The sequence below is a fragment of the Hylobates moloch genome, unplaced genomic scaffold (assembly GCF_009828535.3).
Source record: "Hylobates moloch isolate HMO894 unplaced genomic scaffold, HMol_V3 SCAFFOLD_3, whole genome shotgun sequence".
Taxonomy (NCBI): Eukaryota; Metazoa; Chordata; class Mammalia; order Primates; family Hylobatidae; genus Hylobates; species Hylobates moloch.
Genome location: NW_026652278.1, coordinates 160127103 through 160193459, shown reverse-complemented (window position 1 = coordinate 160193459; position 66357 = coordinate 160127103). Strand labels below are relative to the sequence as shown.

General features: G+C 38.6%; 1 protein-coding gene across 1 annotated transcript; it reads left to right on the top strand.

Moving 5' to 3' along the window:
• Window positions 1–27080: 27080 nt before the first annotated feature.
• On the top strand, window positions 27081–35767 carry LOC116481442 (NALCN channel auxiliary factor 2). The gene is made up of 3 exons (XM_058437041.1): window positions 27081–27131; window positions 31065–31214; window positions 34613–35767. Exons 1-3 carry the CDS (start codon window positions 27081–27083, stop codon window positions 35765–35767), a joined length of 1356 nt encoding a protein of 451 aa, XP_058293024.1.
• Window positions 35768–66357: the final 30590 nt, after the last annotated feature.

Sequence of the window (66357 nt, the reverse complement as noted above, 5' to 3'; positions counted from 1 at the left end):
TGAGTATTTTGAATTTTGATCTCTAAGCTAAATATATTGCCTATGTTTTAATATTAAAATGACATGACCTTAGCCATTATTTTTTGAATGTAGTTTTATAGCTAGTTGTGACCTTCTTAAGACAATGAATAAAGTTGAAATTAGCTAATATCACTAGACAAAGGTAGTATCTTCATGAGGGCAGCCTGAATTAAAAAATGATTTTCTTTAGTTTGTCTTTTTGTTAAGAGATCATACTTAGGAAGTGAAACATATGAAATACAAAAACATTTTAGAAATTTTAGAAAGATAGCTAGTTGACCTATATTTCCTTGGTATGCATAGTCGACATACTTGGACTGTCATTACAATGAGACAGAATGTATTCAAGGTCAGCTGAAGGTTTGGATAGTAGAAGGGAAGCCTTTACGAATGGATTTGTGACTTCTCCTTGAGCCTCAGGGATACTGGGGAGATGTACTCCCTGTTCAATTCACCCTAAATGTTAATTCGAAGAATTCTTAGGAGCACCCTTCTACCAGATCCAATATAAATGTGAATCTAACTGAGGACTTTCTACTGAAACAAACACATATACCCCCTTGTTGAGGTTATTTATTGAGAAATAAATACTCAGTACTGATGAGTCGCAGCTATTCCTGTGGATGGTATATAAGCCACGCATATCTGAGTAGGCTATGCAACTAGCTACTGATGTCTATATGGCAGTGTGGCTATTACTTTTTAGGAAGCCTGAGAAGACTTCAGGCTGAAGTCTTCACTGAATTGGCTCACGAATACTCAGATTCTTCTTTATCAGTCAGGCATATCCTGAGTGCAGAATGTCTGCAAAAATCAAAAGGAATTAGGGACTAGGAGCAGCTACAGTTGGAGGCTCTCGCTGAGAAGAATGTAAATGGCAAGTAAATCCTGCACCAGCAAGGTATCCAGGTTCTCTCATTGGGACTAACTAGGTGTTTGCCATGACCCATGAAGAGTGAAGAACAGCAGGGTGGTGTGATGGCCCACCTAGGAGCCACATGGGGGAAAGGGAGCTCCCAACCCCAGCCAAGGAAGGCTGAGTGATTGTGCTACTCTGCCCTGGAAACCACACTTTTTCCACGTGTCTGTGCAACCTGAGGATCAGGAGATCCTCCTCGAGAGCCCATGTCAGTAGGGACTTGGGTCCCAAGCACAGAGATGTGCAGATTCTCATCAGCCACTTGGCTGGAAACTGCCTAAGGCTACTGAGTTCCCAGGATGAGGGGTGGTTATCATCATTGTGGCTGCCTGCTGCCTAAGACAACTGTCCTCCCAAGGGAGGGATGGCAACCATCACTGCAGCTCTAGTCTTCCCTTTTTCCCCTGCTGCTGCCAGGGAGCCTGGATGGTTTGGACCCAAGAAGAATTCCCCACAGAACAGCATAGCAGCTGTGGCAGACCATGGCCAGACTGCCTCTTTAGGCCTGACCCTGACCCATCCCTCCTCACCAGGCAGGGCCTCCCTGAAGGAGTTTAAGCAACTTCAGCCAGGAGTTTAGGAACAGAACTATGATCTCCCTGGGACTGAGTCACTGGCGGGGAAAGGCAGCTGTGGTCTTTGTGAATAAGCAGATTTATTCTATCCCCCTGCTGACTCTGAGGAATCGGGGCAGTCCAGATAAGTGGGATTCCTCCCAGTGCAGGATGCTCCCTCTACTAATGGGCAGCCAGAGCGCTTCCTTAAGTGTGTCCTAGATCTCATGCTTCCTGACTTGGTGATAACCACCACCCCCAACAGGGGTCACCAGACACCTTACAGAGGAGCGTTCCCACTGGTATCAGGTAAGTGCCCCTCTGGGATGGAGATCCCAGAGGAAGGGGCAGGCTGCCATCTTTACTGTTCTGTAGCCTCCACTGGTGACACGTCTAGGTGCAGGAGGAACCCAGGCAAAAAGGGTCTGTAGTAGACCCCCAGCAAACTGCAGCAGCCCTACAGAAGAGCCTGACTGTTAAAAACAAACTAACAGAAAGCAACAACAGCAACAGTATCAACAAAAAGTCTCCCCCAAAAACCCCATCCAAAGGCCAGCAGCCTCAAAGATTAAAGCTAGATAAACTCACAAAGATGAGAAAAAAATCAACGCAAAAACACTAAAAACTCAAAAAGCCAGAGTGCCTCTTCTCCAAATGATCACAATACCTCTCCAGCAAGGGCATGGAACTGGGCAGATGCTGAGATGGATGAATTGTCAGAAGTAGTCTCCATAAGGTGGGTAATAACAAACTTTGCTGAGCTAAAGGAGCATGTTCTAACCCAATGCGAAGAAGCTAAGAACCATGCTAAAACATTATAGGAGCCATTTACCAGGATAACCAGTTTAGAGAGGAACATAAATAAACTGAGGGAGCTGAAAAACACAACAGAAGACCTTCATGATGAAAACACAATTATCAATAGCTGAATAGACCAAGTGGAGAAAAGAATTTAAGAACTTGAAGGCTATATTCCTGAAATAAGACTGGCAGACAAGACTAGAGGAAGAGAATGAACAAAACCTCTGAGAAATACTAAACCTATGACTGATTAGGGTACCTGAAAGAGACAGAAAGAATGGAACCAAGTTGGAAAACATACATCAAGATATCATCCAGGAGAACTTCGCCAACTTAACAAGACAGGCCAACATTCAAATTCAGGAAATTCAGAGAATCCATTAAGATATTCCTTGAGAAGATCAACCCCAAGACACATACTCATCAGATTCTCCAAGGTCGAAATGAAGGAAATAATGTTAAGGGCAGCCAGAGAGAAAGGCCAGGACACCTACAAAGGGAAGCCCATCAGACTAACAGTGGACCTCTCAGCAGACACCCTATAAACCAGAAGAGATTGGGAACCAATAGTCAACATTCTCAAAGGAAATAATTTTTAACCCAAATCTTATATCCAGACAAACTAAGCTTCATCAGCAAAAGAGAAATAAAATCCTCTTCAGACAAGCAGATGCTGAGGGAATTCATTTCCACCAGGCCTGCCTTGCAAGAATTCCTGAAAGAAGCATGAAATATAGAAGGAAAAACAATTACTAGCCACTACAAAAACACAGTAAAGTACAAAGACCAATGAAACCATGAAACAACTACATAAACAAGTCTGCAAAATAACCAGCTAGCATCATGAGGACAGGATCAAACTCACACATAACAATATTAACCTTATATGTAAATGTGCTAAATGCCCCAATTAAAAGAAACAGAATGGCAAGCTGGATAAAGAGTCAAGACCTACTGATGTGCTGTATTCAAAAGACCCATCTCACATGCAAAGACACACATAGGCTCAAAATAAAGGGATGAAGGAAAATTTACCAAGCAATGAGAAGCAGGAAAAAGCAAGGGTTGCAATCCTAGTTTCTGACAAAACAGACTTTAAAACAACAGAGATCAAAAAAGTCCAAAAAGAGCATTACATAATGGTAAAGGAATAAATTCAACAAGAAAAGTTAACTATTGTAAATATATGCAACCCCATACAGGAGGACTCAGATTCATCAAAGAAGTTCTTAGAGACCTACAAAGAGACTTAAACTCCTACACAATAATAATGGGAGACTTTAACATCCCACTGTCAATACTAGATCATTGAGACAGAAAATTAATAAGGATATTCAGGACTTCAACTCAGAGCTGGATCAAGTGGACCTGATAGATACCTACAGAATTCCCCACATAAAAACAACAGAATATATATCCTTCTCAGCAACACAAGGCACTTAGTCTAAAATCTATCACATAATTGGAAGTAAAACACTCCTCAGCAAATGCAAAAGAACTGAAATCATAACAAACAGTCTCTCAGACCATAGCACAATCAAATTAGAATTCAAGATTAAGAAACTCACTCAAAACCACACAACTACATGGAAATTGAACAACCTGCTCCTGAATGACTCCTGGGTAAATAACAAAATTAAGATAGAAATCAAGAAGTTCTTTGAAACCAATGAGAAAAAAGAGACAATGTACCACATAGCTAAAGCAGTGTTAAGAGGGAAATTTATAGCATTAAATGCCCACATTAAAAAGCTAGAAAGATCTCCAATTGACACCTTAACTTCACAACTAAAAGAACTAGAGAACCAAGAGCAAAGAAACCTTAAGGTTAGCAGAAGACAAGAAATAACCAAGATCAGAGCAGAACCGAAGGAGATAGAGACACAAAAAGCACTTCAAAAAATAAATGAATCCAGGAGCTGTTTTTTGAAAAAAATTAATTAGACTGCTAGCTAGACTAATAAAGAAGAAAAGAGGGAAGAATCAAATAGACACAATAAAAAATCATAAGGGGGATCTCACCCCTGTCCCCACAGAAATACAAACTACCATCAGAGAATACTATAAACACCTCTATGCAAATAAACTACAGCATCTAGAAGTAATGAATAAATTCCTGGACACATACACCCTCCCAAGACTGAACCAGGAAGAAACTGGACCCCTGAATAGACCAATAACAAGTTCTGAAATTGAGGCAGTAAGAAATAGCCTACCAACCAAAAAAAAGGTCCGGATGAATTTACATCTGAATTCTATCAGAGGTACAAAGGGAGTTGGTACCATTCTGAAACTATTTCTTTTTCTTTTTTTACATATGCTTTTATTTTTCTGTGATTACAAACACAACTGAATATCAAATGCACAAAGTAAGAATTATACGGGGAAAAAAAATCAGATATGTTCATATATATATCACCTTTTCAAGGCTATTTCCATCCATAATAACCTTGGTTTGCCAGGGCCAATAGAAAGAAGTCACAAAATCGCCTTTAGTCAAATTTGTGTGTTTGTTTTTTTCTATAATTCCAATACCTCCACCATCAATGACTTGAGATAGCTGCCAAGGTGTTATATAATCAGTGCCAGTGTCTTCATTCATTCTACAATGAAGGCTGTCACTTCACACTTGGAAGGTTGCACAGCGGCCAGGCAGAGGTGCTCCTCACTTCCCAGACGATGGGTGGCCGGGCAGAGGCGCTCCTCACTTCCTAGACGGGGCAGCTGGGCAGAGGCGCCCCTCAGTTACCAGACGGAGCGGCCAGGCAGAGGCGCTCCTCACTTCCCAGACGGGGTGGCGGCCGGGCAGAGGCTGTAATCTTAGCACTTTGAGAGGCCAAGGCAGGCGGCTGGGAGGTGGAGGTTGTAGCGAGCCGAGATCATGCCACTGCACTCCAGCCTGGGCAACATTGAGCACTGAGTGAGCGAGACTCCGTCTGCAATCCCAGCACTTCGGGAGGCCGAGGCGGGCAGATCACTTGAGGTCAGGAGTTGGAGACCAGCCTGGCCAACACAGCTAAACCCCGTCTGCACCAAAAATAGAAAAACCAGCCAGGCATGGTGGTGTGCGCTTGCAATCCCAGGCATTTGGCAGGCCGAGGCAGGAGAATCACGGGAGCCCAGGCAGGGAGGTTGCAGCGAGCCGAGACCATGCCGCTGCACTCCAGCCTGGGCAACAGAGGGAGACCGTCTCAACAAAAAAAAAAAGAGAGGGAGGGAGGAAGGGAGGCTCTGAAACTATTTCAAACAATTAAAAAGGAGAGAATATTCCCAAACTCATTTTATGAGACCAGCATTATCCTGATACCAAAACCTCGCAGACATGCAAAAAAAGAAAAAAAAGAAAGAAAAGAAAACTAGACCAATATCTCTGATAGACATCAATTCAAATACCCTCAATAAAATGCTAGCAAAACAAATCCAGCAGCACATCAAAAAGCTTATCCACCATGAACAAGTCAGCTTCACCCCAGGATGTAAAGCTGGTTTAACATATGCAAATCAATAAACATAATTCATCACATAAACAGACCTAAAACCAAAAACCACATGATTATCTCAATAGATGCAGAAAAGCGTTTTGATAAATTTCAACCTTCCTTTATGTTAAAAACTCTCAATAAACTAGGTATTGGTGAAACATACCTAAAAATAAAAATAGAACTACCATATGATATAGCAATCACACTTCCGGTTATATATCCAAAGGAATTGAATTCAGTGAGAAGCGATACCTGCACTCCCATGTTCACTGCAGCATTATTCAGAATACCTGAGATCTGGAAGCAACCTGAGTCCACCAATGGATGAATGGATAAAGACAATGTGACATATTGGGATACAGTTGAATACGAGTCCATTAAATACTATTCAGCATTTACAAAAAAGAAAATTCTGTCAATCGGCACAACACGGATGAATCTGAAGAACACTATGCCAAGGGAAATAAGCCAGGCACAGAAACACAAGCACTGCATGATCTCATTTATATGTAAAACCTGAAAAAGCCAAACGCACAGAAGCCATGAGTAGAATGGTAGTTACCAGAGGCTGGAGTTGTGGGGGAGGTGGACGGGAAAAGAGGAAACGTTGGTCAAAGGGTACAAAGTTTCAGTTGGACAGAGGAAATAATTTTTAGTGATTTGTTGCACAGCATGGTGACTGTAGTTAATAGTGATATGTTACTTATTTCAAAATTGCTATAACAGTAGATTTTAAATATTCTCGTCACAAATAAATAATAAGTATTTGATGTGATGGATACGTTAATTAGCTTGATTTAAATTATTCACAATGTGTACATGCACTGAACTTTCACATTGTACCCTATTAATATATAGTTATTATTTTTCAATGAAAAATATTAAACTAAATTTGAAATTATCATGCAATGTGGTGTAATTGAGGCAGTCTCTCACTATGCACACATGCAAAACAAACACACACATAATTATTGATTGATGGCTTCTTTAGATAAGGTAGTGTACTTGGTACTTTTGTCATTTTCATATTTTCTACAGTGAGCATATATTATTTTAATTATTCAGAAAATTTTAATGAGTGTTGCTTTAAATATCATATGATAGGTCATTGAAAAGAGAGGCTTCATTGATGAGATAGTATTTTGATTAATCTAGAAGATGTAAGTTTTGGATAGAAATTTTAGAAAGAAGAACATTGTGCGTAGATAGAAAAGCTGGCGAAAATATGTGCAAACAATAGAGCACACAGAGATAAATGTAAATATTTCACTAGGATCAATTATTACAACTGATCTACTCCACAAACTAAAGAACAAAACACAGCCATCATATCATGTGGTTTGCTAAATTTTTTTCTATTTTAAAAACAATTAAATTAGCCTGTTATGATAAACTTCAGGTAGCTGTTTATAAATCATACACCTAGAAAGCTACCAGAAGTCAAAATCATTGATTTTCCTTCTTATTCATTGAAAAAAAAAAAAGGAAAACAATAATAGATTCCTACTGTTTATTTTAGTATTGACACATGTAAAATGTTAGATTTGTTCAAGACCCAATACACCATCATTACATTTTGCACTTTTTCTTCATGTCACTTACAACAAAGTTAATGAGATAATATTTTTAAATGATTGTTTAATGCTTTTTATTCCACCAAACCATAAGCTCCCTGTAATACAGGGACCTCATTCATCTCCGCATTGATGTATTATCTGTATTCTCTTGTATCTGCCTGGTATATGTGCAATAATTGTTTATTTAATGAATGTTTATTTAATAATGAAGAAGTGAAGTCCTGAATTCTGTGTCTACCTAGAAATCTGTATACCAGATAACTTGCTTCTACCCTGCTACCTAGGTGAGGCTCAGCTGTTGTTTGATACCTTATTGCCTGCTTAACATATTTGCAAGTGTACTCTTGCCAACTTCAATCACTGAGGTAATAAGATTCTTTTGCTATTGAACAATGTAACCAATACTCTGGCTCATTTACTTTCATAATGTTAAGTATCCTTTAATTTGTAACATTTGGGAATTGTCTTGGGAAAAAAATAAAACTGAAGATTTTATCTCTTTGCATTGAGTTTTGTTTAGAGTACTTAAGTTTGCTAGATAGGAGTTTCTCAGAAACATTGAACCAATTTTTCTACATGAATTCACATAAAATTGGCAGACTCATACTGAATCTACTATTTGTGAAAGTATAGAAATTAGTAGACTACTTGACAATATAAATAAAATCAGGCAATCATGCAAAACAGAATAAGCTGAAAAATAAACTATACTGCCATTTGTGATCATTTCTCATTATAGTCATCGAGTTTCTTACAAAGATGCCTGTTTTCAGAATTACAGTATGGTTGCTATAGTGATACACACTTTATAAATCATGTACAAAGCATGTCTTCATTTCCACTGTGCTCTGAAATAATAAAGATTATTAAAGTCACAAGAGTCTGTAAAGAACTGTGGTGAGAGCAAGTGAAACAACGAAGATATTAAACATTAAAAACAAAATTTGAAGATCTCATTAAGTATTTGTGGTAGCCTTGGGGTCATTCAACGATATTTTGGATAGTTTTCAGAGCCTTCCTGAGAGATAAAATGTTGATGATTGATGATGAGTTACTCATTGATATTCAACAGCACTGACAGTTTACCTGTGTGATTTGGGATTATTTTCTTTCATAAGAGATGAATGGGTTAGAATCTCTGTGTTAGAATTTCAAACACAGAGTATCCCTTGAGGGGTTCAGTACTTTTCACATTTTCTTTCAATCTTTACCATTTTAGAGCCATATATAGTACATTTTTATTTCTTTACATATAAAAAGAAATGATTTCTACTCTGCTCTACAGTCAAAATTGTACTGGCCGTCACAGGTTGGAGAGGAATTATACAACATGTTATCACTTCAAAAGCAATTTTCTCTTATATGCATATTTGCCTCATGACTGTTTTTGTTTTTCACTGTGTTCGTTGGGAGAGCAAGGTTTCAGATTATAGTTGTTGGATCCATTCTACTAGGAGAAGCTGAAAAGCATTACAGAAAAGACCCTGGAAAATTAATAGCAAGATTGTCCTCTGTCTAGAGCTTTCATCAGAGGGAGCCCCTGTTTAATTAACATTGCTTCAACTGGGACAGAGTTTCTCTTTCAATTGGCATTTTAAATTGGATGGTTCTGCTATCGCTCTATTTTCTATCATCTGTTTGTCTACTCTGTGGAATAAGCACTGACAATACATTTGCAGAAACCAGCAGAGTTGACCAAACTGTAAATTAGGATATCATATGAAGTTCAGCGATAAGGGGATTATAAAACACCTAAAGATGACTGTTGTTTAATTGAAGGCTGTCCAGCAAGTGACACCTATTACCACCTCCAAGGGAGGGGTCTCACTGCGTGGAGGATAAAGAGTATCAGTGCCTACCAACAGAAGCAGTAGTTCCAGGATGTCACCCTATTCCATGATTTTCAGGTATCACAGTCACCAAGAAAGACATCTCAGGCACTGGCTAAACAATGTTTTGCTCACAAATAAAAGAGACAGAGCAAGAGAAGCTTCAATAGCATTGATTCCTCATGGCCGGCGGATCTCACTTCTCAGCTGATGCAGGCAAATGATTTGCACTTACTCCTCTCTTTTGCTGCAGGCAACATATTCCATTTCTTTTGTTAAAGTAAATTACAGTGGAGATATGGCCTGAACAATCCTTGAGCAGACAAAAACAGTTAGGTCTCATAAGTGATCTCAACCTTACCTGATTTCCAAACATATGCAAAACTTAACTGGAGTTATGTCATGTAAATGCCTTTATTAAGGAAAAATCAAATTTAATCTCCACCAACCAGAAGTGGCCAACATACTTATAATTATATAACTATGGACTTTCCGATGGACTAGTCCAAATAAGGCAACTGTGTCACTAAACCAACCAAACATTTTCTGTGCCTTACTCCTGTGTTTCTCCTTTAAAAGCTTCCCTGCTGTGTGCCACTGGTGGAGCTGCTAAACCACTTCTGATGCGAAGCTGCCTGATGCATGAATGAATGTTTCCTCAAATAAACTCTTTAAAATTTCATTGTGCCTCAATTTATCTTTTAAAAGTTTAATTTCAGAAATGTAAAAGGGATCCCTGATGACCCCCAGGAGGGATGAGTAACCAGGTATAAGTATCTGCTGAGCCCATAGTGCTCACTGCTTTCTCATCACATTTGGTGGTAACTGGGTACATCCTTCTTGGATGTCAAGATCCAAAAATTGTGTCCTTAGCTCTCTAACTTTATTTGAGCAATTTTTATTTTAGAGGTTAGACTGGCCTGACAAAACTGGACAAGGTCCAGTGTAGTGCATGTGCTTCCAGGTTAGAAGGGTGAGGTCCAGAATCCAGACTGCGATCCAGAAGTCAAACTGTGTTCAGTAGGAACTGGACTAGGTTCAGTTGGAGACCTGTGATAAGAAAAATTTAAGACAAAGTATTATTGGTTCATCAGAATCTAAGGAGTCTAGGACACTTTAATCTGGAACGCCAGCTAATTTTATGTTCAGAAGCCTTGGACCGAGACCTAGGTCTTTCTAAAGAAATTGGTGTACCTCAGGAAGACAAGGAATTACCGTAGCAACAAAGAAGAGGTTTTACTCCTTATGAAATTATTTTTGTATGGGTGCATTAGAAAAAAAGGACCCCCAAAACCTCAGAAACAATGAGCTACATTTTTTGATTGGTATGTAGAAGCTTCCAAAACCCAGAATGACTTGAAAAATTAGTTTCTCTAAAAGAATCTTTACAGTGTGTAATGAAAAATTAACCTGAATCTTTAACATCAACTTTCTTTAAAAATTAGATCTTCAAATAAGACAGAAGTATCTGCAAACTCAAATTTTAACTCTTAATCTTGCATATAAATCCAAGCTATTATAAAAGCAACTGCTTAAGGTAAAGAGGAAAAAAAAAACTAATTGGAAAAAGACTAGATATCTCCTCAGTCATTCATCTAAAATTTAGCCCACAGTCTCAATAAATTGACTCCTGATGATAAGCGAATATGCCCAAACACCTTCCTGGAGAATACTTAACATCCTTTCTCTCTGCCTTTAAGATGTCTAAATCATTAAAAGGCCTCAGGGAAATGACTCATCAGAAACTGGGTAGGAAAAGGGAAACTTTTAAGAACTTAACTAGCAAATGAAAAATCTAAAAAGTTTCTTCCACAAATATCAATAGAAGGCATTAGCCATCTAAACAGGCCAATATAACTACCAGAGACACAATTTGAATCTAGCTAGTGAGTAAGTACATTATTGTACCTGGCACATAGCTAAAATTTCAGCATAGAAGCCATGAGTGTCTGTTTGTGTTTGTTTGTATGCTTATGTATGTCTTAATATATGTATATTATTGACTTATTTGTAATAGTATTCCACCCTCAGATGGTATTATTACAAATAATCTTGAAAGAGCTATATTTAATTGGACTAAGGAAAAAATGAGCATTTATATAAATTATTTTCTCAGAAAAAAAGGTACTTATCCAAATGCTTTTCAAATTCATGACTTGAGTAATCTTTAATAAATAAGAATGTTGGTTAATTTAGTAAAATATTTTACTAGTCAAATAGGCTTATTTTCTTTGTCAAAAAGATACCCAGCTTTACTAATCAAATAAGCTTGTTACCTTTGTCACAAAATGTATCAACAAGAAAAGTAACTTGAGATGACAGTTTTGTTTAATGTTATGTCTGTGTAAAAACAGTTTTAAAAATCTGTTTGATAACTTAAAATCTTAAATCTATACTGTGTTAAATTAAATAATAGATATTTACTAAATACTTACATTATCTCCAAATAAGATTAACTATAAAAGCATTAATTTTTGGCTAGGCACATTGGCTTGGACCGGTAATCTCAGCTATTTGAAAGGCCAAAGAAGAAGGAAGACTACTTGAGGCCAGGAGATGGAGACCAGCCTGAGCAACACAGCAATACTGTCTTAAAACAAAACTAAACATTAATTTCTGAAGATAATATTAACTTTATATATTTTTGGCTTATTTTAAAGAGGAACTAGAGATATTTGAGTCTGCTGGAAAGCATGTCCTAAACTGTGAGGAGCCACATGCTATTGAAACAAGGAAATCATATACTTCCTTATTTTCATTAGATATTATAGTTACTAAGGATTAAAAATTTTAATTAATATATATAATTAAGACAATCAGTAATAAGGATGCAAGAAATAAAACCGTATATAAATATGCATAAAAAAGTAGGATGTTCATTTAATAATGATAGAGGCAGGAGGCAGACAAATCCTAGGCAGACAGAAGTGAGTCCCTGGTGAAACTCCATCTTCAAGCCAAAAAACAGCCTGAAACCCACAACCTGGAGTGAGGACTTCTGTTTCCATTTGCCCACTCTTTCCCAACTGGTTCTTCCTGAGTAATGCTTTTTAACCAATCAAATGTTCTATGGCCCACTCATCCCCATTCTGTGCCTATAAAAGCCTTGGACTCAGCCACATTGAGAGAAACCATCCAACTTTGGGTGGAGGACTACCCTCGTGTCCCCTTACCACTGAGAGCTGCTCTGTCAGCCAATAAAATTATTCTCTGCCCTCCTCACTCTTCAGTTGTCAGTGTGTCCTCATTCTTCCTAGATATGGGACAAGAACTTGGGAACTACCAAATGTGTGTAGAAGCTATAACACAGGTGGGTAGGGGTATGCCTGGCCCAGCTGCAGGCTGAGCCAGTGTGCAAACTAGGCATGACCTGGGCAGGCTGAGTGGGTGGGCTGCCTCCTGCAGCAGGTAGTGTGCCCAAGCAAGGCCTCAGTTGGGGGTGTCATTGGCCAGAGGCTTCTGGCTAGCAAAGTGACAGAAAAATCCTGCGTCATTTCTGGGGACTCGTCTGGGATCCCTGAAGGGTGAGTAAATGTGGACCTAGACTCTTCACTTTTTTTCCACGCCTTCTTGTCCTCAGACTCTTTCTGAAGGCTGATGAAGCACTGAACCTCTGATTAGCCAGTTAAGAGTGAACAACACAGCTACAGAGGACCGGATGCTGGAGAGGACCCTGCCACTGCCGCTGTTGCTCTCAAGGGTTGGGAATATTGGCTTTGTTCCAATTTAGTCTTTTCTATGGCAGTTTCCTTCTTTCTTTGGGGGCTGTGATGGCACCTATCTCTTTTTTTATAATGTTAAGGGTATCATTGCAGGCTACAGATATATTACTAGGTAGGATAGGCAGTTGGTCCAGTCATCTAAAATGTGATTCAGAACAATGCAGTTTCTGTTTATTCTTAGAAGTGGAGAGGATGTAGCAATTAAGAGGTTTTTTCCCCCTGTTGAAGAAAACCATTTGCATACAGCAACAGGCTTTTTCCCCCAAGGAGCCTATCCCTCCCCTGAACTTAAGCTGTTTTGTATTTTTTTTTTCCTCCATGATGTCGGGAGTTCACGTAGCCCTGCAAATACAGGAAGCTTTTCTATGTGAGAAGGTTTTTTTGTTGATTTTGGGAGGCACCTGACTAGACGAGGTCCCAAATTCATAGGACTTTCTTTCTCTCCCTTGTTTGAGGAGGACCTGGTTCCACAACTTCACCTTAGCACACTGTTTATGATAAGAAAGCAGTGAAGGCACAGCGCCGCTGAATACTGGCTGCAGTTTGGCAAGAACCACTTGAGACTTAACTTAGTGGGTCCATGCACCTTCCTGAGGAAACTTTTTGTACCAAACTCAATTCCAAGCTTCAGGTTGAAGCCCTAGGAAGGAAAACTAGGTCTGAGGGCAGACAACAGCAGAAGTCTAAGGGCACAGGGCAGGTGAGCATGACTAAGTCTTTCCAGTTACACTCCCTCCATTTCATGGATGGAGGTCCTGCCCATATTCATAGCATAGGTGAGGTCTAGAGAACTCAAAGGTTACTGATGGCAGGGAGGATAGGCTAGAACACAGGTGGGTGCAAGTATTTCTACCCTCTAGGCATCCCTGTTACATGGGTGAAGGCTGCATTGGCACCCATGGTTGGGACCTGCCAAGCATTGCCCGAACTCAGGGATATAAGGACAGAAGAAAAAAAGGGGAAGCTTTTTATTTCCTCTCCATCACCTACCCTGGGTGTTGGCTGGGAACAGAAAGAAAGTAAGGGATGCCATTTTTCCTCTTTCCAGATGGGTAACCAACCATCTTCAGTCTGTATTTCTCTTGAATGCATCATGAATCATTGGGATTTTTTTTTAAGCCTTCTTTTTCTTATTTCCTCCTCTGTCCTCCCTTCACAGATGAGAAATCTCATCTCTCTACCACAGGACACTCCCCTAGGATGCATCCCCTAAATTAGGAAAAGCTTAATTTCCCCAAACCTTAAACTGGCTAAAAAATGAACCAGGAAGGAATTACCAATTTAACTGAACATTCTCTTCAGGAGGGACAACTTTTACAATTGCAGATAATCTCTTTTTTGCTCCCCCTTTACAGGACTCCAGGGTCAAAAGAGCTCCACAGCTTGGGGGAAGAGATCGCAGAAGCCTGACATGCCAGCAAAGGGGTAACAGTTTTTTACTAGTCAGACTTCTGGCTTCTCTCTCTCTCTCTTTGTTCAAACCAAGAGAGAGATTTGAATGAATGGCAAAAATCACTGTTTATATCCTCTGTAAAGTTTTTGATTAATGGAAAAAAGGATTTGTGAGGCTAGTCTTAAGCTGTAGCCAATCTGGTGTGCTTTGTGTCTTTCTGTATGGTTTTGTCATAAGGAGGAATACCTTAGTATAGAACATGGGCCTAGGACCCTATAAGCCCACTGTTCAAGTCAGCCCAGCAAATTTGTCAGTAACAAACTTTGCTACAGGGCTCTGGAAACAAACAAACAAAAAACTGAATGAGGTTTCCCTCTTGTCTTGTATGTCCTTGGGAGCTTGACCTTATAACTACCTGGCTCTACTTTCTTTTGATCTCTGTCATTTTACAATGGCAGCCTGGGTTCAATCTTGGTTTAAGTAATGAGTACTTTCTGGTTAATATCTATGGGACTTTTAGCATTTGCTCATTCTTTTCCCCTCCAAGAACAATATCTAGCTTTCTTTCTTAAATCTTCCGTTCTCTGAGCTACTTTTCAAGATTCTAGATTTTGTAGAAACTGCCTATCACCTCTTTGAAAATACCTCATACACTTGCAGTTAAGTCATCTCCTTATTTGAGGCTTGTTGGTTTCACTAGTGAGGTTACTTTTGATAGAGTTCAAAAGACAGAAATATTGTCTACTTGGTGTGGCTAAAGTCAGGTAATAAAAGATTTAAAAGGTTTTTTTTAAAGAGCTCTATGGTTAAAAGTAATCTTAATTAAGAGTGAATATCCAAGCTATAGGTATATTTAAAAGGCCTTTATGTCTTTTTTTCTCTTCTATGGTCTTGTTTTGTTGGAAAAACTTTTTTTCCTTCTCAGTCGACTGAATTATTTTTCTCCATTTTGTCTTTCCAATCTTATTGCATACAAGAGAGGTCCTAAGATAGCTTCTGATAGCGTGGGACCACATGGGAAAAACAGAATCCATCATGGACCCCATTTTAGGAAAAAAAAAAAAAAAAACAACTCTGTTTTCTTCATGGATCCCCAAGAATTAAAAATAGATAAATCCCTCTCATAATCTGTTTTTGTCCTCCAGCTATACCTGCTTATTAGGCCCAAGAAACTGCATGGTTTTTTTAGCCCTATTTCTTGAAGGGCTCCACACAGAGGCCAGTAATCCAATTAGGAGATTGGCAAGTAAAAAAATCTTACAACTACTGTATCTTCTGTCTGTCTGTGTAGTTATATATGTGTCAAATATGTGATGTTTACATAAACAAGAGCTCTAATTGATTGGCTTAAAGAAAATAAGCACTTTAGGGGTCAAATATTTTTAAAGGAAAAATGAAAGCTGCAATGTCTTTTAGTTCACGTGACTTTAATCTTTGAGAAATAAAAAGCAGTTTTAAAGATTATCGGTAAAAATACAAATGTCTTCAACATGTAAATACATGGTCTAAATTATGCAGGTCAAATACTAAGTTTACTAAATGCTTTAAGCTCATAAACTGCTTCTTTCTTTAGCTTTTGAAAATTGTTCGACTGGCCTACTTTACTGTTTGATAAGGCCTGGGACATACGGAGTTTACCACATCCCTGACCATGCTGGAAAGAGTCAGACTTTATCTGTGCCTAGTACAGAATTAAAACAACTTACCAGGTTTTATGTTAAAATTAAAAATTGCAAAGAGTTATCATTATAATGTATAATGGAGATTACTGAGAAGAGATTTACATGCAAAGTGTTTAAGGAAAGGAAGATGTGTTATTAGTAAAAGATTATAAGAAGGCATGGAAATGTAAAATGTTTGCCTAGTTTAGAGGGTTAAAGGACTGTTTTAAATTAAATAAGATAAAACTAAAGGTTTAGACAAGTTGTGGAAGATTGGTAAAAATTAATCTTGTAAAATAAACTCGTGTTTGAACACACTGGCTAAGTTCAAAAAGGTATTATTTGTTTTTTTCACACACTAAACATTGTAATAAAAACAAACAAGGTTTTCTTAAGGCACTAATCTGGTCTTTAAAAAAATTTATAAAGGGTTATAAAAGGTTTATAAGAATCTCATCTCATGGACAAACAGGTTAAGATTGAATAGAATTATCTATTATGTTTCATTAAAAAAACTGGAGTTGACATTTATAGTAGACTAATGTGAGGGTGAAATTTGGTTTTCTCTCTCTTGAATGAGATTTTCATGTAATATTAAAGGATAATGGAAGATTTTTGTTTGCTTTGCAAATAAACTACTGAAAAAAGAAAGGAAATAAAAGAGACAGATTGTTTGGAAAGCTGTCTTCCCTCTTAATGAGCAAAGGTTGATGCCTTTTAAAAAAACTTGGAGTCACGTTTGGACCAAATAAGTTACTTAAGGTAACTTTGAATTATTTTTTATAATATCAAAATCTTTTAAACCTTTAACATATTTAATAGGCTTCCCAAAATCAAATTTCAGCTTCTAAATTGTCTTTTCTGACCCTAATGTTTGGATGCCTCAGAGGGCCCTGAAACACTCAAAATAGAGATAAACAGGATTATTTAACCTGTTTAGTTGCAAGGGAGAGCTAAAATAAAACTAATGTTTAACCTTCTTCAGGTTATATTTTAGAGAATAATAATATATGTTCAAAAATTGTATGAGATTTTGAAAATTCTGATGTCTGAATATATGCTATCAATCATAATTAGAGTTATTATGTTAAATTATTATAAACCACAGAAATAACCAACTTTCTTTGTTAATTTTGTTTTTATCTGTAACTACCCTGGAAATTTTTGTCATTCACAGACAATTGCTATCTTGTTTTGATCCTTTTCAAAAGATGGTTTCTAATTAGCTATGGGACTTTGACAGGTGCTCTTAAGTTCAGATTTCTGATAATTTTGGAGATTGTGACATTGGAATAGAGGAAAATGTACAGGACTCATGAAGAGCTGAAATGTTGATGAATATCAAGTAGAACAAGAGTTAATGGAACAATATGAACTAATAGAAACCTGAAGCAATTCTTTTTAACTTTTTGCTTAAAATGTTGCTGATCCTTTGTTTTTCAAAGTCAGAAAAACTTTTATTTTGAGCTATTTATAGCTTTTAATATTTGAATAAGGTATATATATTCCTCTGAACAAAACTTGGAGCATATTTGTTTCTCTCTGCCTGGTCTCTTCAAACTTTAGAAGCTGCTTCTGAATATTCTTAATTTATGGCAACATAATTATTTGCAAAAGTGCAGTAAGAATCCACTTCTTTTACAACGGGATGTAGTTAGAAAAACTGGTTGTTTCACCAAGGTTTTAACTAAAAGGTCATCTTTCCCTCTAAGAAATCAAGCTTGACTTGCAGAGCCAATAAAAGCCTCATGGAAGAAATACCCTCAGACCTTGTCTACACAGTCCCTGTACAGAGTTCCTAACCTGTGATGAGTAAAGAATGTCACTTTCTAATAGGCCCAGGATCCCCAAGTTTTCTTGAGACCTCAATAAGAGAAGAATTTTCCCAACTCATAGGTATTTGTCGGTACAAACCCACGTCTGGACTTGGCTTACAAAAGTCTTATCTGAGATTCTTTATAGAACAGAGTTCCATCTAAGCCAGTTTATAAAATCCTATGTGAAAATAATTATTCTTGCTGCACTTTATGCAAATAATCAGGCCCAGTATAAAACTAAAGTTCATTTTGCAAACAACTCAACCTTATCATGATCAGTTTTTAAGACAAACGAGGACTGGAGCGAGAAAAGTCATGTTTCAAAACTTGTACACTTGTCATTAAATTCTAGTTTCATTAGTTGTCTTTAAGTTTTTGTCTACATTTTAGACTAATCCTGCTTATTCCTATGAACCAACCAGTGATCTCTGGTTGCAGCTCAGAAGGAACAAGAGAGATGGGTAATGTAAAAATCTGGATCAATATTCTACTTCCAGGCAATCATCCTGCAAATCCTGCGAGTTGTGCACATAACGAAGAGGTTTCTTTTTGGGGAAAAATAAAAGCAAGGGAGCTAACCAAAGCCAAACCCCATGCAACCAGATCTTAGTAGACATAACAATAGCCACCAGTTATCTGGGCTTTTTGGCAGCCTCAGGGGTTTTGAGCTGTCCTTACTTTTTTGTTTCATTTTGATCCATGTCTTCTAATAATCTGGTTTGTCTCTTCTTGCCTTTAGGCCATCAAACTCCAAAAGGTCATGCAACTGGAGCCTCAGATGATGGCTACCTTTTACCAGGAACCCTTAGATAGGCCTCTGACTGCTGTTTTCCCTGAATAGTGCCCCTTGTCAACAGGAAACAGTTAAGATTGGTCATTGTCCTTATCCTAATGGCAGTTAGATGTACCTCTTCAGATGGGAGATTGATAGAGGCAAGAGGCAGACAAATTCTAGGCAGACAAGGGAGGGTCCCCAGTGAAACCCCACCTTTAAGCCAAAAACAGCCTGAAACCTGTGACCTGGGGTGAGAAATTCTATTCCTGTTTTCTCACTCTTTCCTGATTAGTTCTTCCTGAATAGTGCTTTTTAACCAATCAAATGTTACCTTTTCCAATGCTACCTATGGCCTGTTCCTTCCCATTCTGTGCCTATAAAAGCCTCGGATTCAGCCACACTGTAAAACAAACCACCTCATATTGGGTGGAGGACCACCCCCATGTCTCCTCTCCACTGAGAGCTGCTCTGTCCCTCAATAAAATTATTCTCTGCCCTCCTCACTCTTCAATTGTCAGTGTATCCTCATTCTGCTTGGATGTGGGACAAAAACTCGGGAACTGCTGAATGTGGGTATAAGCTATGACACAGGCAGGTGGGGGCATGCCCAGCCCAACCACAGGCTGTGCTGGTGCACAATCCAGGCATGTCCCATGTGGGCTGTGTTGGCTGGCTGCCTCCAACAGCAGGTAGCATGCCTGAGAGAGGCCCAGGCAGGGAGCATCACCAAATGGAGGTCCCTGGCTGGCAAAGTGATGGAGAAAAGTCCTGCATCAGTAAGAAAAGTATGTAGGAATATTATTATTTTTATGGCAATATGAGAATATGCATAAGTTCTATTAGAATCTATTTTCCTTGTAATAGGACATAATTGGGTTAGTTCTTGCCTTAGCTCCTTAGCCCATGGAGCTTTCTAAAGGTCCAACCAAAGATTCCTCACTACCAGCTAGTTTTAAAAAATTAAGGTTGACTGATACTAAGTCAATAAAAACCCTTGGATACTAACAAAGCTCCAGCTAAAATATCCTATTTTAAAATATATATAACATTATTATTCTTGTTACACTTATATAAATAATCAAGTTAGATAAAAGTAGATTTATTTTGTAATTATTTTTAACAAAAATAGAAACCACTGAAAAAAGGAGATTATATTTTAATAGAAAACTATAATGCACTCATGATCAGATTCTGGTCCTGTTCATTTTCCTTGAGGTTTTTTTATCCAACTGTAAACTGAATTGAATCCTACATTTTTCTAGTTTAACAGAATACTAAAACTGCTCTTTTCCCAAGCCCGGCAAGCTGAAACTAGAAGACTTTAAACCTCAGAAAAATCAGTACAACATATTATGTGTGGGCAACCTTCATGCCTACTGGTATATTGTTTACTCTGAGAGTTCATTAAAACACCCAAAGACATATCCAGAGACATTCAAAACTGCAAACCAGGAAAATACATCAGATTGCAACTGCAATTCTCATTTCACAATCTAAAGATGCTTCAAACTCAGATCTAGAAATCTTGACTAGCTGCCCTCTGAAATAAAAAATTAAGATCAAACTTTTCTCCAAATATAAAAATTTGTTTATTTTTTTTTTCATAGGATGATACTTTGAATTTCCTCCAGGAAATACCTGTAATATACAATTTAGCCTCAGTAGTACTCCAAAATAGAAGTCTTTAATGCCTAAGAGCTTAAGAAAGAGAAGCTTGTGCTCTTATTGATAAAAATGTTGTTTCTATGTTAATAAATTAGAAATTGTTGCCCTAAATGTAAAGCCTTTAAAGAACAAATATATCTTTCATCAGATATGTGCTGCCTCTTCCATCGATTTATTTAATTGGTTAAACTTTGGCTCCTGGCAATCTCTATTTCAGAGAATTGTTCAATATTTGGCTATTATTCTCCTTAAAGTCATTGTATTCACCTCCCTATTGTGTTGTATTTCCTCAAGGGCTTTGAAACATACTTTTAAATGCTTTCCAGCAACCACTTACACATCAAATGATTGCCATTAGTTTAGACAAATTGAAGAGCTCAACAACTCAACCACTCAAACCTATGACACAGATATTGGTCACTATATGACCTTACATCACAATGCAATTGTTGATGATGAAAATATCTGTATGACTCTTCATTCCAGAGAGTCGATCAATAGTGATAACTGTGCATAACACTATACTATTTGCTTGTTGAGAAGATAACCAAAAGTGGAACATTGTTAAAGTAAATTAAAATGGAGACCAGGCCTGAAGAATCTCTGGGCAGACAAAAATAGTTAGGTCTCATAAGTGGCCTCAAACTTGCTTGATTTCCAAACATAAGCAAAACTTAATTTCAGCTATTTCTTGTAAATATCTACATTGAAGAAAAACAGAACTTCAACTCAACTGATCAGAAGTAGCAAACTTATATAATTAAGGTCTTTCCAAAGGCATAGACCAAATAAGTCAATTGTATGACTATAACCAATAAAGTTCTTTCTTTGCTTTACTTCTGTGTTTCTTCTACAAAAGCTGCTCCTTTCATTCCCTTGGTGGGGTTTCTAAACAACTTCTGGTTTGGAGCTGGCCAATGCATGATTCATTATTTGCTCAAACTCTTTAAAATTTTATTGTGCTTCAGTTTACTTTAACACCTCTTTGCTGGGAGTGAATATAGAAGTGAGGCGGCCAGGTGCCATATGATGCACTCACTTTAAGAGGACAAAAGAGAATACATTGAATCCAGAAAGAGAAAGCTATTTCTCCACAAAACGATAAGTCTAGTGAAGGCTGTGAGGGCTCTTTGTCTCTTGAATAGAAAGTGTTCCAGCCCTGAGACCCATTCTTAAGTGACCAAGGCACTGTATAAAGACTACATGCATATGAGTGACTTTTATAATAGTCCACCCCCATTGACTATTACTCAGCCACCAAAATGACAGATAAAAGACAACAACTCTGGTAAAACCATTGCCCAACCCAAGTTTGGAGGCAGAGCTAAATAAATGTGGACCCCATACAACTCATATGTGTACAGTTTGTTCTCAGAGCTTCCCTGTCATTTTGAGACAGCATTTTACCAGGGTCACTAGGAGAACCAGACCCAGGAAGATAACCAGGTCTCCCTGGAAAATGGTCTTCAACCAGGAAATCCAAGTGTTAGGCTTAGGATGACTATATAGGTAAATAATTGAGTCTAGTGGGGACTGCAGGTGTACAGCTGATAAGCATCCTGCTTGAGCTTAGATCTTTTCCAGCCCAGTTTTTACCTTCCCCAAAGTGTTAACATACACACAGTAAGAGGTACTGGCAGCCACACAAACATTGTTTCATTCCATCAACAGACGACGGACAATTTAGAACCATTAGGTTGTTCACCACCTTGACTGGTGAGTTTAGTGGGTCTTGTTTGTCTTGACTGATTTGAAAAGGGTCTGAGTGGTTGTGCACCAGCCAGGCCATTACAATGGGAGTGTGGGACAAGGCGACTCCAGTCTGGGGTGACAAATCTAGCATTGTTTAAGACTGCACATTGCATCTTCTCACCACAGCTGTCCTGGTTCTTTTCAGTGTGTTTTTGTGCCAGGCACCACAGTGTCTTCTGGAGAAATGAAAAAAAAATTAATGTTCCCACTCACCTTTTGCTTTATAAACCTTCTGAAGTGGAAGATTATCTAATAACCTAGGGTGAGGATTGCCCAAATGTAGCTACCCAAGCTACCTGCCAGAGTCGTGAGGCTACAGCTTCTGTGAAGACCCATTGTTTCTGTTGCTTGACCCATATATTTTGGCCTTAGTTGTCCAATCCAAGAAGGAAAGTGACACCCTGAACAAATTTGACATATCCTGTAATGTCACACACCTAAATTGAGGGATCAGTAGTACAAGGTACAACCAAGAAAACACAGCATGTCCATATATTTTTACCCCTTCCTCATTCTTGTGGGGCACCACAGGAGGGAGGTGCCCGAAGGTAGCGTTGCCTCCAGGTTTGAATCAGAAAGCCCTATTGGTGCATCACTACAGCCTAGATCACAAGCCACCCTTGAGGAGTATGTTTCAGAAGAAACAATGAAAGAATGGTGGTGTGTACTAAAATTGGGATTTCACAGGCAGAGCCTAATTATCCCACTACCTGGCCCTTTGTGCCCTCTAAGCTCAGTATTTCATAACTTGTTGCAATGCCATGTTTCCCATGCTGGAGTGCAGTGTTTAATTTTCAAATGCCTTTTTTTAGGTGGGGATGTCATCTGCTAAATTATTTTTTCTGAAGATTTTTGTGTAGTTGAGCCTCTCATTCCATCATTCTAACACTTCATTCTCCTGGGGTTCCATCCAATGCCATGGAAGCGTGCACACTGCTGTACAGCTTCTGCAGCAAATGCAGTGTCTCAGTCATACTGAAGTTTTGTTAGATATCCAAACATGGCTGAGGTGGGGTTTTTTTGGTCACAATAATAGTTTTTGCATTTACATGGTGTCTTGAAATGGCAGTCCCACATCTGAAGTATGTGTTCATCACCATAAGTTACCACCAGAAATCATGGCTGGAAACTAATGGTCTGATATGGTCAATTTGTCACACTTACATGGGTCCCCTGTACATATGGCTCAATTAGCTGCATTGTATAGCCTGGGCTTGTTGGTGGGAGTCATATGAGTGTGCCGCATTTTGGGGGGTTGTTTTTTTGAGGGCCAGTCCTCCCATTTGGCTCATTCTTGAGCTTCCATGTCCCACTTTGTGGTGAACCCAATGGGCAATTATTAAAATTTGTTGAAGGCATGCTAGGTCAGCTTGTAAATTCCATTTGTGTTTTCTTTTGAATGGCCCTTTGTCATGGGTGGCATGACATGGGTATCACATGAGTGGTAAATAAATATCTCTTTCAGTTTGAAAGCTGCTGTCATGGTCCCCATTCCTAAACAGGAGCAGCTTTAATGGTCCAGTTATTAATTCATCAGTCATTGGACCATATGGTTAGACCATTTTCAATGACTCATCAGTCTATAAATATGTAGCAGGAATTTGCTGTTGGAGTAGCCAGTACAGCCATCAGTACATGGACTTGGCCCATTCAGCAGAACATCTCATCTGGTCTCAGTCAAAATATGACCATCCTTGGGGCAGGGGCTGCAGTTGCCCAGTGGTCTCCATCAGCTTTGAGTTTCGTATATCCATCCATGAACCAAGCCATATCATCAACTGGAACATTTTTAAACTGTGGGATTCATTCAGCTAACAGAGGGACAGGGGTATCTCCTAAGGGTATTTTAACCTCCTCCAGTGAGGCAGCTACATATTCATGGAGTTGGCTGACTCACTGAGGCCTTGGTCTAACATTATTTTGGATGTGTTATTTTCATTTAATGATGGAGTTTTGCTGAGCCTATCTTATACTATTAGTGAAATTTGTGAATACCCACATAAGGATAAGTTGCTCAGGTCTTCAGGTGACATATGTTGCTCTGTTTTCATTAGCGCCCAACAGCAGGCTAGTGGTTGCCATTTGAAGAAGTTGTACCTAGGGGCTGCCTCAAATAATTTACATGTTTAATAGGCCAAGTCATTTTGGTGGCAGTATCTCGTTGCTGTAGGCTCCAATCTATATGGGCAGGAGTCACCGAGACTAGCAGTTCCATAGGGCTGGCTAGCTTCATTGATCCCAGAGGCTGGGCCCATGCCATGGCAAGTTTCATGGCCTCAAAAGTCTGCTGTTGTTGGGGCTCCATTTAAAGGTGGCCACCTTATTGGTAACCTTCAATAGAGGGATCAAAAGAATATGCTCATGTGGTGCATTTTATTGCCAGCAGTCAAACAGGCCTGCCAGCCATTGAGTTGAATCTCTTTTCATTGGTGGGATCTGTTAAGGGCAGCATTTTTCATTTAACCTTGTCAGAAACATTTTTCTGATTATTGGCCCAGGAGGCTCCCAGGAACTTCACTTGATGAGCAGGTCCCCGGACTTTATCAGAGGTGATGACCCAATCCTTATGTATCATAGTATCTTATGACTTTGTGTAGGGCCTGGTCAATGTGTTCCTTAGGCCAGCAATGAGAATTTCATCAATATAATGAATGACAAGTACTCCTGGGGATAATTAGACTTTTTCAGATGTAGCCCTACCACTGATGGCAAACTGCAGGGGAATTGTGGTATCTCTGCCAAAGTAAGGTGAAAGTATACAGCTGGATACTTTCCTGCAGCATACTTTCCTGCAGTATTCAAGATAAGACCAGCTTGAATGCAAGCTGGTCCTATCTTCTTCCCATAGAAGGTCAAGAAGAAGGCATTAGCCAGATTTATAATAGCGTATCAGTCTCCCATGTGGCTGCTACCACCCCAGTTACAGTGATAATGTTAAGTATCGCAAGACATTCAGCCTGCAATTGTCCACTGTCAGCCTCCAGGCTTGTAAGACTTTTTTTTTTTTTTTTTTAGGGTCATATTGGACTGTTAAACTACAACAGAGTGGTATATAGCATTCCTGCCTGCAGCAAGTCCTGAATTAACACACTAACAATTTTTTCTCAACTTGCTAGGAGGTATTGCTTTTGTCAAATAGCCTGTTGGGACTTGGTTAATTTAGCTGGCAGGAAAGAAATGGATATGCCTCACTGTAATGATTCAAATCCTTTATTGTGAGGAGGAATTCCCCCTGAGGTGGCACTGATGTTCCATGCTGCTGGTGGCCAAAATGTCAACACCTATAGTACATTTTCAATGGTAGGAACCATGATCACAGCTACCTGAAATGGCCCAAAGGGCCCTGCCCATAAGTACAAATAAACTTATCTGCCATGGATCATCAGGTTCATCCCTCAAACCCACAATGTTACCAGTTTACCTCTATTCCTTTGGAGGTCTGGGATTACTATCACCTGGGCACCAATATCCAAGAGACCCATTAAAGTTTGAATTCATTTCCCATTTTTTCCACCTTGATAAGGCATAAGGCTGCTGGTTTTCTCTGAGATGTTGGCCCCATCTCTTGTCCTTTTCCTGGAAAGGGGTAAGATCCAAGTGCATGGGAGGGGGGATTGTCCTCCTTGTCTTACTCTTTGTGCTCCCAGTCTGAATAAGTCTTCTTTCTTTATCGTCCTGGTCATGGAGTAGGGAAGCCTTAGCAACTTGTACATTCCTCATCCCTGTACTGTGTCCAGAGACTTGGAGGGTTTCTACATGGGATTATAATTCTTTCCAATCTTTGGAGCCCTCTTTTCCTAGCCTTTTTATGACTCAGGCTATAACCCTAACCTCCAGTGAAGAAGGACCCCCTTCCACTTGATAGTGTTGATGGGGGTCTCTTTTTATGATCCTGTCTATTTTCATTTTGTTTATTCCCTATTTTAACAACAAAAGCTATGATATTCTGAGAGTTGGCCATGTTTTCCCCCTTTTTCTTTTCCTTTTTACCTTCTGGACTCCCTTTTTGGCCATTTGGGCAAAGCTTCTCATGGTTGTGTTCCCATTGATCTAGGACAAATCCCTAGAAACTACCATTTTCTTGCCTTTTTCACAAAGTGGGACATTTCTGTAGAGCTTCTCCTCAGGTGTCCCTGTAGTCATTTCAAGGGACAAGAGTAGAGAGATGGGAATCTTTCATTGGGGAGGACTCTGCCACATAAAGTCCTCTAGTGTGGTCAGGAATAGACTGTGTCATCTATGTCTCCAGGGGCAGGTTCATAGAGCCAGGTGTTTATGGCTTTTACCCTTTAAAACAGTTATGACCTCATGAATATTTTTAAGGGGTATTACTCTTAAGGAAGTCCTGTGCAGTTGAAGCCACCACTCTTCTATTCACTGCCATCCAGATCAAAAGTGGCATGGGCTTATCTCTGTCCTTGTCATATTCAATGTGGACAAAATGCACTGCAGCAAGTGGTCAGTAGTTAGTTTTCCCAGACTGTGCCATTAGGCCCCAGGCATTTGGATCTACAAGCTCCTTCATCAAATAGGTGCACCAATCAAGTCACATAGGACTTCCATGGCTTCTGCTTATCTAGCTCTCAGATTTTGTATTCCACTCTCATTTTAACAGTTTCATTTGCAGCAACACCATCAGTGATTTTGCCTTGAGTGAAAACTGGCTTTACTTGAGGTCTGCAAGTGGCCTGGATTGCTTAGAGCTCCCTGAAGAGTCCTCTCATTTCCCTAAGATATTGTCTCTGATCCTTGCTGATGTGGTTTGGCTGTGTCTTCAAACAAATCTCATCTTGAATTCCCACGTGTTGTGGGAGGGACCCGGTGGGAGGTATCTGGATCACAGGGCCAGGTCTTTCCCATGGTGTTCTCCTGGTGGTGGGTGGGTCTCGTGAGACCTGATGGTATTATTAGGGGGAGTTTCCCTGCACAGTTTTTTTCTTTGCCTACTGCCATCCATGTAAGAAGTGATTTGCTCCTCCTTGCTTTCCACCATGATTGTGCAGCTTCCCCACGTGGAACTGTAAGTCCATATTAAATTTACTTTTTGTAAATTTCCCAGTCTCGGATATGTCTTTATCAGCAGTGTGAAAATTGACTAATACACTTGGGACAATGTGGGAGTTTGAAGATGGCCTGGAAGTACAAAAGCAGCCAGAAGTCAAGGTATAGTCTTTGTACCCTTCCAGGACCCACTTCTAGAATCTCTGTCATTTTCCATTGCACCAGCTCATCAGTGTTGACAGGAATGTCATTTCCATGTGGCCAGAGGGAAGCCAGCACCTCAGTCTGCCTGTCCTCCCTCCCCACCTCCCAGGGAACTAGTGCTTCTCTGGAATGGTTGCACTGGCAAATCCTTGCACCTCTACCATGCCATGACAACTTTGTTGTTGACCTTGCTTGCTACAACAAATTGTAGAGCCAGTGGCATCTCTTGCCATATTCATTGGAGGATCCTCACCCCATGGAGGATGGGAAATAGCACAACAACATATATTGCAAGTAGCAGTAGCCTCAAGATGTCGACCCTGGTTTTCAGGTGGCAACCCTAGATCGCCAAGAAAGACATGAACTCAGACAGCAGTAGGTCCTCTCTGGCCAGCGAGTCTCCTTTCATAGCCACAGAAGATGGTCTGCATATACCCCTCTTGTATTGCAGATCAAAGACCCCATATCTCCCCTGCTGCTAATGGATATAATAGTGGGGTTGGCCAGGTGCAATATGACACATGCATTTAGCATGCCAAAAGGACAAACACTGAATTCACAACAGAGAAAGATATGCCAGCCCAAGGTGCTAAGCCTAGCACAGGCGGGAAGGGATCTTTTATCTCTTGGCAAGGAGTTACTCCAAGCCCCAGGCCCATTTCTGTGCTGCCTAATTAGTGCAGGGAGTCTGCACACTTAACTGCCTTTCCCCATAAGGGTATTTAGAATTTCTATTTCAGTGTAGATAGATTCTGTACATGGGAGCTCTTGTTGGGGAACAATGGCAGGTTCATATTTAAGACATGCTATCAAAAATCAGTATTTTCTAGCATACTGGAACTTATTTGATTCATGTATAGATTCTATTTAGGCTAGAACTTGTGTATTCATTCATATGTATGTGTTATGAATAAAATGTAGACAAGAAAATTGTTATTTAATTATTCTGTCAATGGAGAAAAAGTGAACTGTATTAGAAAACTAGTTGTATGTAAGAGAGTTCATCTATCTGTGAATTGTTTAAGTGGGTTTATTTTTAATGTTGATCTAAGTATCATATGTGATTATTTACATGTTGAGATAAAAATGTGTGGCAATGAATGACAAATTAGTTTTGTAAATATATCCTTACAGGTATCACCTGCGGATATGCATCTGAGGGGCTGTTTTTGATAGTTAAAATGGACTTGACATTTTCCTGAAGAAGTTCTCAAATATCATATCCATTCTAGACTGTCCGTTATCAAACAACTATGTTATGTTGTCCAATCTATCTTTAAGTTTATTTTTCCTCTATTCTATTCTTCCTCTTTAATGAAAACTTTTTTAAGTGAACTGTAAGCTATTTGTTATAGACATAGAATAAATTACATGTTTGAAGTATTGCATCCAGGTGAATTATTGTATTTCATTATAAGAACTAGTTTCTGGTTATTGAATCTAAACCCTTCTGTTCATCAGAATTATACAGTCTTAGCCTTCTGGGTTGATTAAATAATATATTTGAAATTATTTGTAATTGTGAAAATGTTACAGATCTAAGATAATCATATGTTCTATTATTGATGAGTGTGTTCTCTGGCTTGACAATGCTATGGTAACTGTAATTGCATTGTTTCTGTTTATATTTTCTTATAAAACCACTAGATTACCAGATGAAGTTTGATATATAAACTCAATCTTTTTCCAGTATTGTTCAGATATGGAAGAATTTTTAGATAATCACAAAATATTCTGCTATCATCTACGTTCCTGATCATATCTAGGTCTATTAATAGTATACTTTTGCCACTGTAGTGACTGGTGGGGAATATATCACACAATAGCATTAGGGGCATTATTATTCTCTCATGTAAACTAAACATTTTGTTAAGTGCCAGAGAGAACATTTGCTAGGGATCCAACTATTTCTCACTGATGACTATTTCCTATACTCCTCCAATATGACATGTAGTGTTAGGATTATCTCCAGTTTATATACTCAAATGTTAAATTGCATTAAACAAAGCAACTGACAATACCATTCTAAATTTTATAATATTCACAAATAAATTTTCTAATTTCTCTATTTTAATGATTTCCTTTAAACTTAATTAACTTGTTTGCATATGAGTTTGACATGAATTTGTAGTTGACTAATAAGAAAAATCGTGTCTATTTGTGTTTAGTATGGAGAAATGTGAGTTTTGTGTCATATCTTCAGCCTGTAACTTGGTGTTTGTGAGAGGCTTATGTTAACTCTGTAAACTTCTCTTTTTCTTTCATCAAAACCAGACTGACAGCATATGTTAATCCAAGAACACTTAAAAATTAATTATTTAAGAAGTGCTTTGAGGTATCTAGGAGAAAGATTTATTATTTGTAGCTCTGTTGAATACAATATACACTGTATTATTTAATACATTTGAGCTTTCTGGTTTTTTTATGTATTTTATAAAACATCAAAGTATGCACTATCTTAGGGAGATTGAAGTGGTTTTAGGGAGTGCTGGATTAGAAGGCAAAGGAATACAGCAGCAGTGATTAATAAAGTCTGCTCCAATTTGTACATGCTATGATCATTCATTTATTTTTCCTTTAACGAATTTATATACCAAGAAGACACATTTCAAGAATAATAATGCCTAATTGAAATTCTTTAGCTTCTGAGAAGTCTGATAAAAATAGAAAGGAGTAAATTTATTTCTCATTTCATCAAATAAAAGTTACACACATAATCTAATAGAATTATCTACTTTTCATAATGATATCAAATTTTACAACTATGTGATAATAACTTTGAACCAAAATTATAAATAATATTTTTCATTTAATTTAAGGACATGCATAACTTCCATTGATAGGTCTAATGAACCTCAGTGTTGTTGTTAAAAAGTCTGACGATAATCTTTTCTTTCCTTTATAAGTCAGATGCTCTTTTCTTCTATATGTCCCCAAGATATATTGATTCTTTCTTTTTTCTAACTTTCATAATTTTTTTTAGAATATGCTCTGGTATTGATGAAAGTCAACATTTCAAAGCACACGCTGTTCTTTCTCAATATGTAGCTTTTTGTTTCTTTTTTCTTAAAAAAAGTTTAAAGTTATGTTTTAGAATGTATATTTTATGTCCTTGTTTTGGTTTTCTTTTTCAGGTGCTCTTATGATCCATAGGTTTAAATTTCCTTATCTATTTGCAATATCTTGACTATTTTTTTCCTAAATCCTTTTGTCTCCTTTTAGAAATTTATCTGTTTGTTTTAAAATTTTTTAACTTTCTATTTGTCTTAATGCATTATTTTATTGTTGCATTCTTTTGTTTTAATGTTCTTTTTAAACTATTCGTCTTAATGTATTATTTTATCCTTGTATTCTTTCATCGTCAGTACTAACTTCTTAAATCGTTAGTACTAATTTCCTAAATATTTTTCTAATATCTTCAATTATTTCTTGAGTTCTGAGATCTCAATTCTGAGTTTTCTATTTAGGTTGCTCTTTCATGTCTTGTATTATTTTATTAATGTCTTTTAGTTCATTTTGAAATAGTAGGTTATGGTTTGATCTCTTTTGTGCACCAGTCTTCCTGGCAAGCTCTCCTTGTCTGTACAGATATTATTCTTCTTTATTCTCTTTATTATTATAATAACTTGGCATGTGATTTGATATTTATGCTGTTCTCTTTTTCAATTTTAGGTGAAATAAGATTTTCTGAACTTTTTAATGGAGCAGAGTTCAACCAAACTTTTCCATCTTCTCAGAGCTCCTGCTTTGGATATTTTACATCCAGTATTCAACCGTGTTAGATTGCTTTCTGTGAAATCCTGGCTATCTTCCCTTCCCTAGTACTAGTCTGGACCTTCTCTCTTGTTCATCTGTTTCCCCTGTCTTGTTGAATTTTTATTTCCCTTGCAGCCATTGCTCCACAGAGTAGGGGCTTATCCTAGAAGAAAGCCTTCTCAGTTCAGTTCTGAGAGTCACCTGGCACCGATGTGCTCCATCTCCTCTGGCATTCTTACTACCGGTACCCGCTACTGGCTGCTCATCCAAGCCCTCAAGTTTCAGGTGCTTTTCTCAGATATGCTATCTGTGGTTTTTAACAAATTCATGTTGGCTATGTTGGGGTCTGTGGATGTATTGTCAGAAACTGCCCTTGTGACTTTCTCCTTCTTTCCCACAGACAGGTTTGACACCAATTGCTTGAGGTTTGGGGTTGAAGGGGATAACTTTTGTTAAATTAAGTTTAGCCTACAGCTGCCTCCTTACATAGTTTAAGTTCAGCCTAAAGGTGTCTCCGTACATAGTGAACTGTAACCTAACTGGGTGTGTACACAGACTGTAACCTACCCTTGTGACAATCATCGAGATGGCCAACTGTTCAAACCATGTTCAAACAAGGCAAACACCAAGCTGTAACCACTCCAGCTGTTTCTGTACCCCAATTTTCTTTTTCTGTCCATAAATCTACTTTGACCATGAGCAAGAGTCTTTCTGAATTTATTCTGGTTTGAGGCTGCCTGTTCTTTGCTCTATTAAATTTAATTTGTTTAAGGTTTTTCTTTTAACACTTTTCACCTAGTTTGGCTATAAATGGGGTTTGTGGATGTGTTTTGCTATCCATTGCTCTGTCTGTTTTTCCGGGGAGATGGAAAAAATATGCTGCTGTTGTCTTTGCTACCTTCCTATATCTCTAGTTATTAAAAATTATTAAATTCTAATATCCATAGAGAAAAATGAATATAATGTATAGCTTTAAATGCAGATTTATAAACTAAACATACATTACCTGTGTTACCAGCACCCAGATAAAGAAATATAACACTAGCACAAATTACCTTAATGCTGAGATAATTTTAGAGATATACACACATAAATATTTTCTGGATAACTTCAAAATCTACAGTCAATAATTTTCTCTCAGAATTCCTCTTAGCAGATAATAGCTTAAGAAAAAAGTACATCTACATTGAAACAGATGTAGTAGTTCAACTGAAAATACACAGAAAGACCTTCTTATGCAATTACCCTTTAATTCTGTATTTTTGCTTTAACATGTAGATAAGTAATCTTTTTTTTTCTAGGTAGAAGATTTCAGTTTTGAAAACAGCATTTTGAACCTGAGAAAATATTTAATATGTTTGGATTGATTAAAATCTAATGCAGTTAAAAATCAGTGTCCAAGATATTGAAAAGAAAAAGTTATTTTCTTTGCGTGAGGCTTAGTTTGCCTTTTTGAGAAGTTTCTCTCCCTCCTTTTCTCTGTTTAATGTTTCTTTTATTATAATTTTCTATTTGAATTTTTGGGGAGCAAGCAGTGACTTGATAAGTTGACTATATAAATTACAATATAATGCAATTTGTTTTCTTTCTTATAGCAAGGCATTTAATGGTTGAAAAGTTGATATTTTCCAAGCTAATTTTAAAATTATTGGTATGTATCATTTTAATATTATAATGAAACTTTCCTAGCCTCTGTGTGTGTGTTTTAGTTTTAACATACAATATTTTTTATTATTTATTTATTCTTTATTTATTTATTTTTTTTGAGATGGAGTGTCACTCTGTCTCCCAGGCTGGAGTGCAGTGGTGTGATCTCGGCTCACCGCAACCTCTGCCTCCCAGGTTCAAGCAATTCTCCTGCCTCAGCCTCCTGAGTAGCTGGGACTACAGGTGCATGCCACCACATCTAGCTAATTTTTGCATTTTTAGTAGAGACGGGGTTTCACCATGTTGGCCAGGCCGGTCTCAAACTCCTGATCTCAGGTGATCCACCCACCTCGACCTCCCAAAGTGCTGAGATTACAAGCGTGAGCCACCGTGCCTGGCCTACTATTTAAATTATATCTTTGATAGCTTTATGTTCAGTGGTTAGTACTTCCTCATTCATTACCCTTGTACCCCTGGAGGGGTGGGATTCATTTTTTTAATTTAGCAATTTTTTAAAAATGCAGGTATCAGATTCTTTATTTGCTTTAGCCTGAGGTGGGGGCAGGGGGTGGGTAGGCGTGTAGACTGCAGACAGAGGCAATTAAAAAAAAAAAAAAGATTTGCTTTTGAACATTGCACACCATAAAATGTCAAGAAATCTAACCATATAATAATTAGAGTAACACTGAATTCTAAATTCATTATTGTGTTATATAGGAAAGATAATTTTGTTTTTATTTTCCACCTTAAGGTTTTTCTCTGTTAAAAAAAAATCATTCAGGTATGGTGGCTCATGCCTGTAATCCCAGCACTTTCGGAAGTCAAGGCAGGAGGATTCCTTGAGCCTAGGAATTCAAGACCAGCCTGAACAACATGGTAAGACCCCATCTCTACAAAATTGAAAAAAAAAAAAAAAATAGCTGGGAATGGTAGCACTTGCCTGTAGTCCCAGGTACTCAGGAGGCTGAGGTGGGAGGATTCCTCGAGCCCAGGGGATAAAGGCTACATTGAGCTGTGTTTGCACCACTGACCTCCAGCCTGGGCAACAGAGCAAGGCCCTGTAGCAAGAAAACAACAAAACACAAACACAAACAAAAACACAAAAACAGAAAACAAAAAACAAAAACACTTGTTTTTATTTTCAAGATATGTAACCAGTAATGTAACAGTTTAGAAAAGCTTAACTTGGTGCCAAACTATTCTGATTAAAGGAAGTATTGTCCTTAACACAATTGCTTAAAATGTGGGAATATAAAGGAGGCTACCACCGAAGAAAGTGTTCCGAATTCCACAGTTCAAAAATGTTGTCAGAAGCCCCTGTGACAGAGACAGCTAGGTGCAAGCAAGCTTATTTCTTCTTCCTGGACATGTCAACTTCATTTTCTGGCTGACCTTTCAGTTTCTTGTGGCCATATAACTGAGTTCTACTTAATGGAACGCTAACAGAAACGATATGCACTTGAACTATAAATGTGGAAACTAAGTGTGCAAAGGATCTGTGCAAGACAAATGGGACCAGGATCTTTGGATCACCCCTTTAGAAAATAACTGTCCAGGCCGGGCGCGGTGGCTCACGCTTGTAATCCCAGCACTTTGGGAGGCCGAGGCGGGTGGATCCCGAGGTCAGGAGATCGAGACCACGGTGAAACCCCGTCTCTACTAAAAATACAAAAAATTAGCCGGGCGTGGTGGCGGGCGCCTGTAGTCCCAGCTACTCGGAGAGGCTGAGGCAGGAGAATGGCGTGAACTCGGGAGGCGGAGCTTGCAGTGAGCCGAGATTGCGCCACTGCACTCCAGCCTGGGCAACAGAGCGAGACTCCGTCTCAAAAAAAAAAAAAAAAGAAAAAGAAAATAACTGTCCAACAATTAGAAGCAGCTCTTCAACACTCCCATATAATTTTCTCCTGTGTTAACTAACTTCTGAGATAAAAAAATTATCCACTGATACGCAGCTCTCTTTCATGAGAAATTTTTATATGAAATTATTTTAAACTCTCCCAGGGAGTGGGGGAAGATTAAAATCATCATGCTATTAGAAACGTGTCTTAGCACCGCGTGAGGAGGCGCTGCCGCCGCCGCCGCCACCCGGCGAGCCCAGGGCGTCCCCAGGCACCTGCGGCCCCAGATACAGCAACCTGACCAAAGCCGCCCCCGCCGCCGGCTCTCGGCCGGTCTGCGGCGGCGTCCCACAGCCCACGGGGCTGGACGCAGCTTGCACCAAATTGCAATCTTTGCAGAGAAATTTCGAACCGACTACCCCGGCCCCCACTCTGCGGCCCCCTGACTCCCCTTCCCGTGCCCCGGCCGAGTTCCCCTCCGCCAAAAATAACTTGCTCAAAGGCCACTTTCGGAACTTCACTCTCTCCTTTTGCGACACCTACAGGGTCTGGGACTTGCTGCTGGGCATGGACCACCCCGACAGCCTGGACTGTAGCCTGGACACCCTGCTGGGGGACCTGCTGGCCGTGGTGGCCAGCCCGGGCTCCGGGGCCTGGGAGGCGCGTAGCAACTGTATCGAGACGTACCAGCGGCTGGACCGACACGCTCAGGAAAAATATGACGAGTTCGACCTCGTGCTGCATAAATACTTACAGGCGAAAGAGTACTCAACCCGGTCCTGCACGAAAGGCTGTAAGGCTGTCTCCAAGGCCTGGCTGTGCTCAGAATACTTCAGCGTGACCCAGCAGGAATGCCAGCTCTGGGTGCCCTGCAAGCAATACTGCCTGGAGGTGCAGACCCGGTGCCCCTTTATACTCCCCGACAATGAGGAAATGGTGTACGGAGGGCTCCCTGGCTTTATCTGTACAGGGTTGCTGGATACTTCACCAAAGCGTCCGGAAACCAAGTGCTGTGACTTGCAGTGGGTCTCCTCTGAGGCGAAGGAGAAGTTCAAGGAGTCTGAGGCCCCCAAAACCCACCACCAGCAATTCCACCACTCCTATTTCCACCACTACCACCAACAGTACCATCACTACCACCCCTGTCATGATCCCCCAGGCCGCGTCAACAACAAGCCCGCCCTGCTGCGGGTCTCTGGGGGCTCCCGCCTCAGCCCTAGCAGGATCTGGCTCTGCGTCCTTGTTCTCATGCTCCTCCATACCGTGGTGTCCTTCTCTAGCAACCAGGGTGGTGGGGGATTGGGGCTGGAGACACTGCCTGCCCTAGAGGAGGGCCTGGCACGGGAAGAGTGACAGTAGGGAGGGAGGACAGACCTCCACCACACTGACATCAGCTCCAGCTCCCCCAGGTGGGGGGGAGGGGGCTCCTCCCATGGGAGGTGTAGGATAAGGTGGGGGTGGGGGAAATGGGAGAACGACACATCCCCCCCTCAACCTACCCCCACCCCAAAAGCAGCTCCAACAGAATGGCCAGAGGGCCTCAGGGAGCTGCAAAACTCTTCCGGGAGAAAAAGGCAGGAGCAGCAGATGACCCCTCCCAAGCCCCCATCTATGGGGCTTAGCAAAAAAAGGGAGGAAGTGGGGGCTGGATATGCCCACCCCTGCCAAAAGCCCTGACCCCAGGGAAGGAGGCTGCTCACTCAGCCTTGGCCCTGCAGGGAATGTTGGGGGGCACAGAGGGGAGAAGCTCTTTCCCCCACTCCACATTTGTTTTGTTGCCAAGATCCTTAATTCCCTCCTGCCCATATCCCTACAGGCGATGGCAGACAGTGCAATGGCCCTCCTGCCACTTCAGCACACCTTGCCCCACCTGGGACCATCATACGTGAAGCACCAGGTTGGGAGATGAGGTACATACAGTTGCAGCTAAGTCGGGGCCCCAGTTAAGCTGTGCCCCACCACCCTAGGCAATGAGGGGCAGGAAAGGGGTACAGAACGAATGGTGAAAGAGAGTGGAGATAGGGAAGGGGGAGAGGAGAGGAGAAATGTGGACAGAGGGCTTGAAGACATGGCCGAATAGGCTACTGCCACCCGGCTTTGGGGAGATGGGTGATAAATGTTGAGGTAGGCTCGAGAACTGCTCCCCAAATCAGTGAGAATTGCATCAGGAGCCCTCTGGGGAAAGAGCACAGGAACTGAGTTGCTGGGCCTCAAAACAAAAGGCTGCAGCCACATGGTTAGACTGCCGCTGTCTGAAGGACCATATCTTACAGAAGGTGCACATACTCCCAAGGGCCACTCTTGCTCTGGAGATCTTGGCCTTGGGGCTAAAGACATTTCCATTTCCGATCTCCATGGGGAGGAAGGACTTAAGCCCAAGTGGGTCAGGCCTGGCCCAGGTCCTCATACTCCCTTATCTTGTCCTAGCCCAGGCCTCCATGAAGGAGAGCCTGGTGGCATTGCCCCAGAGCTCTCCAGAGATGAGCCTCCCCTATCCCCACCCTGTCCCTGTCCCCAGCCTACCAAAGAGTATTCGCACCTTTCCATCCCTGACTCCATGGGTTACTGTCCCAATTGTGAAACACCCAGACTCCTTGTCACCCTGTAGCAGGGTCTTCTGCTCCAGTCACCCCGGCCTCTTGCAAGAGAAAGTCCAGGGACTGGCAAGAAGACCCTTTGACTAAAGATAATATGCTGTCATATCTTGGCTGAGAAACTGTTGAGTCAGGCTAGAGGACTGGACAAGAGAAGAGGCATTGAGAGCCCCTGGGGGCCATTAACCTTTCTCTGTTCTGCTGTGTGGGGGTGGGGAGTAGGGGGGATCTCACATTGCCTGGGACATCTGAATGCTGATACAAATGGACAGGAAAGGGAGCCAGGGCTGTATAGCTGGGACAGGCCAGGGAGCCTTTAGTGCCAGCAGGTCCTGTGTCCTGGGATGCGATGCTAGTGAGTGAATGGGAAGGCGGGCCTGCAGCTGTGTGAGAGTGAAACCAAGAAGCGGATGGGGAAGGGAGAGCTGGCCTTGGTCAGCTTAGGGATGAATGGAGAAGGAATCATTCATGGGCCTCAGCTGGGTCCCAGACTGATTGCATGAGACTGGGGAGTCCTTCCCTGCCATTTTTCTCATTTATTACAGCCTATTCCCCAACTCTACCCCTGTGCCCTGCCTACACATTCCCCTATTTGGCCCTCAGCACTTCGGGCCTGGTCACATACCCCATCCCTAGAGTGCTCTTTTCAGCTGGGGAGGGGAAGAGGTGCTGGCTCCTTTCCAGACATGCTTATGTATAAGTAAAGGGGCAGGTGCTTGGGCTCCAGAGAGACCCTAGGTACTGCCTTCTAACTCCTGCATCCTCAGGAGGGGAAAAGGGACGGGGAAGTAAAGGGGAACCATATGGCCCCAGGGAATGGACCCTTGGAGACTCCCATCCTCTCTTCCCCCTCACCAAGTGCCCAGGAGACCCCTGGCTCAGACCAGCCCAAGGCCTTGCCCAGTGGCAGGGGAAAGGGGCACCTCACTCCACCTCAAAGTCATTTGACTGCCCCCCATCCACCCCACCACCCTAATCTTCCACCACCTCTCTGGCTGCCCCTGCCCTCCATCACAGGCAGCAGAGCCGGGCAGCTTTCTTATGCCATTTTCTACACGGTGCTTCATGAGTAGGACTTTCTTGCACTAGTTCCTATGACTGAGTCTCCAAACTGGTTTCCTAGTAGTCCCCCATCCCTTCCTCCCTTACCCAGCTATGATTCAGTTGTCTCTGCCCTCCCTCTTACCCTACCTCCGTGTTTCGGTGAGAGCCTCTGTATGTGTACTGCTTTCTGTTTTGTTGCATTGTGGGGCAGAGGCCTCTCTGCTCTTGTTTAACCCCATAAAGAAAGAAATGGTAAGACTTGATGATAAAAAAAAAAAAAAAAAAAAGAAACATGTCTTAGCTTGGAGATGTTAATCTCTTGTTAACTATTTAAATTGCAAATACCTTGCCATTTTTCCATTGTGTAAGGTTCTCTTATTATATGGAAATATGGCAGAACCAAACCTTTTAATCTTAATTCTGTATTAAATCCACACTCTCTTTATGAAAGAATTTATCTGTCTAGAATTGTTGGAATATTCTTCTATTTTTTCTTTGAAACCTTAATTTTTCCCAGTCTAAAAGCAATATAATGAGAACAATAGATTATTGATTGAGTGAATTGGGGCAGTTATATAGTCAGCAAATAATATTTTTATGTTATCCTTGTTTTTGTATAAGAATTTAAAAAAACCACATATATACATACCTTTTTCTAATTTTTATTTAATTAATTGAGATTGTACTTATGGCCTTATTCATATATTATTTCCATAAACATTCACGTAGTGTATGAAGTGTATGTTTAAACACTGCCTGATATTGCATTTTTATATATAATTAAGACAAGCTTGACTTTTAAGATTCAATTCCCCTAAAGCCTTTCTATCTTTTGGGTATTTAACCTATTGATTTCTGAGATGGCTTTAGTATTGTCTTCTTCTACAAATATGGGTTTTTAAAAAAAAATTATATGCTTTGTCACTTATGTTGGTTTTCTGATGCTGCTATAACAGGTTATCACAAATTTAAAGGCTTAAACAATACTTTTTTTCTTCTCTTACATTCTGAATGTCAGACATACGAAATCAATTTTAGTACGCTAAAATCAAGGTGTCAGCAAGGCTGATCCTTTTCTGTCAGCTATAGGGGAGTGAAATGGTTTGCATGTTTGTTCCCCCAAAACTCATATCGAAACTTCATCTACAATGTGGCAGTATTAAGAAGTGGAACTTCTATGAGGTGATTTGTCTATAAGGCTCTGCCCTCCTGAATTGATTAATCCATTCATGGATTAATAGATTAATGTGTTAATGAGTTAATGGGTTATCACGGGAATGAGACTAATGGCTTTGTAAGAAGAGGAAGAGAAAGCTAAGCTAGCATGCTCAGCTCCTTGCCATGGTATGCCCTGTACTGCCATGGGATTCTGCAGAGTCCCTATCAGCACAGGCTCCCACCAGATGAGGCCCCTCAAACTTGGACTCCTCAGCTTCCACAACTGTAAGAAATAAATATTCTTAAATAAATTACTCAGTTTCAGGTATTATGTTATAAGCAAAAGAAAATTAACTAAGACAGGGAGGATCTGTTTTTCTACCTTTTCCAGCTTCTAAAGGCTTTCTTTATTCCTTAACTTGTGGTCTCTACCTTCAAAGACAATGGTGTATTATCTTAAAATCTCTCTCTCTCTTTTACTCTGTCTCTGTTTCTTTCTCTCAACTCTGCTTTTATCATCACATCTCCTTCTCTTGCCTCTTATAAAGTCTCTTATGATTACATTGGTTACACCTAGATAATCCATGGTAATCTCTTCACTTCAACACCCTTGATCACATTTACCAAATCCCTTTAGCCATGTAAGGCAACATATTTCCAGGTTCTGTGGGTTAAGATGTGGACAATTTTCAGCCTGCCATAGCACTATATTTTTAAGAATTGCCAAGTGAGTAGTCATTTCTATTATATCTTATTTGAGGATATTATTCTTTTGTCTTTGAAAATATGAAACTTAATCTCTTTTGCTTTTTTGATCTTAAGATGTATCTGATGTTAATAATTTTCAGAAGTGTTTTCTTTGATTGACATGCGATATTCTGTTATTTTCTTCATTGTGCTCTTTTAGATATGTTCTTTCTCAACAGAATATAGCTAGAACTCAATGTGAGAGCACTTCTTTAGTAAAATAACTTAACCAATTTCCATTAAATATGCTAACTAATGTGTTTGGTTTATGATTTCTCTTTTATGCTATATTTGTCACTTATTTTTACACTTTTTATTTTTTCTGATAGTCCATGAGCCTAATTACTTTTTTGATGTTTACCTGTTATGGTTTCACATCTTTTATTGGATACCCTGCTACAAATCCCTATTTACTAGTAGTTTCCTTCATATTTTACATTCTCATATGTTCCCGGATTTACCAATCTCTACCTGTTTTCCTTATACTACTACTCCAACATATGAATTTGTTGAACATTTACAAAATTTGATTTCAAGGTTATTTTTTCATTTTACTTTGAGTATCTTCGTTCTGCCTTTATTTTATTTTATTTTATTTTTGGCTAAATGCTTTCCTTAAATGACTTCCACAAGATATTCGTGGATGACATATTGCCGAATTTCTTGCATGTTCCACAGGTCTTTCCTTTGTTTTCCCACATGTATGTTAATTGTGCTCATGTTAGATTACTGGCTGATAATAACCCTTTTCTCTCAAAGCCTCCACACTTTACTCTCTATCTTACATGAACCTGATCCTGTGATCAGATTAAATAAAATGATGCCTATTTAATTTTCTGCCTTCATGAAGTGAACTGTTTCACCATGGTAGGCCTGTGTGGCAGCTCTTTACAGAGACAGCAAAATATTAAAAAACTATGTCTAGGTCTATGTATTTTTTCAATAATTGTATTTAATATTTTCATTTTAAATCTAAAAATAACTTTAGATACTCACACAAATTTCTTTGTAAATTACTATTTTTTCTAATTTATTTTTTCTCTCCCTTATTATTATATATTATTTAAATAGACAATCAAGGCAAATACGTTTATGTTTTTTAGTAATCTACTTAATACATATTTCTTTGACTATTTATTACATTCTTATAAAATAATTCCATCATATAGTAGATTAGTTATGTCCACAGTAGAATAGTTAAGCCCAGAATTTGCGCAGGACAATTCTTGCGATGAGGAGAGAAAGTGTTCAGCATTTTTGTCAGTCACAGATAACATGTGGCATGCCGCACAGGAGTTCTACACTATAGAGGGATGAACAGTGGTACCTTCAGCTTCTTTCTCACTTTTTCTATATTAAAACCTATTTCAGGTCATATGTGTATATTGTACTTTCTCTTATATCTTTTTATTTATGATCAGATATATGTCTTTCTTCTCCACAGTGCTCTAACCACAGTAAGGACTGTCATTTTGACTCTCTGTGACTAAACTATGCTTTAGGAAGCATAAATAATTTATGGTAAAAAAAATTACTGTCCATGGAGGGTGGACAGAAAATGTCAGCACTGTCCTCTGTGCACCAGAAGAAATGTTCAAACCAGGAATTTTGACACCTGCTTGAAACTAGTGCCGTGGCTACTTAATCAAGATTAGCTTGAAAAATAGACATCAAATGTGGTGAAACCACAAATAGAGCACATAAAATAAAGTTAGGTGTAGAAAACGTCTGTGACTATGTTTCATGAGGCAGTTTCTTCTTTGTACTTAATTCTCTATCTGCTCATTATGCTAAGATTTTAACAATAGAGTTTAAAAAAAGAACAAAGAACTTAAAAAGGGAAAAATTGAAATGAGCATTAAAGTAAACACATCAAAATGCATTGTTGTTTTTGAGGGGCTTCGTTCATCATAATGAAATAATCTCTACAGCTACCACTGGTATGCCTCTGGTCTACTGCTGGCATCAGGCAATATAAAAGTCCTGCTCTAGTTGTGGTTTCTTGCAATATTCTTATTTAAACAGAAACAAGTCTTCTTGGGAAAGAGAACCTTCCCGATATTTATGGAAATAATGCATTTTGGGTTTAAATCATCTAATTTTTGCTAGAAATCATTTAGTTGTAGGGATTTCTACATAAGAGTTAATATATATGAGAACTATATATGTAATATATATGAGAGCATATATATGTAATACTAAGCTCTCATATATATATATATATGTAAGGGCTTCCACCATTAGAGCTGATGATTTGATGTTTAAAAGCAAGTTTCAAAGGCAAAAAGTTACGTATATGTGGGTACCCCACCAAAACGTTTGGATCTCGGATAAACTGTGAAGGAAGGAACAGCACCATATTACCATGTTTTATCTGGCATAGCCTTGTCACAATCTGCTGTGTTCCTACTCTCTTCTTGAGAGACGGCCTTTGTCCACCCCAAGCTGCTACATAGCTTTTTTTTCAAGGGAGAGAAAATGCCCAGAAATTGCTACTCAATTGAAAGAGTGCCTCCTAAGTGGTTCATCACTTTACTTTGGTGTCCTAAAACAAGATCCCCATCACTACCAAACCCCACCTTTGGTTAATAAAACCAGTATTCTATTATATGGCTTAGAGGTTACTATTTTCATTCTATGAATTTGAGCTGAGTGCCGATAAGTATCTACCATATGGAAGAGCTCAGATCAGAACCCATTCATTCCAAGAAAAGAGTCATCAGGTTATGAGACTCAGGAACATAATAGCTCTATTCTACCTGCCATTCACTGAGGAAGTGAACTGCTCCATCTCTTTCCACTGACGTGAACTCCCCCCAGGAAAGCAAACTACCTGCCCCACTTGCTGATGCCAGTCATCACACTCTTCGAGGCCTGTTAATTGAGAAGCTACACTAGGAGCTTTGATACATTGTGAGTAAATGTCTAGTTTTTGGCCGGGCGTGGTGACTTACGCCTGTAATCCTAGCACTTTGGGAGGCCGAGACAGGCGGATCACGAGGTCAGGAGGTGGAGACCATCCTGGCTAACACGGTGAAACCCCGTCTCTACTAAAATTACAAAAAATTAGCCCGGCGTGGTGGCCGGTGCCTGTAGTCCCAGCTACTCGGGAGGCTGAGGCAGGAGAATGCCGTGAACCTGAGAGGCGGAGCTTGCAGTGAGCCGAGATCACGCCACTGCAAAAAAAAAAAAAAAAAAAAAAAAAAAAAGTCTAATTTTCTCTGAAAAAGGAATCCATTTTGTTGAAAACTAATATACAACAGTTGTTGTTGTTAAATTATTGTTTTCCTGCCAATCCTTTCTATTCATATGACAATTTGTAATGTTTTATAAAAATTCATACATTATTTTAAAACAAAGAAATATAAAGAAAACTGTTACCATTTAACATAGCATGATGTGAGAAACAAGCCATATGCTGAATACATTGCAATATTACTTATATTTAAGAGCCTTTCCAATGGCCTATTCATAAGAACATTTAAATTAGTCTTATTTAAACTTTTCCAACAAATACTATTTGTGTATGCTCTGAGCTCTGAATTCATTAAAATACGGTGTACTTGGAAAAGTTTTATATGCTAATTATTGATGTACAATAAAATAAGGTCAATGTTACTATCATGCCTCCCATTTACACATTTTGATTCAGTTTTGTGTTTTGTGTGATAATTGAAGTTGGTATTTCCATATTCTTGCTTAAAAACAAGTCAAATGCACCAAACAAACCAATCAGCACGTGCACACACACACGCACACACACACATGTGCACACACACGCTTTGGTTAGGGATAGCTTATGTTTAAATTCTGGTAATGCTGCTTCCATGGGTGTGACATTTGACAAGTGATCTAACCATTATATTAGGTGCCTTTATTTCTTTATGTTTAAATTAAGCATTGTAATAATGCCACCTCATGCAAATGTTTTGAAATAAGATTAGATAATACACATAAAACATACGAAGCAGTACCCAACACACAGGAAACGCTTAATAAATGATAGCTATTTCTATGTTTATTATTTTAAAAGATGTTTACCAACATTTAATTTTGCCAATAACTTCCTCACAAAGCAAAACAAAATCTTTTTCACTAGACTATTAAGAAAGTGTAGAAAAACAAGCAAATGAAACCCTAAAACAATATTGTTTTTATTTGTGTATTACATAAAATTTATTAATCTATTTAGGATATTTAAATGAAGAAATATTTTCTCACAATATTTATTACCTTCATAATATATTAATAAGTCCCTCTGCAGTATTTTGGGAACACAAAGAGATACTGTAGATCAAAGTGCAACAAATCCTAGATAAGAAGAAACAGACTATTCTAATAGTTCTAGCAATCTGTGAAGGCAGGTATAGAAAGAACAAAAGCAGTCTTCTGATGTTTCGTTTATATTTCAATCGAAAGCCAATAGGAGCATTCAGAAAAAGTTGATGGCAATTAATTTAGTATCTTTATTCTTTATTTTTCTCATCTGATTAGTGAGCCTACTAGATCTGATCATTTCTCAAGTGTTTGCAGTTTTAAAATAAGTCTTGATAACCAAAACCTACAAATAATTTAAGATCTTTGTTACTTTTCTATTGCTTTGTAACAAATTACCACAAAATTGGTGGCTTTAAACACTACAAATTTATTATCTCACAGTTCTAGAGGTCAGAAATTCTTAAATGAAGTTATCAGCTCCCTGCTACTCAGGGACTGATAACTTGATTCAAGAATTTTTGACCTCTAGAATGGTTTCTTCTGGAGGCCCCAGGGGAGAAGCCATTCCCTTGTCTTTTCTAGTTTACAGAGGCTGCTGGAATTCTTGGCTGGTGGCCCAATTTATCTTAAAAAACCATCGGCTGCCGGTAGAGCTTTTCTCACATCAAATTACACTAACGGTTTCTTTTGTTTCCCTCTTCCACATTTGAAGATTCCTGAATAAACTGGGATAATCTCTTTATTTTAAGATGAGATTATTAAAAAACCCAATTCCATCTGTTACCATAATTCCTCTTTGCTAGATAATGCAAATTTACAGGTTTTGGAGACTGAAATATGGACTTCTTTTGGAGACCATTATTCTGCCTACCAGAAGTTTAACAGTAAAAAAAAAAGTCGTTTAATAAACTGTTTCACTTATTTATTTTATAAATTGCACTAATTAACAACTCTAATGTGTTTTTAAATTTCTAATATAGCAATAATAAATTTACAATAGTTTTGGTATTGTGAAATTAAGTGGAAGTGTCAGAAGCATTTAATCCAGAGTGACCCCATCATGTGTAGGGCCTGGGTAAAATACGGGGAGACCTACTGGACTTCATTCCCAGGAGGTTGGTCATTCTAAGTCACAAGATGAGATAGGAGATTGGCACAAAATATAGGTCATAAAACACTTTGCTGAGAAAACAAGTTGTGGCAAAGAAGCCAGAGAAAACCCATCAAAACCAAGATGGCAGTGAAAGTGACCTCTGGTGGTCTTTGTTGCTGATTATATGATAATCATAATGCATTAGCATGCTGAAAGACACTCCCACCAGTGCTCTGACAGTTTACAAATGCCATGGCAACCTCAAAAATCACCCTATATGGTCTAAAATGGAGACAAACTCTCAGTTCCAGGAAATTACCCACCCCTTTCCCTGAAAACTCATGAATAATCCACCCCTTGTTTAGCATATAGTAAAAAAATAACTATAAATATTGTTAGTCGAGCAGCCCCTGTCTCTGCTCTGCCTGTGGAGTAGCCATTCTTTATTCCTTTACTTTCTTAATAAACGTGCTCTCACTTTACTCTGTGGATTCACCTCAAATACTTATGTGAGATATAAGAAACCTCTCCTGGGGTCTATAAATCATGACTCATTTCTGGTAATAGAAGCACATTTGTAAATTAGTAAATTGCCAGGCACACAATGCTCAATATTTAAGTAAACACTCAAAGGATCAATCATAGTAATAGTATCTTAATTTGTAGAATTATTCGTTTTTTTTTTGTCATCATGGCACAAAAAACAGATAATATAAGATCTTTACAACCACTTAAAAAGCAAGGCCCTGCCATTAATGCTCTTAAGAAATAAGTGGATTTATACAGTCTACAGATACTATATGCAATAAAGATATCCTTCATACCCATTGAATTATTTATTCTTGAAATAATCTTTTGTTTCTTAGAAAATGTTAGATACATTCTCAAAATTTGGTTTCTAAATAATTATTAAAGATGTTTGTGTCAATTAAAAATCTAATTTCCATTTGAATACATTCCTATTATGTGGATTTGAAGGTTAACTATAGCTACAAAAACAGCAGTGGGCCAATAATTTGGGGAAGGAAGTTAATTTCAGTACTCTAGACTTAACAGAAAAGGTGGGCGTGAGAAGAAGATTTGAAAGAATGTACTTAGTAGATGCTGATTAAGATGCCATTTTCAGCATAGGGTGAAGCCTGGAAGTATAAGGATGGCAGAGGGGAAAAAAAGGTACCTGTCAGGATGGACGTCTTGTGGCATTCAGGACTGTGTGTGGGATGAACTTGAGCTAGAAATGTAGACAGTTCAAAGCCAGCAGATTAATTAATGCAAGTTTAGAACCTTGGGTTATAATTTTGTGAGATATTTTCAGACTAGAAGGGAGATTTTAAAATGAGCTGACATGAATAAGCTCTCGGAACAGTAAAAGATTTAAGTAGTAGAGATTTCAAAGTGCTGAAAGAAGGACCAGAGACATTTTACTGAGCCAAACAATGACATTCTGAAAGAGAATAAAATGAAATCATAATTCATTTTTGGAATCTCACTGCAAAAAGTGTTAGCAAAAAAGTTGAGAAGGCTGTAGAGGAAAAAAGAAATCTAAATCATTTTCACGACTGGAAAAACTTTTTAATATAGAATAAAAGAAGACAAACTATAGTATAAATGTGAACAGTAAATGGAAAGTTTTCAGAAGACAATATAGAACAGATGATATCTTTAGAAGAAAAACTTCTAGATATTTGTTAAAATAGGTAAAAATAATTCCTAATGATAACAAAAGTCAATGTTCATTGAATGCTCAGTGTGTATGTATTGCATACTGTACTATATGCTTAGAATATATTAACTCATTTTGTCCTTTTTTTTTCTTTTTTTTTTTTTTTTGAGATGGAGTCTCACTCTGTCACCCAGGCTAGAATGCAATGGTGTAGTCTTGCTCACTGCAACCTCTGCCTCCCAGGTTCAAGCGATTCTTGTGCCTCAACCTCCCGAGTAGCTGGGATTACAAGCGCCTGCCACCACGCCCAGCTAATTTTTTGTATTTTTTAGTAGAGACAGGATTTCACCATGTTGGTAAAGCTGGTCTCGAACTCCTGACCCCAGGTGGTCCACCTTCCTCGCCTCCCAAAGTGCTGGGATTACAGGCATGAGACCCATTTTGTTTATATTATAACCTATCAGATGTTATTATCCCCATTGTAAAAGTGAGACAACTGAAGCAAAAAGATACAAAGTAATTTTCCGACAAATGCACAGCTAAAATTAGCAAAGCTGGGCTTTGACTGCTGGCACACTGGCTTGAAACCATAAAATAATTGCCTCTATTCTTAAAAAAAGTAAGTCTATTTCTCATTAATAAACACAATAAACACAATTTAATAAAGGCTTATGATGTTTCAGCCCACTAAAGAATCAAATAAATCATTGTAATTACTTTATAACTATGCAGCAAATCAAGTCTTATTTTATCCATTTCTAAGATCAGAAACTGAGGATTATACATGCAGTAGAATTTGAAGAAAAAAAAAACATGAATACTGACCCTCTATGGCCTAGGAAGCCTACTATCTAGTAGATGATTAGCACTACATAAATGAAATGGACGCATAAACTCAAAATGGGATAAACACTGTGAAGGAAAGTTATAATGTCAAGGAATGAAATCAAAGAAAATAATTAATTAAGATCGAAGATTTAGGGACATTTTCTCTGGGGAAGTGAAATTTTTATTGAGGCTTGACAGATGGACAAGAGATAACTATGAGGCAGATAGCAAAAAAAGAGCTTGTTGATTTGGACGAAGCAAAAGGAGCAAGAGCAGAGCAAGTAGAGTGTCATTACTGCGTGGAAAAAGATGAAGAGTTGAGTGAGAATGAAATAATATGTGGTTTGACAAAGTAAGGAGTTTGGATTTTATATAAGTTTAAGTAAAGAGGAGTGTTGCAGATATGATTTGCAATTTATTAAATTTAATCTTCCTACTACAGGAGAAGACTTTGACAGTAATCCTTGAAGGTGAAAGAATAATTTGCTGGATTAAGGGGAGTTGGGTCAGATGGAAATAAGCAGATTTGGAGGCAGAATGGACACATGGCTGATTGATTGTGTATAGGCTTAACTAAAGAATTAAATATCAAGAATGAGCCTCACTGCTCTGATCCGTGCAATTATCCTGAATTTCAGTTTTGAGCATATTTTGACCTATAAGCTTGAAACTCATAGGAGAGGTAGTAGTCAAACAGAATTTGAGAATTTGGGGCATGGTACTTAAAGCTGTAGGAAAGAATATTTACACAGAGAATGTAGAATGGGAAGTTAAGAAAAAACCTGGTTGAAACTTAATATACATTAAAAATTAGACATCAGTTTACCAGGAAGGAGTGAAATGAGACAGAAAAGGAAAAAAGCAAAAGTATAGAAAGAATATAAGGAAAGTGCAATGTCACTGAAATGAAGAAAATATGAATGTATGGCAGAGGCAGGAGTCAGCATCTCTAATGATTCAGAAAGTTCTTGGGGGGTGTGGGGGAAGCAAGTTCTAAACGATACTTACTGTGTTCCTGAAGCTGGATCTCAATGGTGAACATAGCAAAAACAATCTGAGGGCGATGGATGGGGAAACAGTTATATGGTAGCGAAATGAACAGTGAAATTAAAGTGCAACTTTGTGGCAGCACATGCATACATTGTTTTAGAAAGCCTAAGTATAAAAGTGGCAGAGATACAGGTTCATAAAAGAAGACAGGAAAGCAGACCTGTGGTGCCTTCCTCTATATCAGACAGGAAAAAACTGGTAGGCAGGGCAAAGGAGTCAATTAGAAATTTGAGCTTCGGAGATTCAGTCTCTCCCAGGAAGACATTTCCCTCCGTGCCTGTGTCTCCCCTGTATCTTTTGAACCTTAGTGTCTTGGGTAAAACACATGATTTCTGTGAGATTGCCTTGACTATTCAATCCTGTGTGTTACATATAGAGGCAAATTAGGGCTCAGAGAAGTTAATAATGCTGTTTAAGGTAGACAGGTCATAGCATGATTGAAACTGGATTTAAATCTAAGATTTTCTAACTCCAAAACCTGTAATATTAACAAACACCGTGCAGTCTTTCCCAATAGCCCAAAAGAAATGAAAAGTAATAACAGCATATTCTTTATTCATTTTGAATATATAAATAGCCCTTTTTCAACAGGATTTGTAGGAGTTACATTTTAAGTATACACAAAATATGAAAGAGCATATAACCAATATAAATGAGCTCAGAATAAGATAAAACATAGTTTTTATTAAATGACATGTATTTGGATCCAAGGATTCTGATCACATGGTATTTTAGTTAAAAAACAACAACTGAGTGCTACATATCACAAATATCTGATTTAATGCGTATTACTAAAGCTGTTTTAACTTGAAAAATTAAAAAAATACTTAAATTAGAGATAAATTCATCGTCTGAACAAGGGAAGGCCGTCTAGATAATACTCAAAGCATGGTAAGTTGCGTTTCTCATAATGCTCTATATGAGTCCTATACATTATACAAAACTAATACTTGCTTGTCAAATGGAAAAGTCCAAGTGTGAAACAAACGGGGGCAGGAAAAAAATTTGACTTGTGTGGTAATCTTATAAACCTCTTAACTTACCTGAATAAATCACAAGAGTTATTGAACAAATATAATTAGTATTTGTTGTTAGACGGTGTCTTAAATCTGCATGATTAAACAAATGAATGAGAAAAAGTATGGCAACATAATTAAAGTAAAATTACTCATTTGTAGGAAAATAAAGTTGAGTTTGATACAAAGACACAGGTAATTATTGTATTATAATTAATATATGGTGAGTGACAATTGCTTTTAGAAAACAGGTAGAATAAATGTAAATTAACTCTATGTTTAGTAACTGAAGTAGAGTATGGAATGTGGTCATCGCTTAACCTATGCAGTCATTAATATCGACTCCAAATGTAGAGCCATTCTCAGATTAAACTGAAAGATAATCATCATAAATTTCTTATAGATATAAGATGAGATGAATGTATTGACAGTGATGAATGTAAAAAATAATATTAATTAGCTTATTTTTAAAGCATAAAGTAATATTATGAGGTATCTAAATATAGAGAAAATACAAAATAATTATCTGCTTCATTAAACAAGAAAGTGTTTATTGGTAAAGGATGACAGAGTTCCTAGGGAAACATTTAAAAATGAAGAAACGTGGCCGGGCGTGGCTGCTCACACCTGTAATCCCAGCACTTTGGGAGGCCGAGGTGGGTGGATCACCTGAGGTCAGGAGTTTGAGACCAGCCTGACCAACATGGTGAAACTCTGTGTCTACTAAAAATACAAAAATTAGCCGGATGTGGTGGCAGGCACCTGTAATCCCAGCTACTTGGGAGGCCGAGACACAACAATCGCTTGAATCTAGGAGGCAGAGGTTGCAGTGAGCCGAGATCGAGCCACTGTACTCCAGCCTGAGCAACAGAGTGAGATTCTGTCACAAAAAAAAAAAAAAAAAAAAAGGAAATCATGATTTTGAGACATTCTCAAAAATTATAATTGAAGGCCAACAGTCACAGAAAATACAAAATTGGCCAGGCATGGTGTCGCGTATCTGTAGTCCCAGCTATGTGGTAGGCTGAGGCAGGAGGATCCTTGGGCCCCGTAATTGGAGACTGTGGTGGGGTATAATCACGCCACTGCAGTCAAGCCTGGGCAACAGAGTGAGACTTTGTTTCTTAAAAAAAAAAAAAAAAGTCATTATGAAATTATCTTCTTCCTCAGGGGCCCCAAACTCTGATTGAGATAACTGAGACATTAATATTCATGTGGTAAATAAGAGATTTCTCCTCTGGCAAAGGAGAGGATGGCAATTAAGTTACTGGTCTCCCATGATGCCTTTCTTCATACTGTGTATTTTGTTATTTTTTATTTGGTCTGGCCTCCCCAATGAGTTTTATTTTTTAGCTACTTCGTGAAACCTACGTAAATACAAGTTTAGAACTGTTAAGGATTTTAAAATAGTCTTCTACTCAAATCTTAGTAAGTGAAATTCTTCATACTATTATGATCATTTGTGGTACTTTATGAATGACCTGTGGCTTTTTTATTTCAGTTCTTCGCACTAAATACTTGAAACAGTATTTTTTTCAGTATTTTAACAGTATTATTTTCAATTTTAATTATTTTATTCACAAGCTGTCTTTTAGTTCTCCTCACACAGTTAAACATTTGATATGCCTTTCACTGAATTGTTTTTTTCTTTTTTTTTTTTTCCTTTTCTTTCTTTGTATAGATACAAGGGGCACCTGTGCAGGTTTGTTATATATCTATGTATCCGATATTGCATAATGGTGAGATTTGGGCTTCTAGGGTACCCATCACCGAGCAGGCAGCCCAGCTTACACCATCTTCAACCACAGTGTTTCCCATTGCCTTTCTAAGGAATTTCAGTGTTTTCTCGCAAAATATATGTTCAGAGTGTGAAGATTTACTGGATATTTTTGTTCCTCTCCACGGAAGAGGAGCATTGTTGCTACATCTAATCAGCCATCTTAAGCCTCAAAAATTATTGACTTGATTTGTGTACTATTGTTTTGTCAGTAAAAATATATACAGTAGCAAGTCTAATTTTAATTGCATAGTATACATGACCCTCTAAGAAAGTGACTTGAAAAATAACTTTTCAGCCCCATATTTTAATTTGTGAGATGTAAATAAGAATCAACTGTTATTATTTTCCTTCATATATATTTCATATTAACCAAAACTCATTAGTGGAAACACTTTCAACTCAATTTTTATTTGTGACATAATTCTTATTTTAAAGCAATGCATTCAACCTAAAGCTTCAAAAATGATCACTGCAAATTAGCTTTGTGACAAAAAGCCACATGTTGACAGTCAACAGAACAGAACACTGGGTTGTCGAGGTAAATGCTTCCAAAAAGCTGCATAAGGGCGAGCAGAACAGAATGTGGGTTTAGGAAATCTTTCGAGAGCTCAGAAGCCCCCCTTTGAGGGCAATGAAATATAGTAACAGGCAGAAGAAAGCTACAAAGCACCACAGTGTGCAAACAATTAGAAACATATTCTGTCCAAAGAGAAGCAAAGTGTTATCCATAAGGCAATAGAGCTGCAGATAATGGAATCCACCCCAGGAACGACTGAGACAAAACAGCACAGATTGATGTAATAATAGTACTTTCAGATACATACACATCCTTTCAGAAAATAGCACTATAAGCCACAGCATCTTTGGCTAACAATATCAAAAATCACATAGAAAATAAAAAAATTTAAAGCAAAAACTGAAATCTTCCCTACATTCTAATGCTTTATATTTATCCTTTGTGGAATGCAGGCTACATATTTGCTGATTATCTTATTTCCTAACCTCTATATAATGCATCTCAGTATTCATTTTCTGGGCTTCTGATTTTAATACACTAAAAGTCAATCATATGCATAGATTTCAAAATGTCTGCACACAATCAAACTATTTTTTTGGGTCATAATTTTACTTTAAAAACATGTGCATTCTGTTTAGCTACAGAAATGATTGGAAGCAATGTAAACTTAAATGGCTCTATGTAATATTCTGTAAACATGGAGGATAAAAGGTTAACTTTGAAAAAAATTGACTAAGATATTACACTAAATTATAGGGTACATTGGCCGGGCGCGGTGGCTCACACCTATAATCACAGCATTCTGGGAGGCCGAGGTGGGCGGATCATGAGATCAGGAGATCGAGACCATCTTGGCTAACATGGTGAAACCCCATCTCTACTAAAAATACAAAAAAATTAGCCAGACGTGGCGGCGGGTGCCTGTGGTCCCAGCTACTAGGGAGGCTGAGGCATGAGAATGGTGTGAACCCTGGAGGCGGAGCTTGCAGTGAGCTGAGATCGTGCCACTGCACTCCAGCCTGGGCGACAGAAGGAGATTCCGTCTCAAAAAAAAAAAAAAAAAAAAAAATTACAGAATTAACAGAGCACAGTGCAAACACTGGGTTACTAAGAGATGCTAGAAAGAAACTCTGGACAGAAAATCTGTCCCATAGAGCCTAAAATTCCCCAAACTCCTCTGGAATAGCTAATAGTAAACTGTTATTTTAGTAGAATTCCATTTATCATTCAAATTAGCGTCAATAACGTTTTATAGAGCTTGTCCTCTTAAATAAAATTATGACAGTGACAGTTATTCAAAGTTCACTTTTCAGAATGCATTACTTCTTGCTACTACTAAAAGTTGAATTATATTATCTAAGTATTTCTAAACATTTGATCAAGTATTTCACAGAACTGAAGTACAAATTTTAATTTATCTTTGGTCATATTCATTGCTAATGGAAATTTATATGCATATAAAATAAAGCCAAATAAGTTAAATTTTGAAAACATTAAAACTATGATTTTAATACATTAGATTATATAAAGAACTACAATCCCTACTTCCCATCATCAAACCTACATGTGTAAAGCAAATCAGAACAACTTTAATGAAGTTAATTCTATGGATTCTTATATTTACTTTAAAAGACACAGACTCCCAAAAGCAACACTGAAATACATATTTTAATCTCCATCTTAGCCTAACCTCAGTATGTGTCCAAATTGATCATGACTTTATTATATTATGCTTTTTACTGTCTCAACTTGGCTGTCAGTACACTCACAGTTTTGATTTTACTTCTACCTAACTAGTCACTCTGTTCCTGTTTTCCTTGCACGTTCTTTATCTTCCTTTTTGCTCCTTCGCTTATACTATCCTAGGGCTCAGTCCTTGGTGTACAGCTCTTTTTTTTTTTTTTTTTTTGAGACGGAGTCTTGCTCTGTCACCCAGGCTGGATGGAGTGCGGTGGCAGGATCTCGGCTCACTGCAAGCTCCGCCTCCCAGGTTCACACCATTCTCCCGCCTCAGCCTCGAGTAGCTGGGACTACAGGCACCCGCCACCACGCCCGGCTAATTTTTTGTATTTTTAGTAGAGACAGGGTTTCACCGTGTTAGCCAGGATGGTCTCTATCTCCTGACCTTGTGATCCACCTGCCTCGGCCTCCCAAAGTGCTGGGATTACAGGCATGAGCCACTGCCCCCGGCCAGCAGTTTTTTTATATACACTCACCTTTTGCTAATGTCATTTACTTTCACGGCCTTAAATTGTGGCTTTAAGTCAATGATTCTCAAACATGTTTTTCCAAACCAGATTGCTCTTTCTAAATCTAAGTTTTACAGCTCCACTTATAGTCATCTCTACTTGGATGTCTAGTAGACATCTCAAGCTTAAAATTTTCAAAGGTGAACTGTTGATTTTCCCCTTCCTGCTTAAACCTGCATCATGTGTGGCTATTTTCATTATAGTTACGGCCACTCTAACCCTCCTATTTGTTAGGTCCAATGTTTGTAGTAGTTTTTAATTCTGTTCTTTCTCTTATATTCTGTATCCAATTCATCAGGAAATCCACTTGGCTCTATAATCACTATATGTGCAGAAACTCAGCCTATCAGCATTTTATTTCTAATACCTGCATTCAAACTACCATTGCCCTGGATTATTGAAATAGCATCCTCACTGATTTTTTTTTTAATGACTACCTTTCACCCTTTGTTTTTTCTCAAAATAGTAGCCAACATGACCCATAAAACATAAATAAGACATGTTATTCCTCACTGAAAACTTTCCAGCAGTTACCCATCACACTCACAATAAAAGCAGAAGTCTTCAATCAACAAAGTCCTCCATGGTCTGTCATCAAGCCCATCACCCATCCCTGTTACTTTTTGGACTTCCTATGACTCTTGTCCTCCTGATCACGTGCCAAAGACATCAGGAGTGCTCTCACTGCAGCGATTTGCTCCAATTATTCTTTGTCTTAAATGCTTTCCACCAGATATCCACATATCTAAATCCCTCACCTTCAAAACCCATCTTCACCATTATCTTACCTTGCTCAATTCTCACCTCAGTAAAGTCTACCCTAGCAAGTCTATGTATTTATTTATTCATTTTATTTTATTTTAGTTTTTTGAGACGGAGTCTCACTCTGTTGCCCAGGCTGGAGTGCAGTGGCACCATCTTGGCTCACTGCAAGCTCCACCTCCTAGGTTCACACCATTCTCCTGCCTCCACCTCCTGAGTAGCTGGGACTACAGGTGCCCGCCACCACACCCAGCTAATTTTTTTGTATTTTTAGTAGAGACGGGGTTTCACCGTGTTAGCCAGGATGGTCTCGATCTCCTGACCTCGTGATCCACCCGCCTCGGCTTCCCAAAGTGTTGGAATTACAGGCGTGAGCCACTGCGCCCAGCTACAAGTCTATTTAATACTGCAGCTTTCCCCTCCCCAATTTCTCCCAATTTTATGTATGCTGCTCTAATTTTTCACAAGTTGTAAAACAATTCATTCATTTATTATATTTGTTATTTAATATCTATTACCCATACTAACTTAAGACAACATTAGGGTAGAGAAGCTTTGTTTCTCTCATTCACTGATGAATCTCAAAAGCCAAGAAGAATGCCTGACACATTTTCAGTACTTAATAAGTATTTGTTGAATGCAAACAAAAGAATTCATAGAGGGTTGAATATAATTATTCCATATTCTCTTTTATTCAATACATATTTATTAATAAGCCACTATCATCTGAATATCATATTAGACCCTGGAGATTCAATGATAAGCAGTTAATATTTACTTACATAGATGGAAGTTGCTTTCTAATGGAACAAATAGATACTAATTAAATCACACAAATCAACAAAAACTTACAATGCATGAAGTAGCAGTATATAGTGATATAAAAATACAGGAAGTGGCTATCAAGGTAGGCAGGGGCTAGCCTATCCAGATCCTTTTAGTCCAGGTTAAGGACTTTGGTCTTTATTGCAAAAGCCAAAGGAAGATACTGAAATACCGCAAGCAGCTGATACTGAAATACCGTAAGCAGCTGGGTATCTGATTAGGTGTGTATTTACAGACATCACTGGGGCTCCTGTGTTGGAAACAGAGGGATTTGGGAGTCAAATAAGGACGCTGGATTATATTAGGGTGAGACCAATGGAGAAAGAGACATATAGGAATTTCGAGAGAGCTTCAAGAGTTGAAATAAACATAACTCTGAAAGATTGGCCCTTGTCAATGAAACAGAAGTAGGTGTTGAGTGTGATTCCTGGTCCCAACACTTTTCTTAAGGATTTCTATTCTCCACCTTTCAGATGATTAAACTATTTTGAGTTTTTACCTTGTTTCATACAGTTATTTTGTGAAAGCTTAAGGATAGGGACAAAAATATTAACAGAAAATCAGTTAAAGCCTGTGGTAAGGTATGTAAACAAACTCAACCATATTACTGTATGTTAGGTAAATGTGAGCAGCATAGCTAGTCGGAAGTATTTGGAAAATAATAATTCAACACAGATAAAGCCAGAATTAAAATTAAATAAGAATTAAGAGTTTAGGTTGAATAAATGTTGATTGGATGTATAAAAAAATGACAAAAAAGTAAAAAAAGAGTAGAAAATTTTGACAAAAAATTTGTTTTCTATCAAAATTCAGGTTTAGAATTCAAGAGAAAATTAGCAGGTCCTACATTATATGTCAATATTTTGCATCCATTCAAAATTAATTTAGAAACATTAAAAAAAGAATTTTCTCAACTTCAGAAAAAACTAAAGGATGATAACTGTTTAAATATGGAATTTTGAAGTAAAATATTTATATTTATAAATACATATTTATACAGCATTTATATCAATATTCACGGATTTATAATTTGTTCTCAGTTTCTCTTTGAACCTTTGGGGGCATATGAAATAGAAAAATGTGTTTTTATGTTGCATACACAATGCAGCCCTAAAAATGTATGAAAATAATGGACTCAGAGGGAATAAACATTGATAACAAGCATGTCAAGTTGCATGAAGCTCACATTGCATCACACATAAAACAATCTTTACCATATTGTGATAATATATGCACAATATATGTGCATATATATGTATGTATGTGTATGTATATACACATATCTACATCTATGTATACATCTATCTTTCTGTCTCTCTATTATGGCACTCAAGCCTTTGAGGAGAAAAATTTCTTGCACATGTTATGTTGGAAGCTGCTATTGATGCATCTCTCAGCATGCAACGTATGTCTCATGTTTGTGTCGTTGTCAGAAATGTTACTTTAATGAAATCAGATAAAGTACCTCCCCTGTCCTTCAGATTCTTCACATTCTGAGTGTTATACATCAGTGAGGAATAGTGAACTGACTACATTTGAAAGAAATACTCTGATTGCATGGGTTCCCAAAGATACCATACTTCTAAGCTTTCTCTTAAATAGTTATGCTCAATGAAGAATCACGGGGTTCATAAATTTGGAGAGGAGAGCATTATTTCTTATAAAGGGTCACAACCTGCAACCGTGAAGCACAGCATCTGACAGAAACCCAAAGCAGGCACTTTGAAGAAGGAAGGTGAGACAGGAATTTATTCTGAATGAGTTGACCGAGCATACACATTCAATAGGTTATAGGAAGAGCTATGAATATGAATGCAGGAGGCACTTGCGTGCCTAATGAGCAAACATGCATGTTACAAACTTCCCATATTCACTTTATGTTGGAGACAACATTCAAATACACTAAAATTAGGCTCTATACATCAAAAGATGAAACAGAGGACACAGAGGCACTATGTGCCCAGCCTTCACGGACCAGCCAGAGCCAGTCTGTGGTGGTGGTCTCTTATCAGAAAGGAATGCTGGTCAGTTCTTGTGTTGAAACCACAAAAAGAGACAGGGGTTTTGGTTACAGCTTCTTCAGCGGGCTGAAATCAGCAGTTGAGCAAGTGTCTTGAAAGGGCTGATTTCTGTACGACTCTGAGAAAAAAAAAGTCTAATGGTAGTTAATGAGGGAGGAGGTATAATGTGGAATGTCTGAACTCCCATTGGTCATGGAGGGAACTCAGTTTTTAAGGTTTCTCTGGAGGCTCCTTAGCCATGAGAGGGTTCATTCAGTCAGCTGGGGAACTTAGTATTTTATTTTTATTTCTCAGTTAGATGTGTTGGCATAAGCTGAAAAAGGCCTGAAGGTGGTTAAGTGTGTTCCTGTTATTTTGGGTGGTTTGCACCAGGGATGTCTAGGTAGACTGTTTCTAAGTTGCTATCATGGGTGGATGTCTTGAGTGGCTCATCCTAGGAAGGTCCAGGTCCATTAGTTATCTTCAGTGATATTCTTGATATCCAGTAAGAAAATAAGACTTCCAGGCCTGGCGCAGTGGCTTGCGCCAGTAATCCCAGCACTTTGGGAGGCCGAGGCAGATGGATCACCTGAGGTCAGGAGTTCAAGACCAGCCTGGCCAACATGGCAAGACCCCGTCTCTACTAAAGATACAAAAATTAGCTGGGCCTGGTGGTGGGTGCCTGTAATCCCAGCTACGCAGGAGGCTGAGGCAGGAGAATCACTTGAACCCAGGAGGCTGAGGTTGCAGTGAGCTAAGATTGCACCACTGCACTCCAGCCTGGGCGACAGAGTGAGACTCTGTCTCAATAAATTAAAAAAAAAGAAGAAGAAATAAATAAAGAAAATAAGATTCCATTTTGTCCTTTAAAACAGGGGTTGACAAATTACATTTCAAGTGCCAAATTCCTCCCACTTGTCTTTGTAAAGTCTTATTAGAACACACTCATGCCCACTCACATATTGTCTACAACAACAAAGTTGAGTGTAGAGTTGTGACAGAGGCTGTGTCCCACAAATTCTAAATTATTTACTATTTGCCTCTTAAAGAAAGAGTTAGATGACCCCTGCTATAAAAATAATAAAAACAATAGCAAAGTTCTTATACTTAAAGCGGAGGTAGAAATTCAAGATGAATTTTGTTTTAAATATTAATTTACAACAAAAAGTATTAGCGAAACCAATCTTTATTTTTCAACATTTGATTCATTAAGAATTTCTCTCAGTATCACTTTTACTGAATATAATTGTAAAACACACAAAATGATTGCAAAACAATTAAACGGATGCTTGGCCAATACAAAATAACTAAAATACGAGAAATACAAAAGTTTACGAAAAATAGCCAATGGTCTTTATGGGAATCCAGTGCTCCAGAAATATATGAGTCTTTCTATAGAAAGCAGCTACATCTCAGAAATATCTACTGGTTGAAAAAAACTCATAACGGGCCAGCCGCTTAGGTCAAACCCAAATTAAAACAATGATCCTCAGATACTATATTAATACAAGATCCCTATTAAGAAAACTGAAGAATCAATTTAGAAGGACACATACAATATTTAATGGATATTTGGTATGCTGAGCTGTTCAGTATTTTGATGTATATTTGACTTTCTTATTTATATTACAAGTACGAATAAAGAAATTTTTATTCCTAAGTTTGTAGTGAAAGAAAATTGATTTCTTTGTATTCAATAGGATTAGTTTCAGTCATAATGGAAAAAAAAAACACGCACAAATATCCTTCACAGCCAGTTAGGACTGATGTATTAACCAGAGTTCTCCAGAGAGACAGAACCAGTAAAAGATGATAGATAGATAGATAGATAGATAGATGATAGATAGATAGATAGATAGATAATGGATAGACAGATAGATAGATAGATAGATAGATAATGGATAGACAGATAGATGAGAGATAGATGGACAGATAGATGAGGGATAGATGGATAGGTAATGGATACATGGATAGATTGATGGACGATGGAAGGATGGATGGATAGGTAGATGATGGATGGATAAATAGGTAAAGGATGGACAGTTAGAGGGATAGATAGATGATGGATGGATGGATAGATGGATGGAAAGATAGATAGGTAAAGGATGGACAGTTAGAGGGATAGATAGATGATGGATGGATGGATAGATGGATGGATAGATAGATAGGTAATGGATGGATGGATAGATAGATCAATAGATAGATAGATGATGGATGGATAGATAGATGAGAAGGCATTTACTAGAAAAATTATGGACGTTGAGGAGTCCTATAATAGGCCATCTGTAAGCCTATCAAGGATGTAAGGAATGTGGATCAGTCCAAGTCTGAAAGCATCAGGGAATCAGAGAAGCCAATGGTCAAACTCTCAGTCCGGTCTAAAGGCATGGGGACCTGTAGGTTACTGAGGCAAGCCCTGAATTCCAAGGGCTGGAGAACCTGAAGTTCTGATGTCTAAGGGCAGGAGAAGAGTGCTCTAGCTCCAGGAGAGAGAATGAATTTGTCTTTTCTCTGCCTTTTTTGTTCTACTGGGGGCCCCAGCTAAATGCATGGTACCTGCGCATGTTGAGGGCAGATCTTCCCCACTCATTCTATTAACTCACATGCCAATCTTCTCTGGAAACACTCACATAGACACACCTAGGAATAATGCTTTAGCAGTTACCTATGTATCCCGTAATCCAGTCAAGGTGACACCTAAAATTAACTATCACATATGTATATATATGTATATATATGTAAAGATGAATTGCAAGGAATTGGCTCGCATGCTTCTGGGGCCAGGCACATTACAGAATCTACAGCTGAGTCAGGAAGCTGGAGGCTCCAAAGAGCCAGTGACATGGTTCCTATCCAAAAGCTGGCAGGCTTGAGACACAAAGTTTCAGTTTGTGCCTCAAGGAAGTTAAATACCCAAAATATTGGTTTCAACAGAGTCTAATATGAAGAATTCTCTTTTTCTTGAGGAAGGATAAGCCTTTTGGCTCTATTCAAGCCTTCAATTGATTGAATGAGGCCACCCACATTAGGGAGGACAATCTGATTTACTCATTCTACTGATTTAAATGCTAAACTCGCCCCAAAACACCCTCACAAAAACACCCTGCATAATGTTTGATCAAACAGTCTGGAAGGCCTATGGCCCAATGAAGTTGACAGATAAAATTAACTATCACAACTAACACAGTGACTGTGTTCTGTGAGATCTTGCAAGCAAACTCCTTGCACCATATCATTCTGTCACCTGTAGAATAAGCATCTTATTCTGGAAGCCAAAGCTGTTGGTAGGTCTTCAGATATTGCGTAACATTCTACTCAGTATGATGCAAAAGGAAGGGAGAAAAAAGGTAAAGGATCTTTGCCAGCCATCTTTTAGGAAATGCTTTTAGAGAGTGCAATGCAGCCTTTCAACACACAACTTTTGAGAATGCTAGGAAGCTCTTGTTCCTATATCAACAGCTCATACCCATTCTCAACTTGGGGGCTCTATCATTTTAGTCAACATCCACTTCATATTTAGGAAGTGATCCAATATGACAGGCACAAATTTTAGGAGTCAATAGTTAGCAGTAAAATACAGAAAAAGGAAAAACAAAATCAAACAAAAATCCCCACAATCCTAACGCTTACATTTCTAATGGAGTAGGACCAACAATATGCAGCATTTACCAGTAAAATGTGTTCCTAGTTGTCATGATTGTCACTGCTCCATAAGTTCACAGAGAGTTCCAATAGACAGTAATAGGGTCATCAGGTTAGGTCTCATTTTGAAAGTGTCATATGTGTAAAATCTGAAGGAAATGAAGAAGAAACTATTCAGATTTTCTTGGAGGATAAGAGAAGGAATGCAAGTGCAAACGGTCTGAGGCTGGAGAAGGTCTAGCACGTTCAGTAATAGCAAGAAGGAAAATAATCTAGGAGGCAAGACAATGAATGGCCTTGTGGGAGACTAGGCTTTTAATCTGAGTGAGATTGGAAGCTACTGGAGGATTTGGGAAAAGGGGTGGCATTATATGACTCATTTGTTAACAGAAAAACTCTGGCTATTGTGTTGAGAGTAGACCAGAAGTAAGCAAAGGCAATAAAAAGGAAAATGGTAATCCACGCCTTTTATTCACCCAAATCCAAATTTGTTTTTATTGTTGTTTTTACACCATAGAAGAGTCTCACCTCTCCTCAAGAGAGATGACTGAGAGTGACATCTGGTTGCTGCTTTTAAGGAATAGCCCAGGAAACCTGGGTAACACACAGCTTTTCAAGCTCCAGAAACATAAAAGTTACCAGCACACAACATACTCAATACACAGTGCTGGAATATGAACCTGGTGGCCCATTCAGAATTGGAAAAAGTGGAAAACACAGAGAAGTCTTTTGCCTATAGAATTATTATTTTTCCACTTTTTATGTAGAATTATAGGAATTTTTCCCTTATAGAAATAAATTCTTCCGTTAGTAATTATGGCCATGTCTGGTCCTGCTCTCTGGAAATAATTCAGTTTTTGATATCTTCTGTGACGTATCTATGCCTTAGCTTTACCCTTCAAGTCCTCATCTGAGAAAAATCATTCTTGAGGAATACACAGCTTTCTATGCCCACTTTTTGTTGGTGCAGTTTGAGGGGACCTAGAGTTGCTTTAGGATTAGAAAAGTTGCAATCGTTTGCAGGCCAGATTTTAACTTGTGATATTTTTTCGTAAAATTCACTGAAAACCTCTTAAGTTTTAGTGAGTCCTCGTTATTATCATTTTATCTAGATAGAGGTTTTACTGTAAAGACCCTAGTCTTTCAATTACTCGTCATGATGCTCTTACTGTTCTCCCTATCTATCTCTCATTTTTATTATTTAAAGCAATGGTCATGACTCGTGGTCACCAGCACTGCTGGCAAATGTCTTTGTATAGCATGACATCATACTTACCTTCTGCCTTGTTGATTGCTCTGAAGGTACTGCTGGTGAATGTTTGCAAGTCTCCAAATTCTTGTAGTTTCCATCTTTCTAAATTTCAGACCCCTGGAAGATACCCTCTGACTCAGGAAATCCAGACACAGATGAAGTTGGGAGTGTCTTCCGAGAAAAAGAAAAGTGGGGAGATTTCAAGATAATATCCATCCTAAACTGAGAAAGTGTGCTCCCTTCTCTCATGGGGCCCAGAGAATATGGCAGTTAGATTTCAAACTTTAGTCCAGTCAGGCTGCTACAAAAGGATCCCATCCATTGTGTGGCTTAAGCGACAAACATTTATTTTTCACAACTCTCAAGACTGGAAGTCCAAAATCAAGCTGCCAGCATGGCCCTCGTCCAAGTTCCAGACTCTTAACTCTATGCTGAGTCCTGGCAAGGGGGAAAGGGTGAGGGAGCTTTAAATAACTGTGAGGTGTTTTTTGTAAGAGCACTAATTTCATATATGAGAGGTGAATATGTGTCATAGGATTATGAATTCATAGGATTCATATGATGTCATAGGATTCATAATCCTATGACACATATTCACCTTCCAAATGTCCTATCTCCTAATACCATCAAATTGGGTGTTGGGATTTAAACATACAAATTGTGGGGGATACAAATATTGAGTCTATAGCATTCCATCCTGACCCCTCAAAATTTATGTTCTTCTCACATACAAAATGCATTCTTTACATCCAAGCAGCCTCAAAAGTATAAACTGTTTCCAGCAGCAACTCTAGAGTCTAAATATCAAAATCTCTGAATATCTTCTAAATCAGGTGATATTTGAGACTAAATACATTTCAACCTGAGGAAAATTGCTCTCCAACTGTGATCCTGTGGAACCAAAGAAGTTATATCCTTCCAAAATACAATAACGGAATAGGAATAAGATGGATACTTCTATTGCAAAAGGGAGAAACAGGAAAGAAGAAAGGGGTAAAATATTTCAAATAAGTTCAAATTGAAAAGCATTCTCTATGAGATCTTAAGACTCAGGAATATCCCTTTTTGGTTTGATGCTCTGCCTTTCAGGCCCACTGGGGGAAGGTCCCATCTCATAGCTTTGGGTCAAGACCATCTGGCTTGTTGAATGCAATGCAATCGTCCCCCTTTTGAAACTGAGGAGGTATCCCTGATAATCTCTGAATCAACTTTGGGGTTATTCTTCCCCTGTAATGAAAGATAGCACATATTCACAGTCAAGTAGCTCCGTATCTTATTCTATAAAATCCATGAAATCCAACAGACTTCATTCATTCCTTCTCAACTCCTTCCTCTGTAGTTCAAACTGACACTTTTCCTGCTGGGGTTGCTGATTAAATCCATGGCTGAACCTATACTAATCTCTGTATCAAATGGACACCTGGACACACCCTTAGTATTCTCATTTTTAAAATATGAATAGGCTAAGAATTTCCCAAATCTTTCAATTCTCTCTCTCTCTTTTTTTTTTTTTTTTTTTTTTTTTGAGACACAGTCTTCTTCTGTCGCCCAGGCTGGAGTGCAGTGGCGCAATCTCGGCTCACTGCAATCTCAGTTTGGCCCTGCCACCACACCTGGCTAATTTTTTTTTTTTTTTCTATTTTTAGTAGAGACAGTGTTTTGCCATTTTGGCCAGGCTGGTCTCAACTCCCTGACCTCAGGTGATCCAACTGCCTACCTCAGCCTCCCAAAGTGCTGCCCGCCTCAGCCTCCCAAACTACCTGAGGTTGGGTAGTTCATAGATTTACTGTCCATATTTCTAGCAACATTCTAATAATCTCTACTTAGGAATTCTATAAAGAGATTGAGGGTTTCTTTAAAAGTCTTCTCCTTTCTTTCTGGGTTCTTACCAAAATCAGCTATAATGGTCCATTCATAGCAATATAGGATTGTTTAAGCATGCACCTTTTATTAGTCACGGTTCTCCAGAGGAACAGAATTAATAGATTATAGATGATGATGATAAGAAGTAGATAAGAAGTGATTTATTATGGGAATTGGCTCATATGATTATGGAGGTTGAAAAGTCCCATAATATGCCACCTGCAAGCTGGAGAAACACAGAAGCTGGTGGCATAGCTTAGTTCAAGTCCAAAGGCCTGAGAGCTAGAGAAGCCAATGGTGTAACGTTCAGTCTGAGGCCAAACACCTGAGGCAGGGTTGGGGGAGTTAGGGGAATGCCAGCGAAAATTCTGGAGTTCAAAAGCTGGAGAACCTGGAGTTCTGATGTCAAAGAAAGAGAAGATGCATGTCACAGCTTCAAAATAGGGAAGGAATTTGGCTTTCCTATGCTTTTTGGTTCTATCCAGACTCACAATCAATTGGATGACATCTGGCCACATTGGATGGAGTTGGATCTTCTTTAATCAGTTCACTAATTCAAATGTCAAACTTTTCTGGAAACCCCCTTGAAGACATCTCCAGAAATAATGCTAGCTATCTGGGTATCCCTTAACCCAATCAAGTTGATATCTAAAATTAACCACTCCACACCTTAGAACTCTTTTAGTCTCTACCCTTTACACAATTCCAAAGCCACTTTCACATTTTTAAGTGTTACAGGAGCATTCCACTTATGGTACGAATTTCTGTCTTAGTCCATTTGGGCTGCTACAGCAGAATGCTCTAGACTAGGTGGATTAAACAACAAAACTGTATTCTTCACAGTTCCCAAGCCTGGAAGTCCAGGATCAGGGTGCCAGCATGGTTGAGTTCTAGTGAGAGCCCTCTTCTGTGTTGCAGACTATTGACTCCTAACTGCATCCTCAGAATGTGGGTCATGATAGAAGGTGAGAGAGCTCTCTGGGATCTCTTTTGCAAGAGGTTCTACCCTCATGACCTAATTATCTCCCAACGGTCTCGTTTCCTAATACCATATAATTACCTTGGGGGTTAGGATTTCACATATAAATTTGGGGGTGACACAAATTTTTACTCTGTAGTAGTCAATAAAAAATAGTGATGCAACATTTTTCTGTGCAATTACTTATACAGAACATAAAAGTTTGTCTCATATAGACCAGAATCAAGACTTGAAAAGTAATAACTCCTTTAAGTGATGCCATGAATACTATTCCATTCTCTGAAATTTAGCTGGAAATTAGAAGAGCCTGATTTTAGATTAAGATATTCTAATTCTCAGCTTCCTGGAGCTAAGGTATTTCAGGAACGTGCATTCTGAGTAGGAAGGGAAGGGAAAATGTTCTTCTAAAGCAATCTCAGTATTAGAAAGAGGGAAGAGTTATTAAACAATATTTAAGATGGTGAGGAGATTTGGCAATGTCTCTGATGCCTACACTGAATGTTAACAATACCTTGCTTAAAGAGTGAAAAATAGAAATGTAACTAATATTGAGTGCCTACTCCATTCTCTGTGTTTTACACGTACCACCCATGTAATCCTCACATCAACTACAAAAAAAATAGGTATTACCATCATCCTCATTTATAGGTGAGGAGACTAAAG

Excerpts from the sequence above, each read along its gene's own strand:
- LOC116481442 (XM_058437041.1), top strand. The coding sequence starts at position 27,081 with ATGTGGGAGTTTGAAGATGGCCTGGAAGTACAAAAGCAGCCAGAAGTC. Across the intron at positions 27,132-31,064 it reads AAAAGCAGCCAGAAGTCAAG|CCATTGCTCCACAGAGTAGG; the intron begins GTATAGTCTTTG and ends TTTCCCTTGCAG. Across the intron at positions 31,215-34,612 it reads TCCAAGCCCTCAAGTTTCAG|AAACGTGTCTTAGCACCGCG; the intron begins GTGCTTTTCTCA and ends TCATGCTATTAG.